The sequence below is a fragment of the Andrographis paniculata genome, unplaced genomic scaffold, assembly GCF_009805555.1.
Source record: "Andrographis paniculata isolate CXL003 unplaced genomic scaffold, ASM980555v1 Contig49END, whole genome shotgun sequence".
NCBI lineage: Eukaryota > Viridiplantae > Streptophyta > Magnoliopsida > Lamiales > Acanthaceae > Andrographis > Andrographis paniculata.
The window spans coordinates 1,413,415-1,485,503 of record NW_026137583.1 but is presented as its reverse complement, the minus strand read 5'-3'; the positions used below and the strand labels follow the sequence as shown (position 1 = coordinate 1,485,503).

The window sequence follows — 72,089 nt, the reverse complement described above, 5'->3', positions numbered from 1 at the left end:
ACTTCTTAAACATATGTCGTGTTATAGCCCAAAATGCACCACATATAAAAATTTTGATGTGTAACCAATGAGTCCTAAGGAAAACTTAGGAAAATTTATTATCGAGGAAAATTCAATCAAAATTGCATGTGAGTTTTTGAATCAAAAAATTAAAATGGCAATGAATTAAACCTAAATTACACTAAGGAAAGTAAATGCAAAAAGCAAAATATTGGTGAGGGAATGTTCGCGAAAATAGGAACGAGTGCATGAGAATGATGTCATGTGAAGGTGATCGTATAATTAGTTTTCCAATTTTCAAACTACCTTTTGATTGTAATGATTGTTTATCTATATTAATTGGGCATCAACACCTATTTATATGTTCCAAAAAAGCTTCTACAAGGATCTATTGATAGTTAACATCCAATTGATAGTTAAATCACAATCATCCATTCCAAAAGTATCAAGGGGTGATATTCTGCCAATGCCGACTTGGATTTGCGGCCTCTGAAGGGTAAGTAAATCTAGAGTTTTTGTTGATTTTCGCATACTAGTACTCGACTCTAGCAGAGTTTGTGAGTCACAAACTTTTTACATTGCAACTCTGCGACTTGAGAACATAATTTTGCCTTTTCTGGTTAGCTTCCAAAAAGCCGCGATTTGGTCCAACTTGCCATCAAAAACTCTTAAGAATACCCAAATATACCAAATGATAAAAAAATGAGCCATTAACATAATTTCTAGGAACATCAACAAGTTTAGCACAAAAATTCATTGAAAATCAATGGATATCCTCATGAAAACAACTAGGTGAACATGTTCAAATTCATGTTATCAATAGAATTTATAATATCGATAGAAGATAGTAAAATAAAGTAAGAAAATAAAAAAATAAATATTTTTCTTTATTAAAAATATTAGAACAACGTATACTACCGATTTGATTGTAATTACATACATATTATGAAAATGTTGTGTATCTTATACATCCCGACTACATATTGTCAAAATTATATAATATGATATTATAACTTACCAATAAAAATTATAAGTAATATATTAAAGAAAATAAAGTATATAATTTGATATTATAAATGAAAATAATCATGCATTATAAATAGAGGTGTCATCTAATCAGTCATTCATCACTACCTCAAGAAAATATTTCAATCATTATGGCCTGCTATACTTATGAAAATATTGTTACTTCTAAGATTTCACCGGATAGATTGTTTAAGGCATTCTTCATGGACGGTATGCGCCTTATGAAGGAGGTTGTGCCAGATAAGATTAAAGGCTGCCAATTCATCAATGGAAGGGGTGAACCGGGATCTGTATATCTACTACATCTTAATGAAGGTAATTAAATCAAATAAATGAATATATGTAAGTGTTTTTCTTTTTTTCTTTATCATTGAATCTAAAAAAATAAAAATAAAAATAAAAATAAATTTAAGATATTTGCGTTTGAAACTAAGGTCGAACATGTCACATTTAAATTATTGCAATTGGAAAGAACTTTAGTGTACATTTAATTGTGTATTGTTTTGTGACGTTTTTCAGTTGAATATAGTTTCTAAATATTTTATTTTAAATTTAACATGTGTGTTGAAGATGATATTTTTTGGGAAAAAAAATACGCATTAAATATTAAAAAATTATGTTTAAATTACAAGTAATCAAACATTTAGTTAGTAATAAATTTTTGAAAGTTTTTATTTTGAATTTAAATTTGTGTGCTACAATATATTATGGGTTGTGTTTTTCATAGATTGAGTAATGCTGAAACTAACCCTACACCCCAGATTTATATACAAAAGCATAATAGTGTATATATATATAGTGGATATTATCGATGTATGATGGTACAGGTAATCATTCCAAGACATTAAAGGTGAGGGTGGACTCTTTTGACAAGGAGAATATGATACATAAAGCAACGCTACTTGGAGGGGAAGGCTTTGCAGACCTTTACGAGTCCATGTCGAGGGAGACAAAGATAGAGGCAAAGCCAGACAATGAAGGATCTGTGGTTAAGATCATCACCACATGCCACACCAAGCGTGAAGTAACATCGGAAGAGAAACTTAAGCAGCATGAAGTTGGCATGAAGAGAGCTGTGGCGATGGTCCAGGCTGTTGAGACTTATCTCCTCCCTAACCCTGATGATCATACAACCTGATCATATGATGATGTTACTAGCTGTGATGGAATAAGTTTTTACAATAAATATTGAATAATAAGTGAGAGGCATGGCAAAAAATAAATTTTAGTTATGATGTTGCAAGCAATTTTAGTCATTTTTTGTGTTATATGTCGATTTATTATTATTATTATTATTATTATTATTAACAAATGAATATAATGTCTTTTCTATTTTGGCATATGAAACAAATTTGCAATTTGTTGTCAACCACAGAAAACAACATCGAAGAGATAATCTGCAGAGAGTGTGACAGATGCCTTGTTTTGCCTTGCTCACAATCAATAAAAGGCATATGCTAGAAGTCAAATTTTGATTGTAACATGAAGCCTCAAATGTTGGAATGTCAAACCATGATTCAAAATATCTGAAGGATATACAATGACCTAGATTCAGATGACCAAACTAAGAACAAAAATATTGTGTTGACTTTGTTTAGTATAGGATATTGTGAGATTGCAATTGAATTTAATTGAGAAAAACAATTGTATTTTCTATCATATATTCTTAATACCTCCTTGAATAGGAGGTATTTTCAAGACTCTATGGAGTCATGAAACCATCAGAAGAAAGAGGAAATGGAGGTTCATCCGGAAAAGATAATCAACCTATTAGCACACATACTCTTAACTAGATACGTTATTCTTTGGTGTCATAATACTACAAAAGAAAAATCATAAATTATGACGGAATTCTGCAAAGGTTTGCATTTCATTGTGATGTTTTAACGAAGATTGCAAAGCTAAATACAATCCTTTGTAATTAATAATTTTTGCAATGTAATACTGGAACATATTTAAGAAGTTTCAATTTAACAACAAAATTTACAAGAGAATATGTTCCATTATGTTGCAATACAAATTGACATAATTCAGCGACCGTTCTTCCAAAAAACTATATGTGGTTGCAAAATTTATTGATTTTTTGGAATCAATTCATGAAGTGTGAATTATTTCTTTTTCGATGTAAGATTCTGATTTAATTAATTAATAATATGATTGTGGAATCGGAAATTTCTAATATTCCAAAGCAATTTGCTTTCGAAGCAAAATTTATTTTTATTGGAAACTTGGTAATAATGCTTTTTGCATATTGATAGTGAAATTCAAGTGTTTGAAGTTGTTAAAGTAACTTCTCTTATATGAATTTTTTTACTTGATAACGTAAGTATTTTAGATGTGTATTTTAATTCATGTAATATTCTTTGGCCCAAAGGTTGTTAGTATTTGAAAGAATAAAATATACATCTGTGATAATATGTATTGCACGATTATACGGATTTAACTTATGTAAATAGTAAATCAGTCCAAAGAGTGATTTATTATTTGACATTATTTATTATCCGTACATGATTATTGCAACAAAATGATTGCTAGCAATTAGTATTAGTAATCCAAAGATTAATCATTAATGTTGCATTTAGTGTCTTGAGATGAGATTGCATTATTTATTTTGAGTTTCATTATGCAATGTGAGTACTTATGTTTATATTTATTCACTTTTTTATTCAGGATCAAATGATATAGTATCTCTTAACTATCTGATCTCAATATTGTCCGAGGACAACTTTTAGCACTGGAAAAAATTAATATTAATTCATTTGGGTTGTATGGATCTTGACTTGACATTTAAGGATAGACCAACTCACACATCCTATGATAGAAAACATTACAGTTTAGTAGTTGTTTGAGAAGGGAGATAAGTCTAATCGCGTAAGTATGATGATCATTAGCAAAAGCATTTTATAAATCTATCAGGGTACAATATATGATGATATTACTACTGCCAATGAGTTCCTTGTCGAAATTCGAAAGCATTTTACCCAAAATGATAAGACGAAAATGAGTACTATTTTCAAGAGTCCATTACCATGAGGTATAATGACAGAGAGAACATAAGGGAGTGTATCATGAACATGTCTAATATTGCTTCTAGATTGAGAGGACTTAAGTTAGACCTTTTGGGGGACATGTTAATCCTATTGGTTTGGCTCTCATTTCCTACTCGATACGATACATTCAAAGTTAGTTATAACTGTCGAAAGGAGAAGTAGACTCTTAGTGAGCTCATCTCTCACTGTGTGAGGAAGAAGAAATGATGAAGTGTAACAATATTGAAGAGATACATATGGTTGGCACCTCAAATGATGTAGGTGACAATAAGAGAAAACATAAGGCCATAATGTTGAGATTGCTAAGGCTCATGTTCTAGCTCCAAAGAAGACTTGCTTCTTTTGTAAGAAAACTGGAGATGAGAAGAAGAATTATGTTAAGTTTCACGAATGGCGCATGAATGAGGTTGTTTTTCTTACTTTGGTTTGTTCTAAGGTTAATTTAGCTTCAGTACCTCGACACACTTGGTAGTTAGACTCTGGATCAACTACTAACATCAATGTTTCAATGCATAGTTGTTTGAGCTACCAAAACTCAACTAATGCTTAAATATGTATTTACTTTGGAATTGAAGATTTAGTAGATGTGAAACCCGTTGGCATTTTCAAGTTGTTATTGAGTACTGGACACTTTCTTGAATTGCGAGACATTTTTATTGTGTTGCCGTTTTAGATGGAATTTGGTTTTTGTTTATTATTTGAAAAAATCTGGTTATCATTGTTCCTTTGAAAATAATAAAGTTGAGTTGTCCTTAAATTATGTTTGGTTGGTTTTGTTACTTTTATAGTGAATTACAATTTATATATGCTCAACATTCTAGCTTCATATAATGAGGCCCTAAATGTGGAATCAAAAAGTACTAAGCAAAAATTACATGACTCTAGTTTATTGTGGCACAAGCATTTAGTTCATATTTCAAGAAACAGAGTTGGAAGACTCATTAAGGATGAAATCATTGATTCCATAAATTTTTTAGACTTTGATGTTTGTGTCAATTGCATTAAGGGTAAATAAACCAAGGTTAAAAGAATAGATGCTTATTGAGCTACGAATGTCTTGGAATTGATGCACATAGAAATTTGTGGGACTTTTCCCACTCCTTCGTGGAATGGTCAACATTATTTTTTATCATTCATAGAGGATTATTCTCGATATGGTTATTTGTATCTTATTAAGGAAAAATATGAGGCATTATACATGGTTAAAACGTTTAAGGTTGATATTAAAAATCAACTCAGCAAACACATTAAGACTGTTAGATCAGACCATGGAGGGGAATATTACAACAGAAATAATGGATTGGGTGGGTAACGGATGTCTTGATAATCAACTCAGCGTATATTTTTTAAGGAATTTTAAGGAAACAAATAAAGATAACTTTTTTCATACATATGTTCCTATATCTCGAATAACTTCAATTAGGGCACTTTCGTAATTGTTGCATTACAAAATCTTGAGATTCACTGAATAATTGTCAATTTTTGACCTAAAAGAAATGATTTATAAGAAATATTATAGTACCTAGAGAAGAAAACAAGGTTTGAAAAATTATTACGTCCTTGTACGGTCTAAAATAATCGCAAAAGAAATGGCACTTGAAATTTGATGGAACTTCTAATTATGTGAGTTTATCTCTACATAGATGATATAATGATCATGAGTGGTGATCAATGTTTGGACAACAGAAATATTGTATGGAAACTTCGATAAAAAAATATTTTGGTATGGCTTATGTAATCCTTGAGATTAAAAAAAAATAGGAATATTGAGAGAAATTTTTTAATACAATCTAACTATGTGATAAAACTATTGAAGAGGTTCAATACAATGGTCTGGCCAAAACACCACTCGACCTTAGTGTGAAATTTAATAAAAACAAGGGAGACTGCATTACTCAAGAAGTATATGCAAGGATCTTAGAGAGAATCATATTTTTTTAAAAATTCATATATGCTCTAGTCTTGCATACTCGGTTAACAAAATTAGTAGATATATACCAAATTAAAATAAGGAACATTGCTATTATAAGGATTTTGAGATACTTGAGGTATACTAAAAACTAAGAACTATGATTTTTGTAATATCTTGTAGTGATCAAAAGATATTTTAATGTCGATTGGATATCAAAACATAGTGATTCATTTTCATGAATGGATATGTTGATGATAAGCGAAGATAATATGTCAAAGAAATTTACAAAGAAAGCTAGCGTGCATAGTTTGATCTTTACTAGATTCAAAATTATTGGTTTGGTAAATTGGTGAGAAAGATGAATGGCTTCAACAATTTTTAAAAGTGATTTCGTGTTGGAAAAATACAGCCTAGATTAACGATTCAATATGATAGTCAAATGGTGATTGGAATAGTACATAATGTAATGTGCAATATTAAGTAACTAAATATTCATAATTATCAACATAACAACATGCTAGAATTGACCTTAAAAAGAGTTAATCTATTTAGACTCTATAAGGTCTGAAGATAACATAGCATATTTGATGACCAATCAGTTAAACTAAGATTGATTTTATAAGTTTCTTGGAGAATTGGATTGAAATCCACACCAGAATGAATGTATTGGATACCTAAGCTAGATGAATGGAAATCCCATGACTAAGTTCAATTGAAATACCAAGCTACACAAGTTTTTATTGTAACACTTATCAAATGTGTCTTCTATCTTTCCTCGAGTTGGAAATGGCAGACAACAATTGTTGATATACTTGTATATGGTGTATGCCAATCCTTTTATCTTTCAGTAACTCATAATAATTTAATGGTAAAGTATAGCATGATGCTCAAAGAAGGTCACCTATATAAGTTTAAAGTTGTCTCATTATACATTGTCCCAAAATAGGTTTAAAGCCATAAGCTACATTACTCTATGTGATAACAACATTTTGACTAGAGATGTATTGTTGCATTCCATTTGATCAACCTATTTCGACTTATGTGGGGGATTGTAGGAATTCCTTTTAACAAAATTCTATTTAGACTAATATTTAATTTAAGATAACTACATAGTGTGTCAAATTGGGGGTGCAATAATAAGTTATTAACTTCACAAATTTTAATTCCAATTAGTTAAAATTGTAGATGATTGACCTGTAAAATAGTGCCTGACAATCGATCAAAGGGCTGCCAGTAGCCGATGGCTAATGACATTGGTCAAGAGGTGATTAATCCTTTAGTCACTCTTGTCCCATATTATTAAATCAGTTGATATTTGGAAAAACAATTATTGCTTCGAAATGTAGTCATTCAATGATTGTTCTTGAATACCATGTAAATATGAAGCCTACACACACGTATCTGCTTGCATGCAGCCAGGAGCCCATGCATGTGCACGTGTGTGTGCAAAGCGTCAAAATGGGGTGTTGTTGGTGCCGTGGCCGTGGCCGTGGACTTGGAATGGGTCTTGTTCTTCTCTTTCTCTTTCTCCTTCTCTTTGCACATAGGCTTGGGTCTTTGTTCTAGGGAAATGAGCCCGGAACCCTCAACCTAGGTTTGGGCTTCGACTTAGCTTGCCTTGAGTTAACATGACTCGGACCAGTCGGATAGAAGTATAAATGGTTTGGATAAAATTTATTTGTGTTAACACGAATTGCATGGAATTGGCCCAAGCTATTGGGCTTTATTTTTGTGGATCAGATTTTAACTAGTTTGGTAGGGCAAATAGTGCCGAATTGGTTGTGCCTTCCAGAATCACCATGGTGTTGACAAAGACCTTGATTGGATATAGTCAATCAATGTAATTAATAACCATTGACGAGCTAAATTTATGGCTATGAATACCCGATGCTAATATGTCTAATTCCCTTATGTTTTCGTGTGGTAATCTGGAATACATATAGGCACAGTCCTGTATGATTTTTTTTCTTTTAATTTTAACTCAAAATCAAATCATGATCTTGAGCTACGGGGTCTCCCTATTCTTGCTCAAGTATACGCTGAGGTCCATTAGAGTTTTTACTGGAGTGTTTTCGCAGGTATTGAATTTTCTCAGTATTTTTTCCACATAGTGGGATTGAGTTAGAACAATACCTTCGTCTTGTATTAGGATCTTCATTCCAAGGATGACGTCGGCTAGCCCCAAATCTTTCATGTCGAAGTTACGACTCAACATGCATTTGACCTCATTGACTAGCCTCTTTAGCCATGATCACTAGGTCGTCTACATATAGACATATTATGATAAAACCGGAAGGTGTTTCATTGATGTAGACACACTTGTCACACTCGTTTATTTTAAAATCATTTGATAACATAACATTATCAAATCTCAAGTGCCATTGTAAAGGCGCTTGTTTCAACCCGTACAAAGACTTTATCAGTTTGCACACATTTTTCTCTTGGCTAGGAACGACATATCCTTCCAGTTGTTACATAAATACCTCTTCTTCTAATTCACCATTTAGAAAAGGAGTCTTCACATCCATTCGGTAAATCTCAATATTGTTCAAAGATACAGTCGAAAGAAGCATACGAATGGATGTTATCCTAGTTACTGGTGAATATGTATTGAAAAAGTCAAACCCTTCGGTTTGTCCGTAGTCTTTTACTATGAGACGGACTTTGTATTTTTCAATAGACCCATCCGCCTTGAGTTTTATTTTCAAAACCCATTTATACCTTAGTGGTTTGCAACCTTCGAGTAGGTCAAATAACACCCAAGTGTTATTATGCATTATTGAGTCTATTTCACTATCTATTGCTTTCTTCCAAAAAGAAGCATCAGGACTAGATAGTTCTTCCTCGATCATTGTTCGATCATTGTCTAACATATACGTAACAAAATCCGGACCAAAGGTTTTCTCGACCCTTGTCCTTTTGCTACGCCTAGGCTCTGAAGCCTCTTGATCAGGGCTATTGGCCATTTGTCTTTTTATACCCCATAGTTCTTCATCTACGGATTTTGGGTTGGACTGCATTCTTTTCTTAGATATTTTCAAAGAATGTGGCATTCCTTCAATCTATCGTAGTTCCCTCGGTGATCCCAGGGACTTCCGATTTGTGAACTATGAAACGATAAGCACTACTGTTTAGTGCTTATCCGATAAATCTGCATTCTACCATTTTTGGGTCGATAGCGACTTGCTTTGGAGGCTGAACTTCAACTTTTGCTAGGCACCCTCACACTTTGAAGTATTTGTATGTGGGTCTCTTGCCTTTCCATAGTTCGTAGGTGGTGACATCCTCACCCTTAGTGGAATCTTTTTCAAGATATAATTTGCAGTCAATACTGCCTCCCTCCACAGATTTTGGGGAAGTCCTGAACTTATCAACAAGGCATTCATCATTTCCTTAGGTGTTCGATTTTTGCGTTCTGCAACGCTGTTCGATTGAGGTGAATATGGAGCCATTTTCTGATGAATTATGCCACTTTTGTTACATAATTCTTCGAACGGGGCCACATATTTGCCACCTCTATCACTTCGAATTGTCTTGATTTTACAGTCAAGTTGATTTTCTGCCTCGGTTTTGAAGTTCTTGAAGGCCTCGATTGCTTCGTTTTTTCCCTTAATAGGTAAAGATAGCAATACTTTGTGCAGTCATCGATAAAAGGTGATGAAATATTCTTTCCACCTCTAGTTTTCACAAATTTTAAATTACATACATCAGTGTGAATTAACTCTAATGGCTTAGTCTTCCTTTCGACAGACGGGAAGGATAATTTTGCCATTTTGGACTCTACGCAAACTTCACATTTTTTTTAGTGTTCACCTTTTTTATATTCAGTAAATTCATATTTACTAATATTTTTATAGAATTTAGGTTTACATGACCCAGTATACAATACCATAAATCAGAACACTCGATCAAGTACGGAGAAGAATCAACATTTTTATTATTAGTAGGGGCTGTTCAGCACACAACCATTACATTCAATTTGAACAACCCATTTGTAAGATAACTCCTAGCTAGGAACATTTCATTTTTCGATAATATAAATTTATCTGCTACAAAGACAAGTTTAAAACCATGCCTGACTAGTAGCGATCCTGAGGGGAGATTTTTCCGAATATCTGGCACATGCATGACATCTTTCAGAGTTAGTTCTTTGCCAGAGGTCATCTTCAGCACCACGTTCCCTACGCCTTGGACCTCATAAGTTGGGTAATTTCCCATGTGCAGCTTTCTCCGTTCGGTTTCCTTGTAGGTCGAGAAGTTTGTTTTGTCGGAGCCAACATGGCAGGTTGCTCCAGTGCCAATATACCAAGCTCTCGAACTTTCCACATTATTTGTTTCGTACACAACAACATTATTTGTTTCGTACACAACAACAACAAGGTCATCACTATTGAGATCACAATCAGTCCGGTGGCTTGTGTCGACCAGTTGAGAACTCGGCTTCTTCTTTTTCGGTGTCTTGCAGTCCTTAACCTCGTGTCCTATTTTACCACAGTTCAAACAGTTACCTGTAAAGTTACTGTTATGCTTTGCCCTTGTCCGTTTTAGTTGTGTGTGTACATTTTTTGGAGGGATCTCCGACCAAGTTGGCTTTAGCAATATCTCCGTTTTTAGCCTTGTGCTGCTTTCTGTTGTCTTCCTTTATCCGGATTTGGAAAATCAGATCTTCAAGCCCCACTTGCTTTAGCTCATACTTCAGTCTGTGCTTGAAGTTGCTCCAATTCGGGGGCAATTTCTCAATCATTACACTCATGATGAACTTTTCTGGTAATGGCATCTCCTCATGATAACAAATTAAGCAATGTGTTGAAATTCTTTCACTTGTTGGACGACAGACTTGCCATCTACCATCCTATAGGTCATAAATCGGGCCACAACAAATATTTTAGACCCGGCATTCTTGGACTTATATTTTTTCTCAAGGGCATCCCACAACACTTTCTCACTATTTATTTTACAAGATACATTATAAAGAGAGTTAAAGAGACTACTTAATATGGTATATATTGTCATGTAGTCTCTATGTGCCCACGATGCATAATTTACATGCGTTTGGTGGTCCGCACCGGGCTCTGGGGTAATTCGGCTATCGTCTAACACGGACATGGCAAACCCAATCGCAGTCAAGTAGAAGAGCATCTTCTCCTACCACCTCTTAAATTTCACTCCAGTGAATGGTTGTGGAACTTGTACACGGGGCATCATCCATGGGTCAAGCCTAGGACTAACAGTTTGGATCGTGAAAGAAGAAGAGGGTACGGCCACAAACCCAGGAAAGCCCCCACATCCCCCTGGGCAAATCTAGAAAACATAGGGCTTCTCATAAAAGGAACTGACCCAAGTGGAGGAGCAACTACCTTGACTGCGGCTCCGACGGTGGCTCTGGCGACTCCTCCGGCGGCGGATCCGAAGGCGGCTCTAGTGACTCCTCCGGCGGTGGCTCTGATGACGGCTCCGGCAAAAATTCCAGTGGCGGCTCCGGCGGTCAAAGCGATAGAGGTGCCACATTGGAGACGAAAACTGTTTTATCTTTGGTTTAGAACGGCAGCCACCGGAGGCACTACCGGGACGTATCTAATTTTTGATTGTTGGATTAAATGGGTATTCCGATAGTAACGTCTACCGTGAAACCGAGTCGAGGATTGATCCTCTTTCCGAAAATTAGATACGCCCCGGTAGTGCCTCCGGTCGCTGGAGTTCTAACCCAAAGATAAAATGGTTTTCGTCTCCAATGAGAGTGACATCTCTAATCGTTGGAGCTCCAGTGAACAAAACGAGAGAGGAACGGAGCTGGGGAGGTTGCCGAAAAATTAGAAGAGAAGAGAGAAAGGGGAGAGAGTTGTTGGTGTCTTTAGAATAAATGGGGAGGCCCTTTATATAGGCGTCTCCACTCGGCCAAATAGCAGAGGATCAATTACAATCATAATTACGTCCTTAATTATCAATGTAATTTATTCTAAATTCAAGCGTTCCGTTTGAAGATGTCGTAATTGATTTAATTACAAACTTTTCGTTTGTGACGATCGTAATTTATTCTAGTTTCAAACTTTCCGTTTGAAATGATTGTAATTTATTCTAATTTCAAACACTCCATTTGAGATTATAATAAATATATACAACGGATAATATTTAATCCAAATAATATTGCGACTTAGGCCATATACCCGGGTTTAATTTGGGGTTGCACAATTTGTTTTGTCTCGAGACACGCAAAATTGCAAAAATATTAAGCAAATCTCATATCTTCTAAATTAATCTAATTAATTTGGTACACCTGCCCGTCGCATTTTCACTCACCAAATAATCGATTGCAAAGTAACTAATTATCCAATATTCGGTGTGATGGAAATCAAATTAATTACTAAAAATTGGAATTTTATTAAAATATACGAGGAATATTTTAGCAAAATAATAACACCAAAATTTAGACCATATTTGATCAAATTTATTATCACTTTTATTTGAACTATTTAATTTATTTGATAAACAACAACAATAATAATAAGTGAATTTATTTAATTCGATATGAAATTAACCTAATGTGTAAAATCTAATATATATATATATATATATATTTACCCCCGATTTTGATCAGCCACGTCGCCTCCTTTGATTTATCTTGTATTTTGATTTTAATTAACGATAAGTTTTTTAGGTCTAAAAAGTCATTTCAAAATATTAATTTATCAAACATTTAAATTAGTTTTTGAATCTGTCAAAAAACTAAACATATTTTTAAAGTTAAAAGTTGTTTGAAAAACTATTTTCAAACACTTATATGTATTTAATATTAGTTTAAATATCAATTAATTTAATTATTACTTAAATTTTGTATAATTGGTACATATAATACTCTTCCAGAAAAATAGTTTTATTAGGGTTTGACACAAATTTTAAAGAATATATATTGGTAGTTAGTAAAAAAAATTATGAGTAATTTATATTTGTCATTGTGAGTGTAGTTATGTAAAGTTTGATGAAATTTGTGTAACAATAATGAAAAGTAATTAAGTTTTTTGCAATATTGTTTTAAAATAAACAAAAATAAAAACTAAAATTATTGTTTTAGAACAAAATAAATAAAAATTAAATGCTTTAAATATAGATCAAAATATATATATTTATATACATATGTGATTTTTACAATTTTTAATTATAACATCTTATTAAATATTTTTTAAAGATTTTAATTACAACAAAATTTCATTAAAATTTATTTGAAATTATGAATTAATTTTAATGAAATTTTATTTGAGTGTGAGAGAAATAATATTATTTAAAATGAAAGTGAAATAGATAAATAAATAAATAAATAAATATATAGTAAATTAGGGGTATGTATAATAATAATAAAAAAAATCTATTCTAATATTGATAAAAACTAATTAGTAAGTAAAAAAAAAAAATTATCTGTTAAAATAAAAATAATAACAATATAAATAGATAATTATTTTTATTATAAATGGATTTATATATAAACTTAGCAGATAGTAATAATAAAAACAAAAATTTAACGAAATTATAACAAACGAAAAAAATATATTATTAGAAAAATTGGCAGCGGATTGATTGAATCAAATACATAATTATACATAACATAATATATTTATTACACAATATATATTTTGTTATGATACAATATATGTTATGCTATGTAAACATATAGGTCTGGCCAAAAGGGGTGCCCGCCCTGGGCCCAATATAAATAGGGGCTCATTATTTATTTATGTAATATATAAAATATTTATATATACAGATTATTTGAATATAATACGGTAATATTGAATATGGCTTAGTGGTTAAGTGTTACATATGCTATTGGTGAAATTTTGGGTTCGAACCCAAGAGCATCATCTATGTTAGAGGAAAATGATACCATAACAATGTTCTTTTGCAGCTGTAGGAGGCATCAGTGACCGAGAATCAAGAAATAAAGCAGCTACTCTTATTTTCTAATCAACTGTTTAGATGCAGTTTTAGCACTTATCTTGATCATCGCCATTGCTTGCATACATGGATTTAAATTTTGCATTGATGTGTTGCACTTTTTGAAATACAGGGCAATTTTGTACAAAAAGACCGAACTAAATTGTCAGTTTGACTCTGACGGAAAGAAAAAACCAATAGGAGGGGATCTATGGAAAAAAAAAAAAAAAACCATCTATACAGTAAATATAAACAAAAGTTGAAAATCCAAGGGTTGAGACTAACACCACTCTTAAGTAAAACAAAAGGTCCGGAGTACATTTGCATCAATTCAAATAAATCCTTAGACAAGTCTCGGAAACTCTAAAGATGGGTTGTCGAGAACGTAGAGGAGGTATGATGAGTAGTTGGTCGTATCTGGTATGGTGGGGCTATGATTTCGAGACTTCTATGGTACACGACTGATTTGCAAGGAATTCAACCGCTCTATTACCTTCAAGATGTATGTGGGAAATTCTGCAAGTGATGTGGCTGAAGTGTTGCACATGTTGGATGGTGATGAGTTCCGGATTACATTTTGTGAATCTAAATTTCTCCAAAATTGCAAGCCAATGAAGACCATACACACAAAAGTCTTGCACATGTTTAAACATAATGGGTTATCTGGTTAAAAACAACTAAATTCTAAAAATAAGTTCATACAACTCCATTATCCTATTCAAATAATTCTTAAAAACTACACTCTCCAGAAATAGCACAAGAAATTTAATAGTAGTTTTTTTATATTGCCAATTTAAAGGTAATAACGGGTTCAAATGGTAGGGTTTTTTTTATTTTTTTACCTAAATTGTAATATCTTATATTATAAGGAGGATCTTGAAAATATAATTACATACTACCAAAAGAAAAGTTTTCAAGGTGGCTTGTAAGCCCAAAACTAAAACAAAAATGGGCCAACAATCCTAGCCCGCAAAGAGGTGGCCTAATGAGCTTTTCGATGAATGGGTCACTGTGAAAAGAGATAGGACCTAAAAAAAAAAAAGGTCCAAATAAACATGTGGCTGTGAGAATTAAATAGTGTTTGGGCCAGTCCAGCAAAACCTTGTTCTTCCAAGGGTTTTAGACCCGAATAGAAGGCCCATCTACATTCTAGTTTTCTACACAATCCTAAACTCATTTCATCAGCCCAAGAAATGTCCAACACCAAGAGTGGGTACTCGTTCTCCAAATACAATCCTATACGCCATAATTAATAATAATTATTATTCATAATTATATGTCGTGTTGTAGCCCAAAATGCACCACATATAAAGATTTTGACGTGTAACCAGTGAGTCCTAAGGAAAAAAACTCAGGGAAATTTATTATCGAGGAAAATTCAATCAAAATTGCATGTGAGTTTTTGAATAAAAAAATTAAAATGGCAATGAATCAAACCTAAATTACACTAAGGAAAGTAAATGCAAAAATAAAAAATTATTGGTGAGGGAATGTTCACGAACAACAAGTGTAGTGAAAATAATGTAAATTAATGTGTACTAAGATGATATATTACTAAGACATGAAAATAGGAACGAATGAATACCAAATGAATAAAAAGATCATGATATAAGTACCAGTTTGTACATGAGAATGATGTCATGTGAAGGTGATCGCATAATTAGTTTTCCAATTTTCAAACTACCTTTTGATTGTACTGATTGTTTAGCTATATTAATTGGGCATTGACCCCTATTTATATGTTCCGAAAAAGCTTCTACAAGGATCTATCACTACAAGAAATTATCATTTTGTAATGAGATTTTTTCGTTCCTAAATTCACTTTTTCTGTTACTAATGATATTAGAGACGGAATTAATGATGGAATTACGTTAGCTACGTGAACTTTAGGAATGGAATTCCGTTAGAAATATTTTTTTTTTTTTTTGTAGTGTATTATTGATAGTTAACATCCAATTGATAGTTAAATCACAATCATCCATTCCAAAAGTATCAAGGGGTAATCTTCCGCCAATGCCAAACTGGATTTGCAGCCTTTAGAAAGTAAGTAAATCTAGAGTTTTAGTTGATTTTCTCGTACTATTAGTCGTCTCTCTAGTTGAGTTTGTGAGTCACAAACCTTTTACAGTGCAACTCTTTGTGACTTGAGAACATGAAGTTTTCCTTTTCTGCTTAGCTTCCAAAAAGCCGCGGTTTGGTCCAATTTGCGATCGAAAACAATTTCTAGGAAGATCAACAAGTTTAGCACAAAAATTCATTTAGAATCAATGGATATCCTCGTGAAAATAACTGGGTGAACATGTTCAAAATCATGTTATCAATAGAATTTATAATATCGATAGAACATAATAATATAAGTAAGAAAATAAAAAAAGTAAATATTTTTCTTTATTAAAAAAATTACAACAACATATACTACCGATTTGATTGTAATTACATACATTTATGAAAATGTTGTCTATATTATACATCCCGACTACATATTGTCAAAATTATATAATATGATATTATAACTTACCAATAAAAATTATAAGTAATATATTAAAGCAAATAAAGTATAGAATTCGATATTATAACTGAAAATAATCATGCATTATAAATAGAGGTTTCATCTAATCAGTGATTCATCACTACCTCAAGAAAATATTTCAATCATTATGGCATGCTATACTTACGAAAATATTGTTACTTCTAAGATTTCACCGGATAGATTGTTTAAGGCATTCTTCATGGACGGTATGCGCCTTATGAAGGAGGTTGTGCCAGATAAGATTAAAGGCTGCGAATTCATCAATGGAACGGGTGAACCGGGATCTGTATATCTACTACATCTTAATGAAGGTAATTAAATCAAATAAATGAATATATGTAAGTGCTTTTCTTTTTCTCGTTATCATTGAATCTACAAATAAAAAATAAAAAGAATTTTAAGAAATTTGCGTTTGAAACTAAGGTCGAACATGTCAAATTTAAATTATTGCAATAAGAAAGGACCTTAGGGTACATTTAATTGTGTATTGTTTTGTGATATTTTTCAGTTGAATATAGTTGCTAAATATTTTATTTTAAATTTAAAATGTGTGTTGAAGATGATAATTTTGGAAAAAACAAATACGCATTAACTATTAAAAATTATGTTTAAATTACAAGTAATCAAACATTTAGTTAGTAATAAATTTTTGAAAGTTTTTATTTTGAATTTAAATTTGTGTGCTACAATATATTATGGGTTGTGTTTTTCATAGATTGAGTAATGCCGAAACTAACCCAACACCCCAGATTTATATACAAAACCATAATAGTGTATATATATATAGTGGATATTATCGATGTATGATGATACAGGTAATCAATCCAAGACATTAAAGGTGAGGGTGGACTCTTTTGACAAGGAGAATCAGATACATAAAGCAACGCTACTTGGAGGGGAAGGCTTTGAAGACCTTTACGAGTCTATGTCGAGGGAGACAAAGATAGAGGCAAAGCCAGACGATGGAGGATCTGTGGTTAAGATCATCACCACATGCCACACCAAGCATGAAGTAACGTTGGAAGAGAAACTTAAGCAGCATGAAGCTGGCATGAAGAGAGCTGTGGCGATCGTCCAGGCTGTTGAGACTTATCTCCTCCCTAACCCTGATGAACATACAACCTGATATATGATGATGTTACTAGCTATGATGGAACCAGTTTTTACAATAAATATTGAATAATATGTGAGAGACATGGAAAAAAATAAATATTAGTTATGCTATTGCAAGCAATTTTGTCCCATGGAATAAAATTATTGGAAGTCATCAAATACAGTGTCAATTTTTTATGTTGCAAGCAATTTTAGTCATTTTTGTGTTATATGTCCATTTATTATTATTATTATTATTATTATTAACAAATGAATATAATGTCTTTTCTATTTTGGCATATGAAACAAATTTGCAAATTTTTGTGGGTCCACGGAAAACAACATCAAAGAAATAATCCTGCACCGACTGTGAAAGATGTCTTGTTTTGCCTTGCTCAAAATCAATCAAAGGCATATGCTAGAAGTCAAATTTTTATTGTAACATCAAGCTTGAAATGTTGGAAAGTCAAACCATGATTCAAAATATGTGAAGGATATACAATGACCTGGATTCAGATGACCAAACTTAGAACAAAAACATTGTGTTGACTTTGTTTAATATGGGTTATTGTAAGATTGTAATTGAACTTAATTGAGAAAAACAATTGTATTTTCTATCAACATATATTCTTAAATACCTGCTTGCATATGAGGTATTTTCAAGACTCTATGGAGTCATTAAATCGATCAGAAGAAAGAGGAAATGGAGGTCCCTCCGGGAAAGATAATCAACCTATTACCGCACATACTCTTAACTAGATACATTATTCTTTGGTGTCAAAATACTACCAAAAAAAAAAATCATAAATTGTGATGGAATTCTGCAAAGTTTCGTTTCATTGCAATGTTTCAACGGAGACTGCAAAAATGTAAATACAATCCATTATAATTAGTCATTTTTGCAATGTAATACTAGAACCGATTTAAGAAGTTGCAATTTAACAAATGTACACACCCAAAATTAATTGGACCGACCCAATACAAGTGCAGCGCAAACCCTTGAGGTTCGCGGCCCAACAGAAGGTCCAGATCAACGAATGAGCCAGCGGACCCGACTAACCCAATGACCCAGTTGGCCTGGTGCATTTGAAGTAGTCAACGGATGAAAGATGGTGGAAGTGAAAGTTTTTTAAGGAAAGTTATGGATAAAATTCTATCCAAAGGAATTCAAAAAATAACAAGAAGATTTATAGAAGATCAAGAAGCAGGGAAAATCGCCATTCAACATGAATCATCATCTTTTTTTTTCATTATTTTTCTTTGCAATTTTTTGCACTGTATCTTTTCTTTTTCAGATTTTTTTACAGTTTTCTTTTATTAATTTCAATTTAAATTTCCAGCTTTTTCTCGCATTATTAGCTTTAATTTTGCCTTATTTTTACATTAATTATTTTGCCTTATTGTAATCATTATTAGCTTTTTCTCACGACCTTTACATGCAGCTTCTAGAGAAACTTGATACCGCCGACGACTATGGAGATGTCAAAAAACAAAGAAATCATCGGCGATTCGTCATCACGCCCTGTGCAGGAAACTGCCCTGCGCGACGAGGCTTTCGCTGCTGCTGAAAGGCCAGACCAGAATATTAGCCTTCCAACCAGCGTTCTTCAGGAGCAGATACGTGGAGAAATTTGGTCATCCATTCACGAATCCGCCCAAGAACTATCGAAATACATTAGCGATGTTCTGAAACCCACCATTCAGAACGAGTTTGCACTGCTTATGGAGGAAGAAACTTGAAAAAGCAAGGTCCGGAAGATCGATTTCAGCCAGCCAGAGATTTGACCGACCTACCAGGCACTTAAGTATGTCCATGTTACTCTGTTCGGTAGGAGTGCCGGATCTAGAGGACCTCCGTTCATCATCCAGAAGGTCAGAGAATCTTGGGCGTTGGCCGGGCAGGCTTTCTTTGGGCCACCTTCAACCGATGGATTTGGGATGACCTTCGGGTCAGTCCCATCAGAACCCTAGTCCCTACTCCAAGCCTTCGAAGAAACCCAATGGCCAGACAAGAGACTTCCAATGCATAGGGGGCAGAGCCGACAGCGATACCAGTACCTCCTTTAGTCTCAAAGCCTTCTGGAATAACTTGGAAACTAAGGGGACCAGTCCCAACATCATCCCGATACACTGGGGGCAGGGAGCTGCTGGGGAAGGTTGATTGCTGCTGATTGCGGGCTGCAACAAACCTACGAATATCCTATCAAACCAGACCCCAAAAATACACCATTGCAATAGATTCCAGTCCTTAGAGAACCTACGGAAGGCCTCTGGGTTCATTTTCCACAACGGCGACCTACTTATCAAGCCTTCCAGCAGCCGGCATTACACAATCTGTCGTCTGTTCAGGCAGCTTCCAAATAGCCTGGGAGGTAGGCAGAGATGGGACCACTGCCACATCCCATCATAAACTCATAGGTAATCGAATATGCAATTCATAGGATGTATGGCGATTGGCGCTGCAAGGAGTCGGTCGAGCAGTTCTTAAAACAATTCAGAAGCGCATAAACTAGATGCCAAGTTCGTGTACTAGAGGACCAGGTGGTGAATGTGGCGATAAGTAACATGACACACTAGCTGCGAGACACATTGGCTCTCCAGGAGTATCACGACTTTCAACAGCCGATGTCCAAAGATGTGAAGACCAAACAGCCCTTTAAAGAAGCTCAAATGGCTCGAAGTCAAAAGTTCCCGAGTGAAAGTTATTGCTTGTTTGCCCAAGAAAGGGCTACCGAGATTGATGAGGAGCAAGAGGAGACCTTCTTGGCTGAAAGTTCGTAGGGGAAGGCATATACATGCCCCGGGCTTAAGCCGCCCTGATAGAAGGAGGTGAATCCGAAGGTATCTTACTCGTTCGACATTACAACGACTCAACTGATTTTTTACTACTTGCTGAAAGACAGCCAGCTCCGCCTTAAAGAAGGTCACAAAATGTTGACCGAAAAAGGGCTGAATGGAAAATAATTTTGTAAGTGGCATGGAGTGTGTGGCCATCAGATCGGTAACTGTATTATCTTCTTAAATGCGGTCCAGAAAGCCCTCAAAGAAGGCCGACTCAAGCTAGCCAAAAAACCCGTTAGGAAAGTGGATACAAAGTCGTTCCTCGCTCTGATAAACGTTGTTGGAATGCATTTGACCAGGTCCAAAAATTCAAATCCAGGCTTCGGGACAGATGGCAGGGGAGTCAGTCCTAAAAATCTAGTGTCGGAAAGGCTTGGAAGGTCGGTCAAACCTCCAAGGAAGAATTTGGTGTGGGTAAGACTCTCCCCCACGAATACGGTTTCGGAAGTAAGTTTCGAAAAGAGAGGTGAGGTTTCACAAGTAACCTCAGTGGATCAGGTCGTGATCATTCCCCACCGAACCCTCCTTCTTGGAAAGGCTCCAGATGACAGGAGCTGCACAAGGAACATGAAGGAGCAGGCGATGCGACCTTATACAAGAACACAGAAGAGGAGAATGCAGTGGTTGTGCTTGGCTGATCGCCTTTCCCAAGAGCATCAAGCTAGGGGCAGTAGGCTGATAACCGCGAAGGTTAGGCCAGGGGGTAGCAGCCCCAGGACTCGGAATGAGCTTTCGCCAGAAGGCCGAAGCCTGGTCGGGAGGATCTCCGCTATCAGTTTCGGGCCCGAAAGGAATGGAGACTGAAAAGAGTTTTTGTGAGGATTGAGTACACTACTGAACCTCATTTTACTATGACACTCGGGGAAGACCAGATCCCCAAGGATGAGCCAATGATTGATGCCCTTGATTACGATGACGCATCAGAGGCTACCTTGGATATCATAGCATCCGACCAAGACCTTGAGCAACCCTCACACCATGAGGTAGACCTCAAGGTTAATACAATAGGAGTGTTACCTCGAGAATTTGATGCTCCTCCAGCCCAGCCAGACTATCTTTGGTGAGATGTTCTGTTGGAAGGAGCTGGTTTGTTGTATTGGGTGGACCAAAATTCTGATGTCCAAAATGAAGGACCATAATCAGTGATCTTCTAGAGGACACTAGAATGTGGAAAGAGTGCAATTTAACCATGAAGTAATTCAAAATCAAAGTTGAGGCCGATGCACGACCTAATAATTCAGGCAGTTATCAGGTCTGACGACCTGATTGTGCAGGATTTGGAGGCAAGGATAGGCAGTTCTGGTTGTTCATTCATACAGGCTTGAAATCATCCCCCTCAACCTCCAGAAAGGCAAACATGGACATGAAGACGAAAAGGATATTCATTCACCGATTCAAAAAGCTGCTGCACCTTTTGAGGCGCATGACCCACTTGAGGAGGTCAACTGGGGGATGAGACAGCCCTTCGGATGACACGTATCAGCACCTTGCTAGATGTTGAAAAGAATGAGGGAATGATCTCTTTTATCTGGGAATTCAAAGATTGTTTCACATGGGACTACCACGAGATGCCATGGTTATCGAGGAGTTTAGCAGAGCATCGACTACCTACCAAAGCTTTATTTCGGCTGCACAAACAACCCTCTAGGTGTTTCAACCCAGAGTTGTTACTGAAAGTGAAATTGGAGGTCGAAAAACTCCTTAAAGCTAACTTTGTTCGAACGTGCAGGTACCCGGAGTGGACTTCTAACATTTTTCCAGTGGTGAAGAAGAATGGAAAAATCCGGATCTGCATTGACTTCTGGAACCTTAATTTAGCAACACCAAATGACGAATATGTGATATCCATTGCTGACATGCTCGTGGATTCTACTGCTGGATACAAAATTCTTTCTTTTATGGGCGGCTACTCTTGCTATAATCACATATATACGGCCGAGGAAGACACCCAAAAAACCGCTTTCCGCTGCCTCGGTTGGAATCTTCAAGTGGATAGTAATGCCTTTCAGCCCCAAGAATGCCAGAGCGACCTACCAGAGGGTGATGAATGCAATTTTCCACGACCTAATTGGTGCTTGCATGGAGGTATACATAGATGACGTGGTTGTGAAGTCCCGAGCATTCCTCACCACCTATTGGACCTTCGGAAGGCCTTTATGCGGATGAGACAACACGACCTCAAGATGAACCCGGCAAAGTGCGCTTTCAGAGTACAAGCAGAGCATTTCTTAGGTTTTTTGGTCCATCAAAAGTAGATCGAAGTTGACAAAAATATGGCCAGGGCTGTCCAAGACCTTGGGCCCCCATGCAACATTAAGGAGCTGCAAAGCTTGATAGGGAAGGTCAATTTCTTGAGAAAATTCATCATCAATGCGACTAAGAGAATAAAGTCCTTCTCGGTGCTGTTGTATGCGAATAAAGACGTGTTCGAGCGGGGAGCAGCCCAGCAAAAAGTCCTGGACAAGATTAAGCAAGCGTTAGCATCTCCTCCGGTGTTAATGCCACCAATCAGTGGAAGGGAGCTGAAGCTGTACGTAGCCTCGACAGACGACACGATGGGTTGCCTCATTGCACAGGATGATAATGAAGGTCAGGAATGCACTATTTATTATCTTAGTAGGACATTTGATGTTTAAATTCTCTATTTGTGCATTGAAAAATTTGTTTATCTTTATATAACGCATGCACAAAATTATAGTATTATTTGATGCCGATTGAAACTAAAGTCATATGCAAAGTCGACTTCCTACGCTATTTATTAAACAGGCCAGTCCCCCGATGCCGTTTAGTTAAATGGGCATTAAAGTTGTCATCATTCTCTTTAGGAAGACCGTCTTATGCAATCCTCACCTCTTCGGTACTGCTTACTTTGACATATCAGCCCCTTAAGGCCATGAAAGGATAGGCTATCATAGATTTCTTGGCCAAATATCCTGGAATGGTTCAGGCCGTTCATTTGGACTACGTGGGCTGGAACCTTGGCTGGTAACTTTTGATGATTCCAGCTCCTTAGGAGCAGTTGGAGCAGGCATGCTGATCTCCAATCGTAAAGGAGAATTATGGCATTTGACCCACCAAATTTCGCAAGGTATCACGAATAACCAAGCCGAATATAAGGCGTTGCTATTGGCATTGCGAGTCTTGGTCGTAAAGGATATCAAGAAGGTCGTTATTCGAGGGAACTCTCAGCTGGTTATCCAACAGACCATCATATAATTCAAGTGCAAGGAACCACGAGTTATAGACCTTCTTCGAGAAACCCATGACCTACTTAGCAACTCGTGGAGGTAACGTTGGAGGACATTTGGGCAAACGACTTCGCACAATGGGCTTCTAGGTTTAAAAGAAAAGAAATACAACCAAAATATGAATGTTTGCAGGCTGACCAGGACCTAGATTGGCAAACCCCGTTGCTGGAAGGTTGTAACAGGCCCCGGGAAGTTTGCTTCAAAAGCAGTGCACCATCAGCTTCTAAAAAACACTCAAATCAATGGAGAATTATACCGACGGAGAACCGATGGGACTTTAGCATGCTATCTGGGTTGCGAAGATGCTATGAAGGTTATGGCCGAGGTCGAAGAAGGTGTTGGAGGTGCCCACAGGGCTGGACCCGCTATATAGTGGACAATCCTTCGTTACGGCTATTTTTGGCCACGAATCTCGCAGGATTGCATGGATCATGCTCTAGGATGTCCAGCATGCTAGCGCCATGGACCACTTCGATGAGTCCCATTAGAAGAACTTCATTCGATTATCAAACCTTGGCCTTTCCGTGGATGGGCGATGGAAATCATCGGAAAAATCCATCCTCCATCTTTCAAAGAGCACTCATTCATTCTCGTAGCTGCGGACTACTTCACGAAGTGGACATAAGCAGTTCCATTGGCCAAGGTACAATATAATCATGTAAATACGTTTTATTAACAATAACATCATTCACAAGTTTGGAATTCCAAAGACGATAACCACTGATCAAGGAAGAACATTTACGAGTGCGGAGGTCAAAGCATTTACAGCTCAATACAGGATCCAATTGTTCAATTCATCTCCTTATTATCCTCAGCCTAACGGGCAAGCCAAGGTGACGAACAAAGTTTTGATTTCTATCATCAAGAAGGCGTTGAAGGACAATCTGAGGGATTGACACGACACTTTAGAGGAGGCTTTATGGGCATATCGGAACGCCAAATCCTCTGTAACCGGCAGTACCTTTTACAGGCTGACTTACGACCATGACACCGTACTTTCGTTGGAGATTACGATAGCTTCACTCCTAAGTTTGAAGGTGAATGGATTGTTGATGGAAGAGCATGATTAGACCAGCTATAAGAGCTCGATGCCCTATCCGAAGAGAGGTTTCAGAGTCTTGAATGCATTCGACATCAGAAAAGAAAGGTTTAATCAACCTTTCGGAAGCATGTAAGGCCCCATACCTTTCAAGAAGAAGACATGGTATGGTAGGCCATCCTCCCGGAAGGCCCTAAAGATGTGAAGCTTGGGAAGTGGTCCCCCACATGGGAAGGGCCTTTTATCATATCAGCCAAGTCACTTAACGGCGGTTATAGATTGATGGAGCCCGAAGGGAGGAGCTGAAGATGTTTATCAATGGAAGACATCTTAAAAGGTTCTACCTTTCTCTTTGGGAGCCGGAAAGAAGGCACAATCAAGCTATAGTTAACTATGACCTTCCAAAAGTAGAAAAGATGGTCAGAAAGGCCGAGAAAGCATGGAAACACTCAGGTATTTGACAAAATTATCAGAACCACGAGTTGATTCTTGTCCAGATGATTTTGTGGAGGGCATTTGTACACACCCAAAATTAATTGGACTGGCCCAGTACAAGTAAAGACCAAACCCACGAGGTTTGCGGCCCAGCAAAAGGTCAAGATCAGCGAATGGGCCTGCGGACACGACTAGCACAAGGACCCAGCCGGCCTGGTGCATTTGGAGCAGTCAACGGATGAAAGATGGTGGAAGTGAAAGTTGTTGGAGTTTGTTGGAGGAAAATTAGGGATAAGATTTTATCCAAAGGAATTCAAAAAATAACAACAAGACTTATAGAAGATCAAGAAGCAGAACAAGGACAAACGCCATTCAACATGAATCATCATCTTCTTTCTTCACTATTTTTCTCTGCAATTTTCTGCGTTGTATCTTTTCTTTTTCCAAATTTTTTACAGCTTTCTTCCATTGATTCCAATTTAAATTTCCAGTTTTTTCTCGCATTACTACCTTTTTTGCCTTCTTTTTACATTAATTATTCGGATATCACGAGATATCCTGAATCCTTTCTTGAGGAGGTCGGGGAACCTTTCTAAAAAATCAATTCTGACAGGCTTTTCCGATTAAGCCATCGGTAGCTATTTTTTTGACGAAAATAGAATTGGCACGCTCAGTGGGACACCGACGTCTCGCGACTTTTACATGCAACTTCGAGCGAAAAATTATACCGCCGACGACTCTGGAGATGTCAAAAAACAAAGAAATCGTCGGTGATTCGTCATCGTACCCTGCGCAGGAAGCTGCCTGCATGATGAGGCTTCCGCTGTTGCTGGAAGGCCGGACCAGAACATTAGCCTTTCAGCCATTGTCCTTCATGAGCATCTCCATGGGGAAATTAGGTCGTTCCTTCACGGATCCACCCAAAAACTATCGAAACACGTTAGTGATGTTCTGAAACCTGCCATTCGGAACGTGTTTGTATTGCTTCTAGAGGAAGAAACTCGAAAAAGCAAGATCCGGAAGGTCGATTCCAGCCAGCCAGAGATTTGGCCTCCCGCGGGCCTTACTACCAGCTTCTCAGCAGATCCGACCTCCCAGACACTTAAGTATGGTCATATTACTCTATTCGGTAGGAGTGCCAGATCTGGAGGTTTCACCATCTAGAAGGTCGGAGAATCTCAGACATCGGCCGGGCAGGCTTCCTTTGGGCCGCCTTCAACCGACGAATTTGGGATGTCCTTGGGGTCAGTCTCATCAGTACCACAAGGACAAAATAATCCCCTAGTTGCTGGAAATACTTTCAGCACCCTAGTCCCCACTCTAAGCCTTCGAAGAAACCCAATGGCCAGACAAAAGACTTATAATGCATGGGGGGCAGGGCCGACAGCGATACCAGTACGTTCCTTAGTTCCAAAGCTTTCTGGAATGACTTGGGGACCAGTCCCAACACTATCCCGATACACTGGGGGGTAGTGAGCTGCTTGGGAAGGTCAATTTGTTGCTGGTTTGGGCTGCAACAAACCGACAAATATTCTGTCCAACCATCCCCCGAAAATACACCATTGCAATAGGTTCCAGTTCTTAGAGAACCTACGGAAGGCTCCCGGGTTCATTTCCCACATTGGGAACCTACTCATCAAGCCTTCCCGCAGACGGCATTACACAATCTGCCATCTCTTCAGGCAGCTTCCAAACAACCTGGGAGGCAGGCAGAGATGGGGCCGCTGCCATATCCCATCATAAACCCACGGGTAATCGAAGATGCGATTCATAGGATGTATGGCGATCAGCGAAGCAAGGAGTCAGTCGAGCAGTTCCTGGAACAATTCAAGAGTGCAGATATCACGAGATAGCTCAGACCCTTTCTTGTTATGGCCGGGAACCCTTCAAACAAATTAATTCCGACAGGCTTTTCCGATTAAGCAGTCGGTAGCGATTTTTTTTACGACAAAAACAACATAATTTACAAAAGAATATGTTCGGTCACAAAATAATCAATTTAATGAAAAAATATTTTAGAGAATTTATTCTATTGCAATACAAATTGACATAATTTGGCGATCGTTCTTGGAAAAAAAATGTATGCAGTTGCAAAATATATATTTATACCAAATTTTTTTAAAATTTTATACGACGAATAAAGTAAATGCGTTGCAATTTTTGCAATTTTTTATGCAACGATTTGTATTCTATCAAAAATAGAAAATATTTTCCCCAATTTAATCCTAATACCCTCTCAACTCCAACTCTACATCTTCTCTGTCGCCGATTTCGCTTCTCCCTCCTCTTCATGTCTAGCCACCGGAGACCCGAGGCCTCCACCACTTAGTCCTCACCACCGTGGCTGCACTTCCGTTGTTGCTCTGCCAATCACCGATCTTCTCCCGAATATGACCCATCGCATACTTAGTCCCCGACCAACATCCGCCGCCATGCTTCAGCTATGAGGCGCCACTCTTAGAAATTTCCTCTTCATCGGTGTAAGTTTTGTTCCTAAATTTGTATTGTTGCATTTATGTGTTTTTTCCATTGTTTTTTTTTTTTCCATTTCGTCTATGTGTTGGAACTAATTTGGGTAAATAGATCGATCATTGATCTATTTTAGGATTTGGTTAAATAGATTTTGTTTGATTTTGGTGGTTTAGATTTAGGTAGAATGATGTATGAGGTTTGGGAATATAGATCAAATTAGGTTTTATTCAAACTTAGACACTCCATCGAATTTGTAGATTTTCATCTCTGTTTTGACACAACAAAGATGTGTTGATTGCATAATTAATTTGATTGAATTCTTGGTTTCATTTCTTGCATCTGCTAAACGTAAATAACATTCTGAATAGATGATCATCTGTATTGTATGGTTTTGTTTTGCACAGTTGGTCTTGTTTTGATCTTTGATTGTTTACTCACTAAGATATATATATATATATGTGTCCATTCAGATTTGATCTTCTTTTGAGCCTTTCATCCGAATCCAGTGAGCCAACTGTGGGAGAGTCTAAGGTTTGGGTGTTCATTTCAGATCCTGACGAGACTTGAGGCTAGAGAATCCATACTTGTCTCATGCCTTGGTGATTACTTCCAAAGTAAGTGAGCTCATGAGTTCTTTAAGTACTTAGTAATTTTCTATTTCAAAATCTTATTGTTTTAGATATATTGCTTCGTGATCTATTGTTTATGTCCATATTAGAGTTAGAATGGCTGGACGATAGAATGCAAAGTTGAAACAGTGTATGAAGTTAACATTAAAGAGAAAGCGGTGCCTCGGCCGATGCTTGTGTATTGACGATGGGATGGGCTGATAGAAATAAAATAAAGGATAAGAAAAATCAAACGGTATAAATCATTTTCCCAAGAACAATCAAACGGTACCAACCGTTTGCCCAAAGCCTGACGGCTACTTTATTTCAAAAGTTTAAAAATGATAGTCTCAAACCGTAGTTCCTCTTTAAATACTATTACCTAAACCCTACTTACTAAATACAAAATAAGTCAACCCAATAACTAAAAGACAAGCCAACTCAAAATATAATATATTAATAGAAAACAAGTAAATAAAATCTAAACCCATGAACAACAGACCTAAGCCCATCCCTGTCGTCAAGACTACATTTTCTTTTTAATCATAACTTCATGCTCTTTCCGATTTTGTTTCCTATCAATTTCAACAATCATCAAATCGACCTTGTTCCCAAGGTCGAAGTATGAGAACTGGAATAAGCTTTGATCTTCCTCTTGTTTTTCTCCCTCACGGACTCGATCCCACGTCTTTTGGGTTAGGCTTTGGTAACCTATCAGTACTACTTGTTGTCTTTCCATTCAAAGGACAAAGTAAGAGCCTCCCAATTTGTTTGAACATCGCCCAATGTGGCTAACCAAGCTATACGAAGAATAATTCAATACCCTAGAAGGGAAACATAAAACAATTGGTTGTTACCTCACAACACTGTAATGAGACCATAACATCCCGGCATAATCCTTCGGATTCCCATCTTCGTCCATCACCTAATCGAACTCCAAATTTTTCTCTATGATCGGTTGGTAATCGTAGAGTAGAGATTAAGAAAGAAGATATAAGATTGTGACTAGCACCACAATCAATTAATATTGTTACATTCCTTTTTTGTACAATTCCATGCAACCACATAGTCCATTGGCTCATAAAGCCCCCTGCACAGGAAAACGCAAAGGTCCCCTCTTCTATCGATGGATCTCCTCGCTCTCCCATCCAATCTTCATCTCCCATCAGTACATAATATTCAAACTGTTGAAGATCTAAGACCTCTTCGTCTTCTTCAGCTATCATGTCTCGCAATTGTTTGAGAGGGAATTCATGTTTTGAGGTGTATGGTTTCTTGCAGCAAAAACAAAGTCCTTTGGCTCGCAATTCAGAAAATTCTTGGGGTGAGAGACGGGTAAATCGATTTTGGACTACTGACTGACTAGTTGCCTCCAATCGGGCCACGGAAGGATGATCGACAAGGTTGTTAATAGATCCATTGTGGTTGGCCCCTATTGTTGAAGCCCTAATCATGTTGTTTGGTCAGGACATAGAGCTTGCGTGCGGTGTCGGACTGTTCAAATTTTGGTACGGGTGACTGTCAAGTTGTACTTGAAGATTATCCTTAATGTCTCTAGACAATTCCATGGCCGTCTCTAAGTCTCTGGGCCAAAGAAGGAGGAGCGAACTTCGAATCGAGTCCTTTAGACCTTTCATAAAATAGCCCAGATAGTGCGCATCTGTCAAACCCGGAACTTGTCTAGCCAATTGAACAAATAACATTACGTAGTCATCCACTGATTCTTCTTGTTTAATATTTGCCAATCGTTCAAAAGTACTGCCCTTGAAATGCGTATCAAATCTTTCCACCAACGCTTGCAAAAAATTTTCCCATGTCAGCCTCGGTTTGCGAAAGCGTAACTAGGTTGACTGGTACAATGCAGCTTCTTCCATGGCCACCACGGCTGCAGACACCTTCATCTCCGGACTGGTAAGTACAATGGTGATATTTCTGAATGTTCTAAAAAAATAATGTAAGAAGAGATTGTTGGTTTTGACGCTTCATAAAAAATAACTAAGGCATAGTCAAAGGATAAAAGTGTTAAACCTTTACTCTTAATTTCATCATCTATATATTGGATGATGAATTGAATAAAATGATTAAAGCGTTCTTGCTACAAGAATCTTATTTTTAGGAGAATCAGTAAATGATGAAATCAATTCATGTTGGATTGGGATTGAATATGTGTATCAAACATTTTGTTAAAGGTATTATTTTATTCAGTCATATTATTTAGATGATCTAATTAACACAATTAATTATTGACTAATAGGCTTGATTATTGTGGAATGAAATTATAGCTACCCAAATTTAATAATATAGAAAAATTGTCCGTAACTCCCATGTTGTTTTGAAACTCAGTGTAAATCTTAAAATAAAGAAAAATTATTTTAAAAAGTACTTGGTGCCCCCTTATACTTTAAAATATATTGTATGAAACCCTCTCGCCATGCAAAAAATATATATAGGAAACTATCTTCTCATCACAAAAATTGTAAAAAGGGGTTTCATGCAATATTTTTAAAAATAAAAGGGAATGTCATGGAATTTTTAAAGTACGTGAGAGATTTACACTGAGTTTCGAAATTACGGGGGAAGTATAGACAATTTTGCATAATATATTATTTTTATGACGTGACAAATAATAATATTAATTAAGGATATAATAATTATTACAATTATGCTTGCCTTATATACACTAGGGTTAGGTCCCCGGGATAGAGTGCGGTATAGAGATCTCATTTGCCCTACAGTTTCTACTTATCACCTGCGTCAATGATAGAAAAAATGCTTACGCTCTGATCTTGGAAGACTGATCGCATTTATCACCCAAGATTTGCATATGGTTTAATCTTCAGGTACGCTTCCGATTGAGGATTGGACATTTAATTCAACAATTGCTATTAGAACATTTTGAATGATTGGATTCCTTCTTGGATTAATTTTTTTCAATTGGAATCGATATTTTTTTCTTGTGAAAATTTTGTCTACTATTATGGTGAAAATCAAGTATTTGAAGTCTCAAAAGTAACTTCTCTTAAATGAATTTTTTTGTTGATAACGTAAGTATTTTTTATGTATAATTCATGTAATATTTTTCGGGCCAAAGGCTGTTAATAATTGATATAATAAAATATACATCCATGATAATATGTGTGGGACGATTATATGGATTTAACTTATGTGAATATTGAATCAGTCCAAAGAGTGGTTTATTATTTGAGATTACTTATTTTCCGTACATAATTCTTGCAACAAGATGACTGCCAACAATTCCAAAGACTAATCATTAATGTTGTGTTTAGTGTCTTGAGATGGGATTGCATTATTTCTTTTGAATTTCCTTATGCAACATGAGTACTTATGTAAATATTTATTCACTATTTACTTTCGGACCAAATCTTATGCTATCTACCAACTATCTGATTCCAATACTGTTTGGGGACAATTTTCAGCACATGAAAAGATCAGTATTAATTCACTTGGGTTGTATGGATCTTGACTTGGCATTTAAGGATAGACCAACTCATTTCTTCTACGATAGAAAACACTGCAGTTTAGTAGTTGTTTGAGAAGTGATATAGGTCCAATTGCCTAAGTTTGATGATCATTAAGAAAAATATTCTAGAAATCTATCGGGGCACGATATCTGATGATATCACAACTGTCAATGAGTTCCTCGTCGAAATTCAGAAATATTTTACCAAAAATGATAAGGCAAAAATGGGTACTATTCTCAAGAGTCCATTACCATGAGGTATAACGACAAAGGCAGTATAAGGGAGTACATCATGAACATGTCTAATGCTGCTTCTTTAAATTCATGTTTATATATGGTTGACATTCTATATATGGTGAATGGCAATTTATATATGCATGACATTCTATGTGACACCCCGGCCCGCAACCCACACGAAGCGGAACATGTCAGAATCTCTGTCCTCATTCACGCGCACCCTAGGAGACTTCCCACGGGGTCACCCATCCTCAAATTACTCTAGGGTAAGGACGTTTACAGCAAGGCTCCCGAAATGAGATTTGCACATTGTTGACATGAGTAATGTATTTAATCCATTTAACCTATATTCAACCTCGAATGACCAAGCATAGGCCCAACTTCCAGGGTATTACTTTCAAGCTTCCAAAAATGAGACACTAGATATGGAATCAAAAGTTATTTAGCAAAAATTACATGACTCTTGTTTATTTTGGCACAAGCATTTAGTTCATATTTCATGAAACATAGTTGAAAGACTCATTAAGGATGAACTCCTTGGTTCCATAAATTTTTCAGACTTTGATGTTTGTGTCGATTGTATTAAGGGTAAACAAACTAAGGTTAAAAGGACATATGCTTATTGAGCTACGGATGTCTTGGAATTGATGCACACAGATATTTGTGGGACGTTTCCCACTTCTTCATGGAATGGTCAAGAATATTTTGTATAGTTCATAGATGATTATCCTCGATATAGTTATGTGTACCTTTTTAAGGAAAAATATGAGGCACTGGACATGTTTGAAGCATTTAAGGTTGAAGTTGAAAATCAACTCAACAAATACATTAATACTGTCAGATCTGACCATGAATGAGAATATTACGGCATAAATGATGGATCGGGTGAACAACATCCAGGCCCATTTGCTGACTTCCTTAAGAAGTATGAAATTATCCGTTAATACACCATGCCCGGTTCACCTAACATTAAAAGTTTTTCTGAACGATGAAACCACACATTAAAGGATATTATCCAAAGTATGATTAGTCAATCTACTTTGCACGATCATTATGGGGAGAAGCACTAAAGACAACAATCTACATCCTTAACCGAGTGCCAACTAAGGCGACTACCAAAACAACCTATGAAATTTAGATTGGGTGCAAGCCTAGCTTAAATCATCTTAGGGTGTAGGGTTGCCTAGCTGAGGTGAAGGCTAATAATCCAAATGAACCAAAGCTAGCACCTCGTAAATTGAATAATTATTTTATTGGCTATTTGGAACGGTCAAGGGGATATTGTATGATTCCATATCAAGACTTATTTTTTAGATGGGAACTGCCAAGTTCTTTGGGGATGTTGCGTTTTGGAGAGAAATACAGTTTCAGATTTTACTTTTGAGGATCAAGAATTCACTGGTGTGGTTGACCAAATACCTCAATATTTAGCAGTCATTCCAGCTCCCAAAGAGTTTTTAAAGTGCCTTTGAGGAACCTGTTCATATAGAACATGAACCTTGTCTATGGATCAAATTAAAAAAAAAAAAAAAAAAACTCAAGAACATATGATTCAAGAGCCAACACAATTGCGTAGATCCATTATAGAACAAAGAAATTTCATTTCGGATGATTATGTAATATTTCTTCAAGAAAGTGAGGACAATGATGACACCAATAAGGATGATGCAATCAATATTTATCATGCCATGAAAGGTCCTAATTCAGATAAATGGGTCAATGAAATGCGTGATAAATAGAAGTCAATGGAAGATATTAAAGTTTGGGAGCTTATCACATTACCAGAAGGTGCAAAACCCGTAGGTTGCAAATGGATCTTTATAATCAAATGAGATATAAATGGTAATGTGGAGAGGTATAAAGTACGTCTTGTAGCTAAAGGCTATACTAAAAAGAAAGGAATTTACTATAAACATACATTTTCCCATGAGTTTGTTCATTCTTGTTATGTGCCATCTCAATGCTTTGTTATTTTAGCTTGATTTTGGATCAATATCAGCCCTTTACAGTCTCAATCTGTGCTTTGTAACCTCGGTCGAGTTGGTTTTTGACTTGACCTAGACTTAATGTCTACAAATCCAAATAGTTTGGTTAAATCTAAGTCATATTCAGTTGGTTTTCTTCAAAACCATTTTTATTTTTTAGTGAAATTGGTTTTGTTTGAACCTCTATTTGATATTTCAACTGTAAATCTACTTTTCTTCTCCTTATTTGGTTAAATTTTTGTTTTTCTGTTAAGATCATAAAGTCATTTTAAAAATCATTTAAATTTTTGTTAAAATCTCTTAAAATCTATAAAAATTTAACTATTTTTGGTTAAAATAAGTTCAACATAGTTATTGTCACAAGATGAGCCATACACAAGAATGTTGCTTCAAATTACATAGGCAACCCTCTCGCTCGACAAATGTTGTTGCTACTGATTCGCCTGGAAATTCATCTGACAGTATTACCTTACATAGAGCAGATTATGTTGCATTTCTTCAGTATTAAGCATCTCACCCGTCATCCTCCATCAAGACTACCAACTCACCTGATACCTATACTCCCGTCATTGGCGTCTCTCAGACTTCTCTTGGTCCATGGGTCCTGGATTCAGGTGCAACTGATCATGTATCTGGTAATCCCTCCCTACTTTCTACATTTTATCCATCAAATTCGCTAACTTATGTTACTCTTGCTAATGGTGATAAAGCTTACCCTCAAGCTGTTGGTAGAGCCTGTCCGTACTTGGGTTTATTTAATGAATAATCAATCTGAATTACACCCCATATTCAAAATGTTTTGTGCTGAAATTCTTACACAATTTTCATACATCTATCAAGGTTTTAAGAATTGATAATGGTAGATATTATTTCTCACTCATCTAGTGATTTTGTTCATCTAAAGGAATTATTCACCAGTCATCTTGTCTTTTCCCTCCCCAACAAAATGTAGTGGTTGAGAGCAAGAACCGTCATCTAATAGAAATAGCTTGCACTCTCCTCATATATTATAATGTCCCATTTCATGTTTGGGATGATTCTTCTTACAGCATGTTTTTCCTCATGAATTATCTTTCATATTCTATTTTAGCACATAAGGTTCCAATAATATGTCTTCAACATAATATGTCCCTGCACCTTTTACCTCTCCGTGTATTTGGTTATACGTGGTTTGTTCATGACTATTCTCTTGGATTGGACAAATTATGTCTTCGGTCTATCAAATGTGTTTTCCTTGGATACGCTCGAGTTCAAAAAGGATATAGATGTTATTCTCCTCTCACTCGTCGATATTACCTTAGTGTAGGTGTCACGTTCTTTGAGTCATGACCATACTTTACAAGGTCATCATCTCCATCCTTAATACCTGTGACTCTTCTTCCAGTTGTCCCCATTTCTAAGCCTCCACTTCAAGTCTATAGTCGTCATACATGGCAGCGTCAGAACATACCTACCCCACCATCAGTTGCGCTTATTGATGACTCATCTCCGGTTCTATCGCCTTCTTCGGTTAGGACTCCTCACTCACCTGTCGTCCCACATTGAGGTACACGGTCCAATCGTAGTCCGAATCCTATTTATAATTTTCTTAGTTATCCCCGTTTATCTCATTCCTTGTGCAGTGTTGTGTCTGCTTTAGCCTCTATCACTGTTCCTTGCTCTTGGCATGAGGCTTTGGGTCATTCAGGGTGGCGTCAGGCTACGATAGAGGAAATTTCTGCTTTGCATGCTAAAAATACTTGGGAATTGGTTCCATTTCCGCGAGGGAAGACACTCGTAGCTTGCCAATGGGTTTATGCAGTCAAATTTGGACCTGATGGTCACATTGATCGACTTGAAGCTCAACTTGTTGCAAAGGGCTTTACTCAAGTGTATGGTGAGGATTATACAGAAACCTTCCCTCCCGTTGCCAAAATGTCTTCTGTTTGTCTTTTTCTTTCGATGGCAGCAATGTGTGGTTGGCTCCTTCATCAGCTTGACATTAAGAATGCTTTTTTGCATGGTGAGGTTAACAAAGAGGTATATATGGAGCAACCTCCTGGTTTTGTTGCTCAAGGGGAGTCTGGTCTTGTATGTCGCCTTCTTCGTTCACTCTATGGCTTGAAACAGTCTCCACGGGTGTGGTTTGGACGTTTTAGTCTTGATATTAAAGAATTTGGTATGACACAATGTTCGTCTGATCATACCGTATCCTTCAAGCATAATTTAGAAGAGCGATGTGTTTACTTAATTGTTTATGTTGATGATATTTTCATCACTGGAGATAATATGGATGGTATTACAAATTTAAAGGAGACTTTACATAATCATTTCAAGACCAAAGACTTGGGACCATTACGGTACTTCTTAGGAATTGAGATTGCCAAATCGAAGAATAGCGTTATCCTATCTCAGAGAAACTATGTTCTGGATATGTTGGAAGAAACATATATGAATAAATGTAAGATTTTGGATTCCCCTATGGATTTAAATACAAAAAAATGCTTCCAGGACAGGATGAGCCATTGACTGATATTGATGTTAGACGATATAAAAGGCTACATATTGCATCGAATCCAGTATTTCATGAACGAACAAAGCATATCAGAATTGATTGTCACTTCATCAGAGAGAAAGTATTATCTAGATATATAGATACTAAATATGTGCCCTCAGATGATCGACTTGCAGACATATTTACAAAAGCTCTTAGAGGTCCTAGATCCCAATCTATCTGCAACAAGCTTGGATTGTATGATTTGTACGCTCCAGCTTGAGGGAGAGTTTTAGATTTATTAAATTCATATTCATATCTATATCTATATCTATATCCATATCCATATCCATATCCATATCTTATCCATATATATGATTTATTTAATTAGGATAGATTTTCTAATTTGCTATATATATGTACTCTTCCCTTTTCTTCTATTTGGAATAATATAATTTTATTTTTCCCTTATTTCTCTACAGTGTGTCAACTTATTAAGTCTTTATATGGTTTGAAACAGGCTCCAAAACAATGGCATCAAAATTTATATGAAATTGTGTTGTCCAATGGTTTTGTTTTAAATCAATCGGACAGGTGTGTTTACAATAGGTTTAATAATGCCGGTGAAGGTGTTATAATATGTTTGTATGTGGATGACTTTATGATCTTTGGGATGGATCAAAGTCATGTTGATGAAGCAAAAGATTTTTTGTCTTCGAAGTTTGCAATAAACGATATAGGGGTGGCAGACGTGATTCTTGGGATTAAAATCAAGCGAGAATCTGCCGCGATTGTAATTACGCAATCGAATTATGTTGAGAAAGTTCTTAAAAGGTTTAAAATGGAGAATTGTAATCCAGTTAATACCTTATTTGATCAGAGTGCAAAACGTATGCCAAATACTGGAGAATCGGTGTGCCAACTCGAGTACTCAAGAGATATAGGTCCTTTGATGTACGCAATAATCAGCACGAGACCGGATATTGGTTATTTCATTGGAACGCTAAGTCAATTTACATGTACACAAACTACACACCATTGGCAAGTACTTAGAAGAGTGTTTAAATACTTGTAATCAACAATAAATTATGGTTTGTTGTATAGTGGGGGTCCTTCGATCATCGAGGAATACTCATATGTTAGTTGGATAAATCATATAGAGGATTACTCATCTACGACTAGATGGGTATTTTTGTTGGGCATCAAAGAAGCAAACTTGTATAACTAGCTCGATAATGCAATCTGAATTTATTGCTTTGGCAGCGGCTGGAAAGAAAGCTGAATCGCTTCATAACTTGGTTCATGAGATTCCAGTGTGGCCAAAACCGGTGTCACCCAATTTTATACGCTCCGATAGTTCAACAACGATGGAAAAAACTTATAGTGAAATCTATAATGACAAGTCTCGACATATAGGCGTGAGACATTACATGATTTGTGAACTTCTTAATAATGGAGTGATTTCGGTAGAATATGCTTAATCGCAACAGAATTTAACTGATCACTTGACGAAGGGATTAGCTAGAGAAGTTGTGCACAAGTCATCTGTCGGGATAGGATTAAAATCCATTGAATTCATCTAAGGATGACACACCCAATTCCCTTCTAATATGACTTTAGAAATTGAATTCAATGTGGAAAGCTTATCTTTAGTTGATTGGAACATTTCTTAAATAATCATCCTAAGGTAAATGTTCAATCATGTAAGAAAATTAGGTTGAGAATTATTCTCTCAATGATTTCTTCAAAAAATTGCATTGAAGGAGCAAGATTTAAAGGAATCACCTATACAAGTACATAATTTTTCCTCTTCAAGACATTTAAAGACTTTGATGTCAATGTACTTGCGAAGGATAGGGACACAGGGCTGGAAAGTGTCAAGTGTCAAGTTTAATGTTAGAATTTGTAGACACTCGTGTACATTACAAGCATGTATTCATATAATTTGATTGGTTCAATCGCTAGTGATACCTTGATTCTCGAATAAATGTGTTGTTATAGACTAATATGAAAATTCAATCTTCAAATATTTTCATTTATGCGTTTTTTTGATGAGTTGGATTAATTTTATGAATAATTCAAGGGTTACACCAAAATAGGGGAGGAATGTTCGTTATTTTGGTATAATTGGAAATTATTCTTAGTCCAATGGATGTTAAGGTTAAGACAAGTCCGGGATGGATCACACGTAGTATGCGCTTGGACAAGCTTTCCTGATATCAAGAACTGGGAAATAGATTGCAGAAATAAGCTGCTGGATTTTAATTGAGTTTATCAAATTCAAAATTATTAATATTTGAATTTGAATAATTTGAAGAGTTAGTTATTTAATTTATATTCAAAACTCTTGAAAACTTCCAGATTATGTACATATGCAACGCTTGGCCTTTACAGTTTATTTCTTCTCATGTATAAGAAAGTGATCATTCTTTTTTATCAAGACATTAATACTCATTGTTAATGCCTGTAACAATAGACTGCAACTTCTTCTTATCCTCATACTTGTTTCATTATACCTAAGGCGTGAAAGGGGCGAAATGAAGTATACGGACAACGTTTAGAGATTTGAAGTTCTATAAAGTCATTGTCTTACCCTGGTATTTATATAGTTGATATAACATTGTCCCTGTATACAAACTTTGTCAAACAAATCCCATTTTAGTAAAGTTTTTTTGACTCTTTCTTTATTCTCAAAGATCGGCTAACGGGGGCGCTACTAGTGTGAGGGGCCATTGAAAATATAGTCTGCACATTTCCCACCCGCCGTTCACCTCAAGTCCTCTACATATCATCTTTGCATTTCATATTTGCATTATCAGTTTGGCCACCCATCAAATAAAATCATGGCCAAGTTGCGGTGGCACAATATTCTTTATGATTCCAAACAGCTGAGTTTTTTTTCTTGTGTCTCTTGTGGAATAAACAAGAGTCATAAACTCCTATTATCATTTAATACCATGCACAACACCAAACCCCTTATGTTTCTATTGATGGTTTTAAATACTATGTTTTAATTGTTGACCATTATACCAAATGCATATGGTTGTATCTAATACGTAATACATCTGATATTTACCATACTTTCCTCCAATTTAAACCACTTGTGGAAAACATTTTTGGGTTTCCTATCATTTCCATTTTTTTATAATGGGAGTGAATACTAAAAATTCATTGTTTCGTTTAATTATATGGGTATTTCTCACTACACCGCTCATCCAAATACCCTTGAACACAATGGTACTGTTGAACAGCGGTATAGGCATATTGTTGAAACAAGATTAGCCTTACTACATTATTCCTCAATTCCTATTCAATATTGGTCTAATGCCTTCCTCACATCAGTCTATTTAATGAACTGGGTACCCACCCCAATCCTCCAAAATATCAAGTCCCTACCAAAAATTATTTTCTAAACCACCTCATTCCACCAAATTTTAACCTTTCGGCTACCTTTGCTTTCCCTGGCTTCGTCCTTACATCTCAACTAAATTACAACCCCAATCCATTGCTTGTGTTTTTATTGGGTATGTGATAAGCTATTTTGGTGTTATGATTATATTGTTGCAGAAAGGTGTCTGATGCGGAAAGTGGAGGGCTTGGAAGTAGTGTTGAGGTTAGTATCCCCCCTATAGTATTGTTGTGTAACGAACTATTGTAGTGAATTGCTGTTGAGGGCTAGGGCCAATAGGCCTTAGGGGTTCAGTCTGCTGGTACTGCTAGTGTTGGGGCTAGTCTTTACTTCCCATGTAAAAGACCACCTCTGGGCTCTGAGTTTGTTCAGATGAACACTCAGTGGCCTGCGGTTGCTTTGAATGGTTTACATAGGCCATCTACTTCATGGCCTCGACCTCTTTGACTACCTGTGTACCTTTGTTTCCAGTAATCTCCCGCTTCAAGAGCTTAAAAACAACTCCTTCATCTGGATAGAGACACTCTCCATCTTTGCATTATTCAAAAACAGTAGTGGGAACCTGGTATAGACCCCTAGATGGCTCCGGCATGTTGCTTTCTAGCCTGCTGGTCAGCCATCTTTTTTATCAACGCCCTAGCTTCAGAAGCGCATAGGCTCGTCAGCGAGCTTCCCGCTGCTACATCCAAAGATATCCTTATATCATGAGTGATAATATTATCATTTTGGAAATATAAGGATTTTTTATGATTAAACATAATCTTGAATCTTGGCATATGGCTAATGATCATATATAGAATTAAATGAAAATAATGTTGTTGTAGACCCTAAAATGCTATATCATAATTAATTTTATACTATGTGACTGGCGAGTTTCCAGGTAGAACACAAGAATTTTAAGTCATTAAATTAAAACAAGAAATATTTATTGAGTCTGGCTAAATCAGAAAAGCAGTAAAGCAGTAAATTGTAGTATATTGAGCGGATGGTGGACACGAGTGGAGCAACGGATTATGAGCGGGGAATGTAGTGAGTGCGCAAGTGAGTGGGGCGACATAGATTGTATGTGAGCGGTTATACATATAAGGGAGCAATAATTGGCATGCAACGTATGATAATGGCAATGCGTAAATGAACGATTATAATAACAGCGATAAAAATGTATAGAGATGTTTGTGTGTGATCTGTGCATTCCAAAATGACTAGATTCTCATGGATAAAATGAACGAATGGTGATAGTGAACCAGCGAAACATATATGTGTACAAAGGAAAATGCCAGAAGTAAGGATTGTGATCATACTTGTTCATTTAAATCAAAATCTTGACTTTCTCGTACTTGACCTTAAGGAATTTTCAATAAGACTTCAATGATACCATGATTCAGAACATTATAATAAAAGAAAAGCTACTGTCACTAGACATTTCTGAGACCCGATAGACAAACGCCTATGTTCAATTAATTATTCCAAGATTTGTTTCATTAGAGACTTTACCCTTGTGATACCTCTCTTTAATCGAAATTGAATTCAATATAGGAATTAAGCAGTTCGACAAGGCTCCCGTGTACTACATTAAACTACCTAAGATATGTTAATAAATACAACGCAAAATTAGGCTTTGATAATCATTTCTTCTGAAGCACTTTACACATCGAGTAAAATTCCAAATTTTAACAATCAAATAAAAACTTGAATTGGGGAACGAATTTGAAGATGAAAAAAATCTTGATATTAAATTAATACTAAGAAAATTGTAAATCTACATTATGAAAGCAATAACGAAGCAGTAATCACAACTGTAAATCTACCTAGAAAAAAAGCAACTAAAATTGGAGAATCTTCACTCCCCAACATCCTTTCTAACTAAGAGAACTCCCTTACAGGTTTGGAGCTCTCACGAAAGCGACAGAGTAAAAACAAGAAGATTATCATAGAGTATAGATGTGATATTTTACAAAAGAAATCTGGCTCTATTTATAGAGTTTCTGGAACTGCAGTTGACGGCAGTTGAGCGGCTACAGAGCAGCAGTTGGGAGTGGTTGAAATATTGCTGCAACCGCTGGGCAATTAGGCAGTTAGTTGATTGATCGTTTGGAACTGCCTTAACTCCTAGCTTACTCGCTCATCTGTAGGACTTCATTGGCTGGACACAAATCTTCCTTGTTCGCTTTGCTAGACTTGGCTTGGCTGAAAGACATTGGCACAACTCAAGCGGGCCTATTGTCGCTGGCCGGTAACAGATGATTGACTGCTGAGAGGTCCACAATTAATCATTTCTATCGACTTTTGGATCATCATTTGTCAACGGTGGATGTTTGGCTTGCTTACTGGCTCGGGTGTAAGCGGAAAGAACATCGCTCGCCATAAGTGGCTGCACCCTCGCTTGTCTCATCATACTTAGGCATTTCTGAGCTAGATTGTCGCTTAAAAAAGCTAAAAACATCAATAATCTTCACAAACGGGCTTTGGATCATATCAAACGAAACATATCATTAAGTATGCAATAAATTAGATATTATAAATTAGAAAATACACAATTTTATTAAACAATAAACATGTCATTATTTGGAGTTATCAGTATGATCTTAATCAATCTGCTTTCAAGTGTCTTGATTTTACCAATGGAAGGGTTTATTTGTCTCGACATGTTTAAGTTCATCCCTAATGTCTTTCTATTTTCTTCTTTTTCTCATCCCGCGTCTTCTTCTGGTGCTCCAACGATTGCCCCGAGTCATGTCATCTCGTCACCTCCTATTGTTTTCTCTCTCACCATCGCAAATAATTCCAATAATCTTCCCATTATCTTTTATTCTTCCAAATCCCTGTCTTCCTCTCCACATTCGTTGCCATGGCCTCATGACCAAATTCCTCTGCTTCTACCACATCTCATCTCTCTGAGCCTTCACTTCACCAGCACAATCTCAACAGAAGCCTGAGCCAGCGCCCAAATGTGTTTGTTGCCCAAATAGTAAATATCAATGATAAATTTGTTAATTTATCAACCGTTCATCCTGTTTCTTCCACTAATGAGCCACGTACTGGTAGTCAATGGAAGGAAGCCATGACTAAGGAGTTTCTTAAGATATTCAGTGGAAACAAGCCATGACTAAGGAGTTTCAGGCTTTGCTTCGCAATGATACATAGGAGCTTGTGCCTTATTCTTATAAATGTATTCTTGTTGGTGGTAAATAGGTTTTTCCTATGAAGTGGAAACTTCATGGAACAATTGTTCATTTTAAAGCTGGGTTAATTGCGAAAGGATTTTTTCAAGCTCCAGGGCGGGATTATTTTGAGACCTCTCTTTTTTCACCTAAAAAAAGCTATATATGGCTTAAAGAAGGCTCTGCGCGCTTGGTATATTGAATTGTCTAACTTTTTTCTTTCTTGTGGGTTTTGCACATCTATAGTTGACCCTTCTCTTTTCATCTATCGCCTTAATTACATGCAATAATGTGGCTTTCTTGGATTCTTATATTGCTTGCCTTGCTGCTCGGTTTTCACTTAATGATTTAGAGATGCTCTATAACTTCCTTGGTGTTGAAGTTATTCAAACCTCATCTGGGCTGTTTCTTTCACAAAATCGTTAATTTTTTAGATGGTTGATCAGTTTCACATTGCAGAAGCAAAAGTTTTGGCCACTCCTATGTGTTTCAGTTCTGTATTGTCATATGGCGATTCTGCATGTCCCGATGCCACACTTTATCGAGCTGCTATTGGCCATTTACAATATCTCAGTATTACATGCCCCAATATTTCCATTGTGGGGAATAAACTTTCTTAATATATGCATAATCCGACAATTGTTCATTGGAAGGTTATCAAGCGAGTGTTCCGATACTTGAAAGGTACCTTGTTTCACGGTTTGTATTTTCATGCTGAAGTTCTGGTTTCTCTCTCGGCATTCTCTGATTTAGACTGGAGGATGTACATGATAATGGTCGTTCTACTACTGTTTATGTAATTTATTTTGGGTTCAATGTTGCATTCTGTCCCGCTCTTCAACTGAAGTAGAATATCAATCACTAGCTAAAGTTGTATTTGAAGTCTTGTGGATACAAAACTTGCTAAGTGAACTTGGGATCCTCATTTGTAAGCCTCCGCTACTGGTTATTGATAATCTTATGTTCCATCTTTGATCAGAGATTTCTCTATGAAAAATACAATACAACATATATTTGTCGCAATCCAGTCTTTCATTCTTAAATGAAGCATCTTGCGTTTGGCTACTTTTTGGTTTGTGAACGAGTTGTGAATAGTTCATTATGCATTACTGATGTGCCTTTTGCTGCTCAAGTTAGGGATTTACTCACAAAACCACTTGGAAGTCGCCTTTTTATATCTTTCTGAGATAAATTGTATACATCTTCATAGCTACCTTTTAGGCTTTGTTGTAACTTCTACCCCATTTTATGGGGTTGTACTCTTTAAATTCCTTCTTCTAGAATCCATACGAACACAAGAATTCATATCCTTTCAATTGGATTTAAAATTTTTATTGAATTGATCAATACTTTTATGTTAACTATTGTATTTTATTATCACACCACCCCTTAGTGTTTAAACAATCACATAACTATATTTTTTTCTTGATTTTTTCTTTTTTTTGACAAGGCTATATTCCTATAAATTTCCAAGTTATTTTATGTCATGCCCACCATCTTTGTCACAATCATCGTAGCCACCACAATCTCCGTTTTCTACATCAAGCCCATTATTACTGATTATGCCAAAAGATGTAGTCTACCTAATGGTGCTTAACCCATCCTTTTCCTAACTGCATATCCCCCGACTATGGCAAGAGAAAATGCTCATTCTTCCCAAGAATTAGCACGTGAGCAATGGAGTCAAAGAAATTTTTATTTTGAAATTTAATTTCGGCTTTTCTTTACGACTTCTCAAACTTTCTATATCAATTTGTAAAAAATGCAATAGAGTTGTGATAGTATTTCAAGAAAATGAATAAACCCAAACGTACAGGTACTGAAAAGTATGTCATTGCGAGATACCTATCATTCCTTATGATTGACTGATTATTGAATGGTGTGAGACTTACTCTTAATCCATAAGCTCGTTTCATGGTCACCGACAATGACATTGTATTTTGTGGGCGGATACGGCGCGACTGTAAGAGGAGGGTGGCTTGGGACTTAGGCACCTTTCGGATATGGTTCATGTATTCTCCATAAAACTTTGGTGGAAGCTTTGTGAGGGTTCCTCATTATGGGCGAAAGCGATGCGACACTGGTACTTCCATGATACTTTTCCGGGTCATGCTCCTTGTTGGAGTTATGATAACCCAGTACGGAAGTGCTTGTATCGGGTTAGAGAGGAGGTGCAGTCATAGATTTATTGGACATTAGGTCGATGGGAGTGCAATTTTCGGGATGATAGGTGCTTTGGGGAGCAGCCCTTTTTGGCTTTTCAGGAGGAGCAGTTACCGCCACCACCACCAATCTTGCTTCTGGATATGTGGAATGACTCTTGGGATATTGTGTGATTACGAGCCTATCTTCCAGATTCGCTCATTCAGCGTGTGATGGAGGTTCCCTTTGACAGATGGGTAGAGGATCGAATGAGTTTGATGGCTTCAGCATCCGGTGCATTTACGATATCTTCGGCTTGGGAGCTTTGTTGTGATACGGGTAGACGGAGTTAACTCTCAAAGATATTGCAATCATGTATTATGACTCTAAAAATGTCAGTATTTCTATGGAGATTATTTCGACGATGGGTACCGGTGGATGAGATTCTTCGACACTATGGCATTCTGATCATATTACGCTATCAATGTTGTCATACGGAGGTGGAGACTATATCACAACTCTTCATTGACTTGGTGGTCGCCAGGCAAGTTTGGAAGCACTTTGCAAAATTGTTTGGATTATCATTTCCGGAGACACATACTCCGCATCTACTTGTGTCTTCGTCGAGACTTTCATCAGTGCATTCTCGGAGTATTACAGTGTATGTTCCGTTGTTGATACTATGGTTCATTTGGATTGCTCGGAATGATGTGAAACACAGAAGGCGTCATGTTTCTTCCGAGCGGGTCATCTAGCAGATTCATTCACATTTACAGAGTTTGTGGCACGCTAGGAGTCTCTTTCCATGAAATTGGGAGGATGTTTTTCATATTGCAAATAGGCTTGGATTTCAAATATCCTCAACCGATTTCGCACCCTCTGATTATGGTACGTGGGAGGCTCCGTCTTCGGGATGGTTCAAGCTTAATAGAGATAGTGCATCACTTGGGAATCCCAGAGTAGTAGGCAATATTCGGGATTCAACTGGTGTAGTACTTGTAGCTCTTTCAGACTTCGATCCCGCATGCGAAGAACACTTTGGCAGAGTTGACAACGTGCGAGATTGGAGTAGGGATAGCGATTGCTCAAGGATTGGTGGCATTATGGATCGAGACGGACTCGACAACATGCATATCTTTGATCTTCTCTTAGTCGAGTCACTGGACTCTACAGCAATGTCTTATGTGTATTCGGTTGTTGCTTCGGGATGCGTCTTGGCGGATTTCACACACACATAAGGAAGGGAACCGCTTCGCGGATACCATGGCAATTTTTCCGGTTTCTCTTCCTATCGAGCGGATATTACATTCGAAAGATCTCCCTTTGGCGACTAGAGGTCTTCCTCGATCGGACACTGAAGGACTCCCCAGCTTTCACTTCAGGTAGCAGGTTTACCCTGGTTGATTTTGGACTTGTGATGTTGATATTATATTTGTGACAGGCTAGTATTGATTTGCGTTGGTGCCTTAGTTGGACTTTGGCATTGATACTTCGAACTTAGGCTTATCTTGTTTGTTGACTACTTGTATTAGACTATGTAGTCAATATCAGCATAATTAAATAAGGTTTATCCCGTTCGGGTATGTAGGCAACCAATTTGGATGCAGTCGTTGCTATATAGTTTTTTTTTTAAAAAAAATAGTAGTCTCTCTTGCAGTTGGACATCAAGAATGTCCATGGTGATCTATCTCAGGATGTTTATATGACATTGCCTTCAGATTATCCTAATTCTTCTAAACTTTGTAAGTTGTGGCGTGCTCTTTATGGTTTGAAACAGGCTCCACATGTTTGGTTTTCTAAGTTCAATTTAGCTCTTCTTAAGTTTGGTTTCATTTCTAATTTGCATGACTCTGCCTTATTTATTCGACGAAGTTCTTCTAAATTATTTTTTTACTTCTCTATGTTGATATGATTCTTACTGGGGATGATCACTATGGTATATCTGATATACAGAGCTACCTTCAGCAGCACTTTGATATGAAGAGTCGTGGCCACCTTCGGTATTTCTTGGATTTTGAGATTTATGATGGTCCCAATGGGTTTTACATGTCTGAGCCTAAATATGCTTATGATTTGCTTTCCTGTGTTGGTCTCACTGATTGCAAGACAAACTTCGATACCCCTTGACGATGGTTGTCGTCTTACACCAATTGATGAGACTCTTGACGATCCTATTCTATGTCGCTAATTTGTAGGGAACTTGATTTATTTGACAATCACTCGTCCTCACATTGTTTATGCTATACATCTACTTAGTTTTTGTCTGCACCTCACACCGCTCAGTGCTCTGCAGTTCTGTGTATTTTATGTTATGTTAAAGGAACATTATTGCATGGATTACACTTCTCAGATAAGTCTCCCTTAAATTTATCAGGTTACTCTTATGCTGATTGGGAAGGCGATCCTACAGATCGTCGCTCTTCTAGTGGTTTCTGCTTCTTTCTTGGTGATTCTCTTGTTTCCCAGCGTACCAAGAAACAAACATTTGTTTCTCGTTCCAGCACTGAATTCGAATATCGAGTCCTTGCTGATACTACTTCTGAACTCTTTAGACTTCGTTGGTTACTTGATGATCATGGCGTGTCGCAGTTATCTCCTATTTCTTTTTGCATTGTGACAATAGGAATGTTATTCAGATTTCTCACAATGATTTTTTTATGAGCACACAAACACATCAAAATTGACTGTCATCTTGTTCGTCATCATGTTAGTCATGGCAACGTCAAAACTATGTTGTATCTCCTCCAATGATCAAATTGCAGATGTTTTTTTACCAAGTCACATCTTCGTGCTCGGTTCCAATCTCTTTTACATAAACTCAAGTTGACTTCTACTATGCCTATTTGAACTTGAGAGGATATTGAAATATATATTATTATTTTTTTGTTTTTTTATTTTTATTTTTTGTTTTTATCCTGTTATGGACACTGACTATAAATAGACATTGACTTTGTTATTAATGCAATCAATTATATTCCTCCAAAATAATTATTTTAATATTTTTTAGAACAAAAATTAGGGCCACAAATTAAAAATTATATTTTATGGTGTGACACAGTAGGTGTTGCTAATATATTTAATTTTAATTTTAATTTATTTTGTGGCACAAAATTTCCGCGCCTATTTATTTTCAATTTTTGGTGTTGTTTTCAATGCCAAAATATTTTATTATTTATTTTATTTTAGTTATTGGCGCTGTTTCAATGCCCGTACATTTTATTATTTATTTAAATTTTAATTTTTTGTACATTTTTAGTGTTAACATATTTTAATATTTATTTTTATTTTAGTTTTTTGCACTGTTTTTGGCATGGGCCTGTTTGATAATTAACTGATAATTATTAGTTAATTCGATTGGTTTGTTTGACTAACTGATTCGATTAGTAGTTTGTATTAAAATGTTTGGTAAAATAGCAGTTTGATATTAGTTATTTATATGAAAAATAATAATTAAGGATATTTTGTATTTTATTTTTAAAATATGTAGTTGTTATTAGTTGTATAGGATTTTTTTAAAATTTTTATTATTACTTTTTTAAAATGATGAAAATTTTATTATAATATTTTTTTTTGTTGTTTTTTAAATATTTTGTAGAAAATTTGTATATATTATTTTTTATTAAGTTACTTTGTAATTAATTTTTTTATTATTTATAAATTTATTCTAATATATTTATCAATAATAAAAAAATTTATGTGACAGACAATAGAGTATATATAAATAAATTAATAATAATTTTAACTATATCAAATTTATAAAAGTAAATTTAAAAATTAACTAAAAATATATATTAATATAATTAATAAATACTTCAATGAAAAATATATTAATATCTATAAAAGGAATGATTTATTTTAAATGTGAAATAAGGAATAAAAAAAAATTAAAGTAAAATAACTATTATTAAACATTAGGATATACAACGTTTCAAAAATTAGATTTTTGGGATTAATAAAATATTTCAAAAACTTAATTTATCAAATACTAAAATTAATTTTTTTTACTGGTTAAACAATTAAAAGTTATTTAATAAAGTAAAAGTTTTCCAAAAAAAAACTATTTCTTAAACACATATCATTTAGGGGTTGTTTAGTTCATGGATTTTTTTGGTGGGATTGGGATTTTACAGTAGAATTTATATGTGATGGGATTTATTATATTTAGGATTTGGAATCCCATATTATGTTTGGTTGGTAAAATGTGGTGGGATTTATATTTCGTGGATTTGAATTTTTTATATTCTAAATGACGTAATTGTCCTCTTATGAATTTTATTTATTTTAACAAATTAAACCTCTAATTCATTATTAATATAAATTGAAAATATACCAATAATTTTATAGGATGACAATAGATTCGCGTAAACTCGAGACCCGACTGAGCCCGACCTATTTATTTGAAGTTGAGTCCAATTATTTGAGTATTAGGCCTGGATCCGGGTCATGATCAGGGTAATATAATAATAATATATCAACCATACATATGAAAAAATAATTTCGCATAATATCATTATAATAAAAATATTCTTTTAGTTTAACGTATTCATTATTTTATTATAATATTTTTCTAATAAAACACATAAATTTTAATATACATTGGATCTGGTACATGAGTAATTTTAAATTAAAATTTAAAAATTGTAAAAAAAAATAGATTTTTCGGATCCATCAAGTCTTACCGGGTATAGTCTCGGTCGGATCTAGTATAATCAGATCCAATTTGAATGTCGGATTTAACAATATATATTTTGGATGAATATCAGTTTCGACTAAACCCGATTTATGATCGTCCCTCTAATTTTATAATTCAAATAAAATTTATAATAAATAATTAAACAATGAATTTATTAATTTATTTAAAAAATATTGTACAATAAAAAATAATATAAATTTAATTAAATATATAATTCAAATAATAATTAATTTTAAAATTATTTAATTTTTTATATAAATATAATACTATTATTTTTTTTATAAGAGGATATAAATGTAAAAATTAAAATTTCAAGAATGGGATTTAAAATTCCCATTACAAAAAAATCCCTTATTTGTAGGATTTTAGACCCCTTTTTCAAATCCCATCATTTTAAATTTCTTTTTTTTTTTAACCAAACATGGATTTCATGGGATTTTAAAATTCAAATCTCATCCATTAAATCCTTGAACCAAACATCCCCTTACTCTTATTTTAGTTTTCAGGTGCTATTTTTTGTTTTTATTTAATTATTTATTTTGTGGTGGTGCCGGTGACGTTACTCTATTTTGCTTATTTATGGCATGGACGTTGGTGCCATAAATATTTATTTTTGTGTCATTTGAGCATAACCGAAGGTTTTTTTTTTTATTGTATATTTGTAATTTGGCGGCAGAGTGTTGAATTTCAACGACACGGTGTTAGTACTGGAAGTACACCGTTTGCAATTATATAATACATATACAGCATATGAACTAAGTCTTATACAGCACAATCAATACTTGATTTCAATCCACTACATACTGTTATACAATACACTTGTAATTATTAATCAACAATATGATTTTAGCACACTACATACTGTTATACAATACACTTGTAATTATTAATCAACAAAACAAATACAACACATGAATTGACAGGACATGCTATAGTCTTATATAATACAAATACTAATTGATTTCAGCACACCACACATTATTATACAACACGCTATAATTATGAAGCAACATCACCTGTCATTATTATACACAGCATCACTTGTCATTATTATACACAATATATTATACACAACCTATGTTGTGTATAATAAAACTGTATGCTGACAGTGCTGATTTTTTCAATTCAACACTCTGATCGTTACCTTATAAATAATATAAAAATTAATAGTATTTAGTTATTAAGTGATATTATTTTTAATAATAAAAAATTGATATTTTTTAGTAGCATATATGAAATTGTAATTTATAAAATTTAAAAATAAATTATAATATATAATTAATTTAACCTTAAATTAGAATTTTATTTTATATTTACATATTATCCTTAATTAAAATATACTGACGGCGTCCAGAATTTTCTGTTGTAGATCCAAACATTACATTGCAATCAAATAGAATATAAAACCACCAAGAAAATTGACCTTTTGGTCGCTTATTCTAATCCTCCCGAACTTAAACGTTGAATCCAATGCATATATGTGTTCAAGTACAAGTGTGAATGATCGCTCCATTTCTGTCTTCAACCCACAAACTAAGGTAAGAAATACTATAACTACAACATATATATATATGCATATAATTAATGATTGATCTGCACTGCTGATTGAAAGCCCTCGAATTCCATTAGCTAGAAAATCAAATGGACATGGAGCAAGAAGAAATGCAGTTTCTGGGGCTTTTTGGGATCTACAAAGAAGCCTACAAACTGATGTTCAGATGGGGGAAAATCTTCACCCAAATAACCCTAACCCTAATCCTCCCTCTTTCCCTCATCTTCTTGGCGTACGAGGAAGTCTCCACCATCCTCTTCTGGCGGATAAGGTACAACGAATTCCGGCTACATCGCACAACCGCCGGCACGCCAGCCTACCACCGTCTGGCCGATCTGGTATCCTCCGAATGGGTGACCTACATACTCCTCAAGGCTATCTACCTAGTGTTCCTCCTCGCCTTCTCCCTTCTCTCCACCGCCGCCGTCGTCTACACCATCGCATCTGTCTATGCAGCGCGTGAGGTCACCTTCCGGAGGGTGATGAGCGTCGTCCCCAGGGTTTGGAAGCGGCTGATGGTCACTTTCCTGTGCATCTTCCTCGCCCTGGTGGTTTACAACACAGCGTTTGTGTTAGTTTTTTATGTTTGGCACCTCACCATGGCTGAGTTGGAGGATCACGACACGGCTGCGACGGTGGTGCTCCTGGTTTTAATAGGTGTGTACGCGGCGGGGTTTGTTTACATGACGATCATCTGGCAACTGGCGAGCGTGGTGTCCGTGCTGGAGGATTCGTGCGGGTTCAGAGCCATGGCTAAGAGCAGGAATTTGATCAGAGGGAAAATGGTTGTGACGGCGGTGATCTTCTTCAAGCTGAACTTGTCGTTGGCGATCATCAATTTCGTGTTCAGGGTTTCGGTGGTGTACGGCTACTGGCGGCGGGAGATGCAGGTGGGACTCGGGGTGGTGTGCCTGCTGCTGCTGTTCAAGTTGTTCTTGTTGGGGTTGGTGGTGCAGACAGTGATCTACTTTGTCTGCAAATCGTATCACCATGAAAGCATCGATAAGTCGGCTTTGTCGGATCACTTGGAGGTGCTGTATCTAGGAGAGCACTATGTACCTTTGAAGCCTAGGGATCTTCAAGATGTCCAAATGGGTGAATATCGTCCAGAATCCGACAGATCTGTCCTAGTATAGGTAAGTTCTAAGTAATTTTAACCTTGGTTGATTACTTTTTAATTATGCCCCTCGGGCTTATGAATAATTAGATAGTTTTGAATAATGCCTCTCCGGCTTATGAATAATATAGGTCCATCAAGTAACTAAACAAATATAATAAATAATTAAGCGTTGTGGATTCCCACGTCATAAAAACATATATATATATATAATTATAATAAATAATTATAATTGTATGTTTGTTTGTTTGGCACAACAAAATCCAATGGACTCACGGATTATCCTAAGCAGGCCAGTCCTAACTTTCGAAGTGTCCGGGGCTAAATAAAAGTCAGGGTCCTTAAATATATATATAATATTTTTATCTATAATAAAATATAAATAATAGAAAAACATTTTTTGTATTATTTTTTATGCAAAAAATATCAATAATAATAAGGCAAATTTGCTCATCACTCTCATATAGTTCGAAATTTAACATAAATTTTTCATATACTTTAAAAATAAAATTGTGTGACATTCCATTATACTTTAATAAACATTATATGAAACTTCCGTCATGCAAAAAAATATAAATGTAAAATTATTTTCTCATCACCCAAAAAATATAAAAAATGATTTCATGAAACGTTTTTTTTTCATAGAACGTTTTTTCTTTCGTAGAATTTACGCTAAGTTTCAAAATTATAAGGGAGTTATTGACAATTTAGACTAATAATAATACTTGTTTTCTTTTTAATGCAAAAAAATAAAAATAAAGACTTCTAAATATATATAAATGACATGCTCAATTTTTCTACTTATAAGAATATAAATAATTAAATAAAATAACTTTTTCTAGCATTTTTAGATAAAATATCAATAATAGTATTAATATTAACTTTGTCTAAACAATTTTAAAACAAAAATGAGAGGCCCCTAATATGCATAAATAATATATTTTTTCTCTATAATAAATATAAATTATTAAATAAAATAAATTTTCGAACATTTTTATATACAAAATATCAATAAAATTAAAAATATTAAGTTTATCTAATTCTTTTAAATGTATAAAAAATATTTTTAAATTTTAAATACATGGGTTTGAACCCAAAAGATCACTTAACCACCAAACTATATTTCTTTACTAATACATTAAAATCAAATGATTTGTATATATAAATATTTTATATATAACATAAAAAAATGGACCCCTATTTAGATGGGGCTCTTGGCATACGCCCGTTTCGCCAGGGTCCAAAGCCCGCCCTGATGCTATGGCGCTCATGAGCCACCCGATCAATCATGGTAAATTTCCATCATTGTTAGCTTGAATCGAAGCGGACCCAAATCAAAACAAATCTGATCAAATAATTTTTGACCAACAAATCTAGATGATTAAGATTGAAATATATATATCGTTGTATATATATATATATATATACTAGCACATGGGGTGCACTACGCCACACGGATGTTTTTGCAATGAAAGTGTTAGTTGACTCCGTTTGTAAATAAATAAATAAATGATGTGTATCTCTAACAGTTTAAATTTTTAGGTGACACGGTTATTTGCTTCAAATATGGTATCAGAGCCTTAGGTATCGAGTTTGAGTTCCACTGTCTCTCATTTGTTGTCTCAACGGGCAAGTTTAGTTTGATGGCGTTCATCCCCCTTGGACGCTGACAAATAAATGATGCTTCAAAGAAAGCTATGGGTAATTGGAATATTCGTATGAAAGCATTATTGGATCCCCATTATATTTAGGATATAGTTGATAAGGGTTATAAAGGGCCCAAGAATGAAACTATATTGACATCGGTACAAAGAGAAACCTTACAAAAAAAAAAAAGAAGAAATATCAACAAGCTCTCACTCTCATCAAAATGTGATTGGTAAAGAGAATGTTCGAGAAGACCCACAGCCACAATGGCAAAAGAGGCCTCGAAGATTCTCTAATACGCTTGTCAAGGAAAGGATTACAAACATTGAGAGGTGAGTTTGAATCACTTCACATGAAAGAGGCGTTGTTGGTGGCATATCAATTCAAGTGTGACACCCCGACCCGCAAGCCACGCGGAGTCGAGCATGTCAGGATCGTAGACTGGCCCAACAGGTCAACACGAGTCCTTCCAGCATGTTTCTTTCTTTACTCATGTGCACCCTGGGAGACTTCCCAGGGGGTCACCCATTCTCAAATTACTCTAAAGCAAGCACGCTTTACTCTAGAGTTCTTTCAGTGGGGCTTCCGAAAAGGAATATACACATTGTTCACATGAGTAGACTATTTAATCCATTTTACCTATATTCAACCTCGGATGGCCTGGCACTAGCTCATCCATGACAGTTGGCCTAGCACCGGCCCAACTCCGGGGGTATTACATCCTCTCCCACTTAAGAATGCAACGTCCATATTGCACTCCAAGGATCATTAACTACTAGGCCCGTCACTAGTCCGGTCAACAATTGTGGGCCGGAGTGTCACAGTTGGTATCAGAGTCAACTTGCGACAACTCATAGCTATTGGCTGAACTGGTGAAGGATCTAGCAGTTGACGATCCTTGGGGTGCAATGTGGACGTTGCATTCTAAACTAGTGGAGGATGTGATACCCCGAACTTGGGCTATTGCTCGGCCAAATCCCGTGTGTGGATGAGCCGGTATTAGGCCATCCGAAGTTGATTAGAGGTTAAATAGATTGAATAGACTACTCATGTCAACAATGTGCACATTCTTTTTCGGGAACCCTACCGAAAGAACTCTAGAGTCAAGCGTGCTTGGCCTAGAGTAATTTGAGGATAAGTTACCCCTTGGAAGTCTCCTAAGATGCGCGTGAGTGAGGACAAAGTGTGCTAGAAGGACTCGTATTTATCTGTAGAGCTAGTCTACAATCCCGACACACCTAGTTTTGCATGGCTTGCTGGCCGGGGTGTCACAGTTGGTATTAGAGCCGACCTACGACAACCCATAGTCGTTGATCTAACTGTTAAGGGGCCTATCAATTGACGATCCTTGAGGTGCAACGTGGACGTTGAATTCTGAAGTGTGGGGGGGTGTGATACCCTTGAGTTGGGTCGTTGCTTGGCCAACCCTCATGTGTGGATGAGCCGTATTAGCCAATCTGAAGTTGATTAAAGGTTAAATGATTGAATAGACCACTCATGTCAACAATGTGCACATTTCTTTTCGGGAGCCATACTGAAAGAATTCTGGAATTAAGCGTGCTTGCACTAGCGTAATTTTATGATGGATGACCCCCTGGAAAAGTATCTCAGGGTGCGCGTGAGTGAGGACAGAAGTGCACACCCGAATTTGTGTGGCTTGCGGGTAGGGTATCACATCATGAGATATGACTAAACCTTAACCGATGCTTGGGTGAATGAGAAAAATTTAAGATTATCTATTCCAGTCTTTGCAAGAATATGAAGAAAAAATCAAAAGGCGAGAAAAACCATTAGCCCACAAAATTCAAACAAAAATTAACCTACAAGATAATAGAAGACAAACACGGAGTAGAGGTTGAGGTTGGAATCAAGGTCGTGGTTATGAAAACCAAGGGCGTTCCACAATGTTGCTAACATGCCATGAAGAAAATGAGGAATTCTTGTTGGTATGGTATCTTGACTCCAGTGCAAGTAATCATATGATGGGTGATGAGTCGGTAAAAGGTAATATTTCTTTTGGCAATAGTTCAAATGTTTCGATTATAGGAAAAGGAAATATACCTATTTTACTAAAGAATGGAAATCATGAGTTTATTTCAAATGTTTATTATGTGCCTGCTTTGAAATCGAATATTCTAAGCATTGGGAAGTTGGTCGGAAAAGATTATGTGTTGGGCATACATAATGGATCTATAAACATACAAACTGGCTTGGGAAGGTTGATTACAAAGGTGCCGATGAAAAATAATAGGATATTCAAACTCATCATCAAAGCTGATAATTCAAATGCTTGAAGATGGCATTTGCATACACCACACGACTTTGGTATCAAGGATACAGGCATTTAAACTTTGATGGCTTAAAAATGTTGAAAAAAATTGTTTATGGGATGGCAAAAATTACTCGCCCAAGTGATACTACTTATTGTTCATAGATTATCATTCTCGCAAGACATATGTGTATTTTGAAGGAGAAATCAGAAGTATTCGATGTGTTTAAGAATTTCAAGGCTCAAGTGGAGAATGAAACATGCCAAAGAATCAAGTCGATAAGAACCGACCGATGAGGTAAGTTTCCATCGAATACATTTGAAAAATTTTGTGAATAGCTCCGAATTGACCGTCAATTGATGGTTCTATACTCTTCTAAAAATTGGAGATGTGGAACATAAAAATTGGATGATCATGAACATTGTGAGAAATATGTTGAAAAATAAGCGAATGCTGAAAGATTTTTGGGTTGAGGCAGTGGTGTGAGTTGTCCACTTATGTAGTAGAAGTCCAACAAAAGAGCTGGAAAACATAAAACCACAATAAGCATGGAGTGGCTGGAAACCAAGTGTGTCACAATTGAGCGTTTTCGGGTGTTTGGCAAATGTCTAACTTCCAGGTGGGTGTTGGAGCAAACTCGATGGAAAAACCAAACGTTTGTGTTTATTGGATATGATCAAAGGTCAAAAGGCTACAAATTATATAATCCCACATATAAAAAATTGGTTGTAAGCCGGGATGTGCAGTTTGATGAAACTAGCTACTGGACTTAAGAGCCGAATGAGCATACGCATATTGTTCTGCCACTAGAATCAGAAACAGATGGTGACAAGGTTTTTGCTATATGAGACTTCCCTGAAACTCCTTCATGTTCACCAGTATTGATAGAGTCACCATAAGGTTCATTAGCTCCGTCTCCTTGGAGAAGAAACTTGGCCAACAAATATGCTTAAATGAAAGAGGTAGAAAGTATTTATTTTCTTTATGAAAATTCAAAGATTATCATTTTTTATCAAGCAATTCAATATGAAAAATAGAGAAAGACGATGGATGAAACAATAGCTAATATGAAAAACCATACGTGGAAGTTGGAAAATCTTCCAAAAGGAAAACATGTAAGCTTGAAGTGGATTTTCAAGTTGAAAAGGAATTCCAAAGGATAAGTAGAAAACTACAAAGCAAGGCTTGTGTTACATGACTTTACATAACAAGTCAAAATATATTATGATGATGTATTTGCTCCCGTTGCAAGGACGAAGACTATTCAATTACTCATTTCATTGGCGGCATAACACAATTGGGAAATTTATCAAATGGATGTGAAATCCATGTTCTGAAATAATTATTCAGAGGAAGAAGTCTATGTTGATCAAACTAAGGCTATGCCGTCAAAGACAGGGAGAGAATGTGCTTCGATTAAAAAAAAAAAACTTTGTGTGGACTTAATCTAGTATCGAAGATGTGGTACATCCAAATTTATAAGCACTTTCAGAAAATAGGTTTACAAAATGGCCATATGAATTTGCCTTATTTGTATTAAAAACCTAAAATGGAAGAATCATGATTATACGCTTGTACGTTGATGATTTGAATTTTACATCCGAAATGATCTAGACATGTTCAGTGGTTTCAAGAGGCAAATGGCCAATGAAATCGTGATGATAGATTTGGGCCTCATGTCTTATTATTTAGGCATTGAGGTAAAACAACGTGATGAACGGAATTCTATTTGTCAAAGGGTGTATGTTAAAGGAATTTGGGATTATGAGTTCAAATCCTATCAAAATACCTGTTCAATATGGATTGAAATATCAAGGGATGATGGTGTCGAGAAAGTTAAACCTACAATATTCTGAAGGCTATCAAGTAGTTTGATATATTTGACCTGTAGTAGGCCATATATTCTTTGTGGAGTTGGTCAAGTAAGCTATTCTATCCAATCGCAAGTCATATTCACTTGAAGGCAACTAAGAGGATATTAAGAAATAAGTGGTACAATAGTTTCTTTTTTTTTCTTATTCCATTGATGATGACTTCAATTTGATTACCTACCATGATTGTGATTGGGGAGAAAATATTGATGATGGGAAAAGTACTTCTTATTAGGGGTTTTACATGGGAGATACAAAATTCTCTTGGAGTTCAAAGAAACAATCAATTATAGCGCTATCTACATGTCAAGATGAATATGTACGTTATGATGCTTCCTATGTTTGTCATGCGATTTGATTGATGAAATTATTGTAAGATCTTGGATACTCTCAAGATGGAGCTACACATGCCTGTGTTGATGACAAGTCTGGATCATTTTAAATAAAATATAATGATAATCTATGTCATAAATCCAATGACATAATGATTTTGCACAAAAATACTAAGTAATAAACATATTTTACATGGAATAAATATGGTCAAATTTGGGAATATCACTATGGGGGAGATAATAATAACCGGAAATTTACCATTGGTTGTGGGACTTATTTGGGAGGAAATCTTGATACATGGAAAAGTAAAAAACAACCAACGATAAGAATGACTCATATTGGCAGTGAAGTGATGTGGTTAAAAAATCTTCTAGAGGAGTTGGGTTTGACTACCAAGAGCCTTTTAGAATGCACTGTGACAATAATGATGCAATTCATATTGCAAGTAATCAAGTTTTTGTGTAGGAACAAAACATATAGAAGTTAACTATCATTGTGTTTCTGAGCCTATCTTGAGTAGATGACTTATATAACTTCATTTACCACTTCTAGTCAAGTAGTTGATGTCCTCGCTAAGGCAATAAATGTCAAGTGATTTCACGGTTATGTAGCAAGCTAGGAATGTATGATAGATAATCTCTAACTTAAGGACTGTCGGAATATATCCTAATATTATACAATATATGTGTATTTATATATGCTAGTATTAATTATAATCATACTATTAAATAGTATACATTCTAGCATTAAATAAAACATATACATCTTAAAGCAAAATATTTGATTCATTGTACTAGATTAGTTTCATTTTCTTTCCTTACTTAAATGTACCTATAACAATTATAAATATTGTACTTTGATTGTAAATGAATAATAGAAAACATAAGTTTTTTTTTGTCTTTGACAATAATAATAATAATAATTATAATAAATCAACATACACACACCAGTAAATGATAATAATACACTTGACTTTGTTCTTGAACTTTAATTGAGATTGGATGAATTTTAATAAATTTGTTCGATGCAACAAAAGTGCTTGCAATTTAGTAGTAACTAGATTCAAACAAATTTGAGGCACCAATCCAATCATAATTATTATCGATATGCCTCTCACATTATATCCAATACTTATTTTAAAAACTAATTCCATCATAGGTAATTAGTTTTATTAAATGGTTTATTATAAGAGGACTTAGAATCCCTAGCTGTTAAAATCATCATATCAGGTTGTCTACTCATTAGGATTAGCCAGGAGATAAGCCTCAACAGCCTTGATGGTCGTCTCAGTTTTCCTATCTCCAATCTTGATGCTCGCTTCAAGCTGCTTCAGTTTCCCTTCCGATGTAACTTCCTCCTTTGTGCGGTACGTCGTGATGATTTTAACCACCGATCCTCCATCATCTGGCTTCGCTTCTATCTTTGTCTCCCTCGAGACAGACTCCAAAAAATCTCCAAAACCTTCTCCTCCGAGCAGCGTGGATTTATATATCAGATTGTCCTTGTCAAAGTGATCCACCCTCACCTTTAACGTCTTTGATTGAGTACCTTCATCAACACACATTTATAATATCCAACATACATATGTGTGTATATTATTATGTTTTCATAAATTCCTTCTTATCAAGTAAATTGAAGTATCGGGTTTTGGATTTTAGTATCAGTACTATTACTCAATTTATGGTAAAGAGTCCTTAAAAAATATGGCATCTAAATGTCGTTCTATGCAAAGTTTACTTTCATTCAAGATTTAGTACAATACAAATTTTCATTTAAAAAAATAAATTCAAATTTTCTCTTTTCATTAAACGAAAAAACTTCAATCAAAGATATCAAAAATTTCTGCAACACAAACAATTTCGATTCATATCAGATTCAATTTGGAAGGATCTGATACATTATATTTAAATTAATACATTGGTATACTATTAGGTGTTTTTTTATTACCGTGTTTCAATGTTTTGAAAGCAATAGTATGATATAAATAAATATTTATACAATATTTTGAAAATAAAATTAGATCTAATATCTTGAAACAAAACATAATATAATATGTGCAATATATTCTAATTAAAAATCAAGAAATTTTGTAGTAAGTGTTTGTTTGAGTAATTTCAACATTATTTTTTCCTATTTAATGTGCTATTTTACTCCCAAAATATTAACATCTAGAAATAATATTCCTCTAAAAAACCAGAGGATTCAAAACAACAAAATAAAAACAAAACACAACTACATATACCCTAAATTTCTTTTCCACTACAACAATTTGAATGTGAGATTTTCAAACTCTCTTTCAAGCGCAAACTTTGTAAAATCTATTTCGGAGCTTCAATGACAAAGTGAAAAAAAAAAAAAAAAACAATTTATATATATATATATATATATATATTCATTCATTCAATTTCATTACCTTCATCCAGATGAAGTAGATATATAGATCCCACTGGTTTACCCCCTCCATGAATAAATTCGTATCCTTTGATTTTATTTGGAACCACCTTCGGTAGAAGTTGCATTCCATCTACGAAGAATGCCTTAAACAGTCTTCCGGGTGAAATTTTAGAAGTGACAACGTTTTCATAAGTATAGGAAGCCATAATTTTTAATATATTTTCTTGAGGTTTCGATGAATAATTGGCCAGATGAGACCCTATTTATAATGTATAATAATTGTCGAATGACATATTTTCTTTACTTTAAGATATTACTTAATATTTATATTGGTAACTTATAATGTAATATTATATCATTTTGACAATAAGCAGACGACATATATAATATTAACAACATATTCATAATATGTATGTTATTACAATAAAATCGATAATATATGATGACGTAATTTTCTTAATAAGGATAATATATGTAATTTCTTCTTTTTTTTATTATTTTCCATCAATATTATATATTCTACTAATAGTGGGGATTTTGAATATGTTCACCTAGTTGTTTTTGTGAAGATTTTGTCGATTCTAAATGATTTGTTGTACTAAACTTGCCAACATGCCTAAAAAATATATTTCTCTGTCATTAAAATTTATGTCTATTTTTTTTATTTTTTGGTTATAAAAAATTATTCTCATTTCCTTTTTTTGGTAAAAACAATACTATTTTTACTTTACTTTTAAAGGAAAAAAAATCTATTTTTACTAATTTTTCTTAAAATTTGTGCTCGATCATATTAACATAATTTTGATGATAGTATTATTATAATTTGATATGTATGGGTATTTTTTAGTATATTTGGTCGCAAATTGGACCAAAAGGCCACTTTGTAGAAGCTAAGTAGTAGAAAAGAGAAAATTCATGTCGGTATGTTTTAAAAAGTTCATGATGCTAAAAGTTTGTTACTCACAAAGTATGAGAAAATCAACTAAAAAATCTATCTTGACTTACCTTACAAAGGTTGTGAAATCCAATTTGGTGTGTGAGGACGATCAACCATTGATATTTGCGACGGTTGTGATATTAACGGTCAACTGGATGTTAGTTGTAAATAAGAAATAATCATCTGGAAGCGTTGTCATTTTTACTATTGTACCATCCCAATTTCATTTGTCATTTTCATTTTTGGACCTCAAGTTCTACTCCAAAGAGTGTCTCTGGATGGCTAGTATTACTCGTGATAGGAGTTGTGTGCTCAGCTTTTCACCACCTCGTTAGATTTATATTCTATAATTAGATAAATCTATTGCTTTCATAATATAGTCGCAAATTCATTTTTTCTAATTAAATATTATTATTCTTCATTTTGTTATCATCTTTAGTTGACATTTACATGAAATAACTATTTCATGGAATGCATAACGAGAATTTTGACCAAGCAAATAATGTTTGCTAATCAAATCTAATTTAGTTTTATGTAATTATTTTTTATTTTTTTTTGCAAAATCACAGATATGCGTGCACTTGTATTTGATTATTTCCTCAATATTAATTCTCTAAATTTGACTCAACACTCATCGGTTATCATAACAAAATTATTATTTTTGATAATTTTTGGGCTACAATATATGTAAGTTTAAACCATGATATGGACCATATTACCGTTCAATTTGTGATATAAAAAATTTCCATCAGAATTTGGTGTTGTTGCTGAGGAATTTATTTTGATGATTATTGGAAAAAATAACAGAGTTTTGTGATAACTATTGTTAGTCTTTAGCTTTTTAACCAACTACTTTGATCCAATAGATTTGGTGGGTTTAATATACTTGATAATGTATGCGTTACTTATAACTCTATTTGTGCAGTTAGTATTCTTGAGCCTTCGTTGTAGGATCCTTTTAAGATAACTAGCACAAAAGTTCTTGACACAATATTAAAGCCACCAAATCTAATAGATCACAACTATTTAAACAATGACAATTTTTTTCACAACCTCGGCGGCTCTGTGAGCATTATCCATGGAATCCGTCGTTGTTATGGCAGTTGCGATCAAAATCATTCCTAGTCTATCAAATTTTCTTTAGTGTGTTTAACATCATGATATTGACAGTAGCCCCGCCATCCACTAATACTCTGTTTATTATCCACTCATATAACATGATGGTGAAGAAAAACGGCTTCAAATGCTAGGTAGATTTCTCAGTTGATTTCTTGAACACCATGTCCTCTTGATTAACTTTTGTTGGTTCGTTCGCGTCGCCAGTCCACAAAACAGGTTAGAATCACCAACCATGACATCTCCCTGCAGAAATTGGGGCTGAGCAGGAGGAGCAATGAACTCCTTCAGAAGAATTCCTATCATGATGATGGTAATCATTGCCCTTTCAAAAATTCATCAATCACGATAACCTCAAAGTTGGCCTCAGATTCATCATTCTCATCAAAGAGTGCTTCACCTTAGTGGATCATCTGATTGAACCTCGAGTAAGTTGCTGCTAGAGGAGTCTTTTGGAAAGTTGCCGCCGAGTTTGCAATGCATGATGCCTTCCTCCAAAATACGTCTAGGCCCCCTTTCATTCATCATTTTCGGTGGTTATACAAGTCATGCTGATTTGGATTACTGTAACTTCCATTAGGATTCATAGGTTCTACTTGGTAGCGGACGTTTGTCTGCTGAACAGTTTTATGTTCCGTCTTACGGCGGTGTTTAATCCATCGCTTCTGCGATCTGGTTAAGGATTTCTGCTTATTATTCCACTGATTTAGCACCCATCTACCATCTATTGGGGATTGCTCTGTGTGCCTAGTGGGTTGCGGATTAATCACCACCCGATCCACATAAGTGATCTTCCAGACTCGGTTATCTTTATAGAAGCTGAATTCTGCCACTATGTTATGTGGTAAAAGTCCATCCTAAGCAGAGATCCTTCTATTTGGTGCGGAAGATCTCCTCAACGGGCCAGCATCATATCCAACCTTCTAGAAGACACTGGGCCTTTGCAATTTTTGCCTTTTCTCCATGGTTTAGACCTATTAGGATGTGGTTGGTTCGGACACATGCCCACTACGTTGAATGGAGCTGGAAATAGATTAATATCAACTTTCATATTTGGCTTATTTTTTAGTTTGAGTTTCCATTCTTTAATAGCTCGTTGTACCATATTGCGGGAAACTATGCAGTTTCTAACTCAATGGTTGTAAATATTATACCACTTGAAAAATGTCTTGCCCTCAAATTCCATATCTTCTGAAAAGAAATTTCCCTTCCTTCAACCTGATTTGATTGTCTCGCAACAAATACTCAAAGATTTATTTCAATTTTGCTGATGTCAATTGAGTATTGTTATCGTGAATTGGTGTCTATCCGTCGGGATTTCCTTAGGGTAGGCAAGTGTATGCTTCCTTTGTATGATGTCATCTTCCAAGTCCGGATCCTCTTGTACCTGTACACAATGAGCACTTGCATGGTACCTTTGATTACAGGCCGTCTGGGCATCCTTTAAAATTAGCTCCACCTTGACTGCCCCGGACATCCGTTTCCTTAGGTCTTAGCATTCTTGTAAGGCTAGCTTCTCGTGGACAACTAGATGCATGTTATCTTTGCAATATTGACCATCTAATTCTCAGGGTTACGGACCTTGTATCTACTATTTGCCCATGAGAATCGCTCTAGGAACTACTCAACTGACTCGTATGACTTCTGTCATAAGCCGGTTAATTATTTAATTGTCACCTTAGACAGTGGACTATAAAACCGTTAATAAAATGCATGTTCTATCTCTACCTAATTGTGCACCGAGTTGGTATGGAAAGAAGCATACCAACTGGATGTTGGTCCTGTTGATGACAAGGAAAAAAGCTGCAATTTAAACCAGTCATTACTTGTCATATTCTCCACCGCACTGAGCCATGTATCTGCTCACATGCTCAATTTTGGATTTGAAGTCTTCTCTTGAAAATATGGTAAACTCTAGAATCCGGCCATGTCTTGAAAGCGGAAGTTCTTCAACAACTCGATCTGAAAATAGTTGTTGGTACTAAGGCATGGCTGGCATCTACAATGGATCACCATAGACTCTGCGTACTACTTTCTTCAAGGCTTCTGGTTCCAATGGAAAATTCCGTTGAACCCTTTCCTACTGAACCAGATTGTGTGGAATCTTTTGAGGTAGGTCCACAACTAGATGTTCCTCCTTGATAGGTGGAAAGCCCTAGAATGTCTATCCTCCCCCGCTGGAGACAGTATATTTTCCATTGAAGGTGGTTGATTCTGTTGAACTGGCCCTTTGGCGAGCGGCCTAGGTCGTGGTGCTTCCTGAGTGACTTTTAGTGGTGTTTCGACGGGCCGATTGGCAAGGATCGGCCACTTTATATAAATTTTATGAGGCAAATTCGGGTTGATGTTCCTAGAAGCACGTTGTGAAGATGCGTATGGGACTATTGTGGTCTACGCTCTCTACGGTCGCTTGTCCCCCAGCCAATGAGTAAACCGGCATGTTCTGCGCATATGAACCAAGGGGTTCCATAGTATGATGGAAGAACATAGGGTGGTTGATTCCATAGATTCTAGTTTCCCCATGGCCCAAGTGGGAACGACAGTGGAACCTTTCCACCTAGACTGTAGTACTCCGCCACTAGCTTAACAGGCCACCCTGCCCCAGAAGTGGATTGGTTGGGTTGATGCATGAAGCCACCAAAATCCAACTCCTCCTAAAGGCGGCACACTTGCCGAAGTATCTGCTAGAGCTCTATCCCACTAGAGGATAGAAGCATATCCATATTGAAACTAAGAAGAATATAAATTTGTTACATGAGGTGGCTGATAAAATGAGGCAACATCAGTGTTTCCATTCAATGGTGCTTTGCCCTTTCTGGTTTCCTCATCTTTTAACCAGGCCATTTCATTTTGGATAGTCGGTCAAATCACATCCGCCAAATACTTAGATAGTAACATGACGGAATCATGGAGATATGATTATACTTTTTCCCTGATCTGCTCTCGGGTACTACTAGTAGACACAAATAAGGCTATCATTTGACCCTCACTTTTGCAAGAAGCTGATGTGTTTTCGGTAATGGGATCGGTGTGATTAGGTATGATATCATGACCTCCACTTTCGACGGTGATGACTCTTGGAGGTATGATGGGTGAAACTTGTCGATTCCACAGTTGCATTCATGAAAAATGGACATTGTGCCAATTTATTGTATATGGAAATCTATGTATTTATAATCTCACGACGGATTGATGAAACCGAACAGAGAATGGCAAAGATTTCCCTATGGAAATGCCGAAAGTCCCTAGGTGATGTTTTGTGTCTGTGAAAATATGACTTAGCAGAAAATTCGCTGATGGAAATAAAAAGAAGAAGACTTTAAAAATGTAATTGTATTAAAAATGAAAAGGAAACGCTTAAAAAATACATCGGCATTCAAAGAAAGCTAGAAGAAAAGTGAATAAACTTGCAGAAAAGTAAGTTGCAAGGAATGTAAAATAGTAGAAAATAAATATAAAAAGATAAAGATAAAGTTGAAAATATTGCGTTGGTCAGGGACCCCTTCTTCATTGTCGATCCTCCCCTTTTATAACTTTATTTTGGAGTTGAAACTCTTCCATTTCTTTAAATGCTAATCATTTCCTCTGTTATCATAACTTACATAACCTCCGTAATCGTTTGAAACCTCTTCATTCAAAGTCACTTCTTGCATTTAAGGATCATAATCTGAAGCTTTCGGTAATGGTAGAGACTCCCTATCTCATAATGGCTTGCTTCTCTCATAACTACCTACTACCCCAATGTTTAATTAAGTAATCATTTACCTCCCTTGTAATAGCTGAAACTCCTAACTCATTGAATATTTAACATATAAATACACAGCTATTAAAATTATCCGTTTTTCTAGGAGGGAGCGAATTTTTCCGCAGTCCAAACAGACCTTCAAAGCATGCTTCCGCCTTGACCTATTCGCCTGGGCCCATCCTTCAACAATGGATAGCTACGCCCTTGGGCTTGTCTACAAAACTTATTCTCAAATCCAAGAAGTGCTTGATTTAAAACCCAATATAAAAATTATTAATAATAATAATAATCTTCAAAGTACAATATAAAAGTTTAGAATAAATTACCCAAATTGATAGACTCGGCCAATTTAATTACAAACTCCTACCTTCAAGAATAATTCAATTTAAATACAACAAGTATTAAAATTTTTGAAAGAATAAAAATTATATTGAAATGGAAACTCAAGTTTTAAATATATATATATAAAGCAAAATCCCTTAATAGTCTCGCTTTAACTCGAAACATCAAATTTCATTTCATTATAAAAAATTCTCACAAGTGATGAATTTATATTTTTTTAGTAATTTAGTTTAAGTATTTTCTATGTGAGGCATAGAGAATTATATCAATAATATAAAAAATAATATTTTATATTAGATATTGACTTTTTTGTGAGATAGAATATATATTATTTATATTGAGAATCATGTCAAGTAAAAATTAATTGGGCAAACAAAAATAAATTATTAGAAAGAAAAAGGTCATGCAAATAACATACACACCTTAAATTTTATACCGTCATATGAAATTGATTTTCAATTTAAAATAGTCAACCATCATTCATTTTTCTTATGTATAATATTTTTTTTATATTTTTTATTAAGAATAATTTTTATTATTTTTCTTTTGTGTCACCTATATATATACGGGTCCCCATAGCTAGGGTATTATTACTTTGAAAAAAATCCCCTCAAGCTCTCAATTAACATTCCCTTCTTCTCGAATTTAGGGGCTTGTATTCATTTGGAATTTCAATTGATTTTTTTAATTTTTAAAAATTTTATGGATTTGTATAGATTTAGATAATCCTGCTGAGTTTGATAAATTTTAGTAATTGATTTAGATGGATTTTTACTGAATTTTTTATGAATTTATAATTATATAAATTTATATCAAACACAAGTTTTATAAATATAATACATTTGTAATTAAAATTATTATATAATATTATACTTATATAAAATAAAATTAATATTAATAAATAATACTACCTCTGTCCGTCAGTAAATTTTCCATTTCCATTTGACAATATAATTTTAACATTAAAAATATTTTTATATAAATATCATTATATTAGTATTATAAAACATTAATAAATATATTACACAATAAATATATATAAATATGTTTTTATAGAAATATTATTACACAATAAATATATATATAAATTTGTATAAATAAATAAATAATTTATGTATATACTATATAATAGAAATATATAAAAATAAATAAATTATTATGGGTTTTATTCAAAATAGTAAAGATAATGTGTTGAAAGTGATTATGATGAAAGTGATAAAAGAAATTAATTTAAATATTGAAATTGATATAATGTGAATGAGAAATATTAAAAAAATGGTAAATTATAACATTATGTTTTATTTATTGGGTACCGTTGTTTTAATGTAAGGTTTACAAGAAAAGTCCTCGTTATCTAAAAACTGATATTTGATTTTAAATAAAAACTTAAATTATAAAATTTTATACAAATAAAAAATAATTAAAATATCTTAAATAATTTTTTAATAAAATAAATAAATAAATAATTTATTAATCATTTATTTTTATAACTTTTGTAAAAAAACAATAATATTTTATCTCTAAAAAACTATAAAATGAATGATTATTTATTTATTTATTTATTTTATTCAAAAATTATTTAAAATATTTTACGTTTTTTATTTTCATAAAAATTGCATAATTTAGGATTTTATTTAGAACAAAACATCAGTTTTAGACAAATAGGGTGTTTTGTGCAAATTTTATATTAACACATATGATTTCACGCAATAAATAAAACGATGTTTTGTTCATTTTTACTAAAAGAATGGATGTTATATAATGGTTAATTGAACATAAATACCCAAATCATAAAAAACTTCCTTAAAACTCACTCATCTTATTTTTTTCCCTAAAACTCCCTCTACATATATTTTTTATTTTTTTAACTCCAAAATTCTATTTTTATCCTCCTAAAAAATACTACTCCCTCTGTTTCAACTAAATTGTCTCATTTAGCTTAGGCATGGAGTTTTAGATATTGTATAATTGGTAAGTAATTAAGAAGTGTATTAGTAAAAATAATTATGATTTAATAAAAATAATTATAGATGAAAATTAAGATGACTAAATAATTTAATTAAAATTAAAAAAAAAAATCTATAAATTATGAATTACTACTCCCTTCGTCTCAGCTAAATTATTTCATTTAGCTTAGGCACGGAATTTTATGTAGTGTAATTAGTAAGTAATTAAGAAGTATATTAGTAAAAGTAACTATGATTTAATAAAAATAATTATAGATTAAGATTAAGATGACTAAATAATTTAATTAAAATTAAAAAAATTATAAATTATGAATTTTAAAATGCGATTGTAAAGTGTATAATTATATTTTCAAAAAAAGAAAATGACAAATTATGTGAGATGGACGAAAAAAAAAATGTTAACAAATTAAGTAGGATGGAAGGAAAAATTCACAACATTACTAAACCTATTCAAAATCTTCAACCTGTACGATACTCTTTTGCCCCAACAGTGTTTGTTCGACCGTAACCACCATCGCCATCACCGTCTTGTTGTCGTCTGCCCACCGCAGCCGCCTCGCCTTCATTCACCTATCCCTCCGTCCACTCATCCTCGCGGAAACAGGTTGTGTTTCCGCCAAAAACAGGGATTTTTCAAGTATAGATACAAGATTTGAATGATTAAGTACAACTTGATTCATATATAGGTACAACTTTGAACTTGTATAGGTATAATTGTCTTCTATCATAGATACAACCTTTCGCGTATTATTTTTTTAAGCAATTTCACTATCTTATCGTGCTCGACCAATACTACATGTTCAAAATAATTTATTCTCATATCCTACATGAAAAGTGGCGATGGAAGTGGATTTTGGGATTGTGAATGCGTACTTGACATAAAAAATAACGTTATATTGTAGGAGATTTTTCTTAAATTTATGTATACACTAATATATATAATTGTATATATAATACTTATAAAAAGCTTTTATTAATATATATTTATTTACATTTATACTTGACTAATATTTATAAATAATATATATACATTTATATATACATTTACAATTTTTATATTTATATATCATTTACACTTGGCATGAAAAAGAACGTAGTAATCGAAGTTTTTTCTTGTAATTTATGCGATATGTGTTTCTCGTTAAAGTATACGTACAGTTGCATTCAAATACGATGAAAAAATTCAAAAATATCGATTTTGATATCGAAGTACAAGTTTCTTCTAGTACATGCATAAGCCTATGAAGAGTCTAAGTACAACCTGATACCTATGTAGGTACAACTTTCTTCTATTTTACGCACATTTTCGCATACCTTTTTTTTTTCAAGATTATTACAACACATATATATATATATATTTATGTATAAATTAATATATACAATATGTATAAATATTTTTTTACGAATAGATATTTATTTACATATACATTTACATTTATAATTCACTAATATTTATAAACAATATTTATATACAATTACAATTTTTACATTTACATATTACTTATACTTGGCATGAAAAATGGCGTTGTATTATTATAAATTTTTCTTATAATTTGTAGAATATGTGCTCCTTGTTAAAGTATACGTTCGGTTGCATTCAAATACGGTGGAAAAATTCAAAAGTATCGACTTTGATCTCGAAGTACAAGTACAAGCCTAACGAGAGTAAGTGCAACCTGATTCCTATGTAGGTACAACTTTGAGTTGTGTAGGTATAATTGTCTACTATTGTAGGCACACTCTTTTGCTTAACATTTTTTTGAGATGGTTCAAACATATATACATACATTTATGTCTATATTAATACATAATTGTATATACAATATATATAAATAATTTTTACGAATAGATATTTATTTATATTTACATTTATATTTGGCATAAAAAATAATGTTATATTGTTGAAGTATTTTTTTATAATTTGGGGGAATGTGCTTCTTGTTGAAATATATATATAGTTTCATCCGAATACGGTGGCAAAACAAAAAATCCCAACTTTGATATCGAGATATAAGTTTCTTCTAGTATATGTACAAACCTAGCAACGGCCAACTGCAACATGATTCCTATATAGATACAACTTTGAACTTATGTAGATATAATTATCTTCTATTGTAGGCACACTCTTCCACATACCAATTTTTCAAGACGACTACAATATATATACATTTACGTATATATTAATATACATAATTGTATATACAATATTTATAAATTATTTTTATGAATATATATTTATTTACATAGATATTTATTTATATATTTGACTAACATTTATAAACAATACTTACATATAATATTTCTTCCACTTCAAAGTACAATTTTTATCATTTTCGTCCGTTCCATTTCAAAATATCATTTTTATTTTTTTAGTAAAAGTAATCATACACTAATACTAAAATACCTTTAATTTTTATTTAAATTACAAGCATACCTACACATATATTTACTTTTTATACAAAGTCAAATGGCAAAAATATCAAATCTTCTTACACACTTCCAATGACCAATAAAATATTATTATTTTTTAATCTACTACAAAATTCTAAATGGTCCATTTCAAAAGGGACGGGGACAGTATTATATATACAATTGCAATTTTCACATTTACATATTATTTACATTTGGTATGAAAAATGATGTGTATCTTTAAGAGGGTGTTTGAGAAAAAGCTTTTAGCTGTTTCACCAGTAAAAAAACTAATTTACGTGTTTGGTAAATTAGTTTTTTGAAAGAGTTTGTTGGACAAAAAAACTAATTTTGAAAAGTTAATCAACCCAGCATTTTGGAAAAGCTTTTTCACTCTAATTTTATTTATTCTTTATTTATCCTTAAAAAATATTTCTTTATTTTATACATATAAATATATTTTAGTACATAATTTATTAATTATTTTTAATATATTTTTAATTTATTAAATTATAAATTATGTTTGTAAATTTAAAATAATTACTATTGTTAATTATTAGATATAAATTATTTGTAAAATATATAAATTTACTAAAAATCAAATATATAAGATAAATATTATTAATTTA

The 72,089-nt window shown here is 34.7% G+C and overlaps 3 protein-coding genes across 11 annotated transcripts; 2 read left to right on the top strand and 1 right to left on the bottom strand.

The window, feature by feature from the left end:
• Positions 1–1,157: 1,157 nt before the first annotated feature.
• LOC127252838 (major allergen Pru ar 1-like) lies at positions 1,158–2,164 on the top strand. Its single transcript, XM_051277163.1, has 2 exons — positions 1,158–1,341; positions 1,854–2,164. Exons 1-2 carry the CDS (start codon positions 1,158–1,160, stop codon positions 2,162–2,164), a joined length of 495 nt encoding a protein of 164 aa, XP_051133120.1.
• A 25,176-nt stretch (positions 2,165–27,340) lies between these two features.
• On the top strand, positions 27,341–59,887 carry LOC127252760 (uncharacterized). Of its 9 annotated transcripts, XM_051277061.1 has the most exons (6): positions 27,341–27,579; positions 28,042–28,185; positions 30,864–31,019; positions 51,130–51,298; positions 51,390–52,448; positions 59,780–59,887. In XM_051277061.1, exons 4-5 carry the CDS (start codon positions 51,239–51,241, stop codon positions 52,446–52,448), a joined length of 1,119 nt encoding a protein of 372 aa, XP_051133018.1. In that variant the 5' UTR covers positions 27,341–27,579; positions 28,042–28,185; positions 30,864–31,019; positions 51,130–51,238; the 3' UTR covers positions 59,780–59,887. The 9 variants fall into 9 exon arrangements, 5 of the variants coding, with proteins under 5 accessions (XP_051133018.1, XP_051133017.1, XP_051133019.1 ...); XR_007839139.1 differs by lacking the exons at positions 51,130–51,298; positions 51,390–52,448; positions 59,780–59,887 and adding an exon at positions 47,442–47,806; XR_007839140.1 differs by lacking the exons at positions 51,130–51,298; positions 51,390–52,448; positions 59,780–59,887 and adding an exon at positions 47,021–47,381.
• Positions 59,785–60,114, bottom strand: LOC127252837 (major allergen Pru ar 1-like). Its single transcript, XM_051277162.1, has one exon. It carries the CDS (start codon positions 60,112–60,114, stop codon positions 59,785–59,787), a length of 330 nt encoding a protein of 109 aa, XP_051133119.1.
• Positions 60,115–72,089: the final 11,975 nt, after the last annotated feature.

Bases quoted from the DNA above. Each gene is read 5' to 3' on its own strand.
- LOC127252838 (XM_051277163.1), top strand. From the start codon at position 1,158: ATGGCCTGCTATACTTATGAAAATATTGTTACTTCTAAGATTTCACCG. The intron at 1,342-1,853 runs GTAATTAAATCA...ATGATGGTACAG, and splicing joins TCTACTACATCTTAATGAAG to GTAATCATTCCAAGACATTA.
- LOC127252760 (XM_051277061.1), top strand. From the start codon at position 51,239: ATGTGTTCAAGTACAAGTGTGAATGATCGCTCCATTTCTGTCTTCAAC. The intron at 51,299-51,389 runs GTAAGAAATACT...GAATTCCATTAG, and splicing joins TCTTCAACCCACAAACTAAG to CTAGAAAATCAAATGGACAT.
- LOC127252837 (XM_051277162.1), bottom strand. From the start codon at position 60,114: ATGTGTGTTGATGAAGGTACTCAATCAAAGACGTTAAAGGTGAGGGTG.